This window comes from Pristiophorus japonicus, chromosome 8 (genome assembly GCF_044704955.1).
Source record: "Pristiophorus japonicus isolate sPriJap1 chromosome 8, sPriJap1.hap1, whole genome shotgun sequence".
NCBI lineage: Eukaryota > Metazoa > Chordata > Chondrichthyes > Pristiophoridae > Pristiophorus > Pristiophorus japonicus.
This window is the reverse complement of record NC_091984.1, coordinates 55,530,273-55,602,361: the sequence shown is the minus strand read 5'-3', so window position 1 is coordinate 55,602,361 and position 72,089 is coordinate 55,530,273.

Sequence of the window (72,089 nt, the reverse complement as noted above, 5' to 3'; positions counted from 1 at the left end):
CGCCTAAAATGGCGCAGCCCGGACCTGGACGCCCGTTTTTCGCGCCAAAAAAATCCTAAAAAAAAACTTACCTATTCACCGGTGCCCTGCAGGTCCTCTGGAGCTGGGCACGGCGCAGCACGAGCAGTAGGGGGCGGAGCCAGGTCCCTGCGCTGAAAACAGTGCCGGGACCTCTGCACATGCGCGCTACAGTGGGCGCGCATGTGCAGTAGCTCCAGGCGCCCAAAACTGTGGGAGGGGCCCGAAGCACACAGCCCCTAGCCCTGGCTGAATGGCCTCACTGGGGCTGCGTGAATAAGGCTCCTCCCACCCGACCGGACCGGACCCGACCCCCGCTCTCCCCCCCCGGACCTCCGCGACTCTCTGACTCTCTCCCCGCCCCCCCTCCGCCCCCGCGGACCTGCGCGATTCTCTCTCCCCCACCGGGACCTCTGCGACTCTTCCCCGCCCCCCGCGACTACCCCCCCCCGGACCTCCGCGACTCTCTCTCTCCTCCCCCCCGACCTCTGCGACTCTCCTCCCCCCCCCCCGCGACTCTCCCCCCCCCCCCCCGGACCTCCGCGGCCCCCCCCCCAAGACCCGACGCCACCTACCTGTAAATCCAGCCCGAGGTCTTGGGCCCGGCCATTCAGCCTCCTTCTCTCCCTTCCCCCCCCCTCCCTTCCCCCCCTCTCTCTCCTTCCCTCCCCACCCCCTCTCATTCTCTCCCCCCCTCTCTCCTTCCCTCCCCCCATTTTTTCCCTCCCCCACCCTCTCTCCTTCCCTCCCCCCTCTCCTTCCCTCCTCCCCTCCCTCCCTCCCTCCTCTCTCCTTCCCTCCTCCCCTCCCTCCCTCCTCTATCCTTCCCTCCCTCCCTCCCTCTCTCCTTCCCTCCCTCCCTCCCTCTCTCCTTCCCTCCCTCCCTCCCTCTCTCCTTCCCTCCCTCCCGCCCTCTCTCCTTCCCTCCCTCCCTCCCTCTCTCCTTCCCTCCCTCCCTCCCTCTCTCCTTCCCTCCCTCCCTCGCTCTCTCCTTCCCTCCCTTTCTCCTTCTCTCCCTCCCTCCCTCCCTCCCTCTCTCCTTCTCTCCCTCTCTCCTTCCCTCCCTCCCTCCCCTCCCTCCCTCCCTCTCTCCTTCCCTCCCTCTCTCCCTCCCTCTCTCCTTCCATCCCTCCTTCCCTACCTCCCTCTCTCCTTCCCTCCCTCCCTCTCTCCCTCCTTTCCTCCCTCTCTCCCTCCCCCTCCCTCCCTCCCTCTTTCCATCCCTCCCTCCCTCCCTCCTCTCTCCCTCCCTCCCTCCTCTCTCCCTTCCTCCCTCCCTCCCTCCTCTCTCCCTTCTCCCCCTCCACGCCCCCCACCCTCCTTCTCCCCTTTCCCTCGCTGTCAGAAACACAGACACTGACAGACAGAGAGTGAGAGACACACAGCCAGACAGACAGAGAGCTAGAGACATTGACAGAGACACACTGGGGGGGCCGTCCCAGCACGCTGTTGGAGGACTCCCGGTGCTGCAGTCGGTAAGTAGAAAATGTTTTGTTTTATTGATTTTTAAAAGTTTTTTTATTTTTTATTAATTTTTTTAGATTGATTTATTGGTTGATTTATTGATGTATTTATCATTTATTATTGATGATGGCTCTTTATTTGTAAAACTGAAGTGTTTAATGTTTGATTTTCTAAAGTGTAGACAAGGTTTTTTCGAACGTACAAAAATCTTCACTTACTCCATTCTAAGTTAGTTTGGAGTAAGTTTTCACTGCCTAAACTTTGAAAATAGGTGTAAGTGGCCGGACACACCCCCTTTTGAAAAAAAAATTCTGTTCCAACGTGAAACTGTTCTAACTGACTAGAACTGGAGCAAACTAAATGCCGAGAATTCAAATTTCTAAGATACTCCATTCTAAACCAGTTGCTCCAAAAAAACAGGAGCAACTGAGGCCGAAACTTGGCCCCTACATGTGGAATAAAGCCATAAATGGTGCTTATTATGCACCTTGTCAAATGCTAGCCTTCTTGATCTCCATATATGGCAGTTTCAATGCACAATTCCCAAGTGAAAGGCTCCCTTGATTCAGTATCTAGATATGGTACATTAAAGCATGCTGATAATTGCTGAAGTTGGACTGAAGTACGGCAACTTCAGGGCATAAAAAGCAAACATCAGGATCTAATAAAATTAAATGCCGAGAACAAATCTTCAAAAGCACCGTATGAAATTTTAAATAAGCAAAACAAATATGAGTGCTGGTTGTAACCTACATTGTTAATTCTTGCTAACAAAGATACTAATAACATTTCAGTCTTCATTTCAAATAAAATTTCCCCTCCCTTTAGGTGACCCTGAGGAATGCACCTTTCTCTCTATGAAAGGGAGAGAGAGATGACCTATTCCCAGTCCTCTCGCACTGCTGCTCTGCATTGAGCACTACAAGATAGGTCATGGTCACTTTACCCTCCAATTTTCCCTCCCTTCCTTCAGAAAAGCACATGAATATCACTTGATGCTTCTTCCAGAAAGCATAATTGAGATTGAAAACTTACTATATCGAAACCCCGAAAGTATGAGCCCATATCATTCCATTCTGTAGCTTCTTGTTACACTAACGAACTATATCACCATGCTCCCCCATGCTTCTCTGTATAATCAACTTAATATAAATTTTTGAAAAGAAAGCTTGTTCCACTTGAAGAGTTAACACTGGCACAGAATAATGTTTGAAATGGAATTCTCTTGGCTTTTGGTTCCCCAACAATTCAAACTTAAAATTCTCACCCTCAGAGAGAATCTTCGCAGAATATAATTCTAACAGGCCAAAATTATGTAGTCAGATTTATTTACAAGTTAAATAGCACGAAAGGGCTAATGTTCCAAATGCATGCTCCCATTGCAGAGCCTCACCTGCCAAGAGCTCATATTGGGAAATTACGGGCATAATCCCCATCATTTTCTGTCCATAACGGATGAAAAATCATTGGGGAGCATATCTGTACTTTCCTGATATGTGTTCCTGTTGAGTGAAGCTCCATGCCAGGAGCACGCATTCTTAAAAAATGGCCTGAATAAACAGCACAACTTAAAACTGATAAAGTTAGAATCAGTCCGCAAAGCGTTAGTTTATCCTTTTTAGAATGGTATTCTAGTAGAGTTTGATAAGAAACATAATTATCAGAGGAAACAGTCTCTCATGACATAATGCTGTATTTGGGCGATACACATTTCAAGTTCACCTACAGAGTTTGAACTTTTGCCAGAACTAAAATCTACAGAAGTCTTCCACAGTTTTAAGGATCCCCCAAATACAGTGCAATCACCCATTATAAAAAGTGAAGTCTATACATAGAATGCTGATGTTCAATTTGTCACCCAACATCTGAATAAATTTCAATTTGAGCAAAGTCCCATATCCTGACTAATTTACAAGTAAATGACACTAAGCTGGGTGGCAGTGTGAGCTGTGAGGAGGATGCTAAGAGGCTGCAGGGTGACTTGGACAGGTTAGGCAACTGCATGGCAGATGTATGGCAGATGCAATATAATGTAGATAAATGTGAGGTTATCCACTTTGGTGGCAAAAACAGGAAGGCAGAATATTATCTGACAGATTAGGAAAAGGGGAGTTGCAATGAGACCTGGGTGTCATGGTACATCAGTCATTGAAAGTTGGCATGCAGGTACAGCACACTGTGAAGAAGGCAAATGGCATGTTGACCTTCGTAGCGAGAGGATTTGAATATAGGAGCTGGGAGGTCTTACTGCAGTTGTACAGGGCCTTGGTGAGGCCATACCTTGAATATTGTGTACAGTTTTGGTCTCCTAATCTGAGGAAGGACATTCTTGCTATTGAGGGAGTGCAGTGAAGGTTCACTAGACTGATTCCCAGGATGGCAGGACTGACATATGAAGAAAGACTGGAACGACTAGGCTTATATTCACCAGAATTTAGAAGAATGAGAGGGGATCTCATAGAAATATATAAAATTCTGACAGGACTGGACAGGTTAGATGCAGGAAGAATGTTCCCAATGTTGGGGAAGTCCAGAACCAGGGATCACAGTCTAAGGATAAGGGGTATGCCATTTAGCACCGAGATGAGGAGAAACTTCTTCACTCAGAGAATTGTGAACCTGTGGAATTCTCTACCACAGAAAGTTGTTGAGGCCAGTTCGTTAGATATATTCAAAAGGGAGTTAGATGTGGCCCTTACGGCTAAAGAGATCAAGAGGTATGGAGGGAAAGCAGGAATGGGGTACTGAAGTTGCATGATCAGCCATGATCATATTGAATGGTGGTACAGGTTCGAAGGGCCGAATGGCCTACTCCTGCACCTATTTTCTATGTTTCTATGTTTCTAATTTCCAGATCAATTAACCTGGTCTGGTTGCTATAGACAATCTGGATTCTCCCTTCCATTTTTAAATCGAGTGAGGGAGACCAGTTTCCATTTCAACTCGAGTTATTTTGAAACAATACATGAAATAAAGTTGGAAAAGACCGCAGTGTCACAGGGATTGAATGGCCTTCCTCATCAGTATCTATCTTGTGATATTTCTGATAGCAAAGGCAGCCAATGAACTCAAGAAATTTCACCCATCATAATCAAGTATTATCATTTTAACCATAAAAACTGATATGTGCAATTCTTGGCTCCAAAAAGACACTGGAAAATAAAATAGCAAGACTGTTTACACAAACAAAATAGCTTCCTATACAATACAAACAGCAACATCTTTCCAGCATCATTGAATGATATCGATTGTGGTCGTCTAACTATTCAGTCTATATGCTCTGTCCTGCTTCCTCGGTAAAAGGCAGCAACCACGTTTAAAAATTTCCCTTGAACAGGACTTGGAGGACACAGCACAGAATTCTACCACACTCAAGTTTAAGATGCAGGCAGGATGAGTCGGCCGAGGTACAATTTGGACTCACTCATGGTAGAAATGAAGTAATGATTAGCTTTTAGCACAGCTAACATTTCAATTGCAAAACCTTTTGCTTTAATAACAGTTATGGAGAATACTGGTCAATATTAATATCGTCTCTGAGAATACGAAGCTAAATTGATTACACCTACACCATACACAATTAGGGTTAATAAAAGCTGTATTAATTGATACAGTACAATGTATCCTGACAGTTATTTTGTTGTGAGACTAATTTAGATTGGTGGGAAGAAATGAGATGTGAGGTGTTAGGTGCAACAATGTCTGTAAAAATGGTTGGTAGCTCCTTGGCATGTGCGATCAATCAGACTTTGCTGGTTAATGATCACCCTTGCATGCCTTCTTTCAGACAGTACCCCATAAAGCACAACATACTGCGATTGGGGTGCTTCGGAAGAACCATACAGCGTAATGGTTAGTTAGGCCCGTCTGCATGTCTGTACATTAGGCCTGCTATCACAATCTATCTTCATAGTTTGAACCTGCACATACACTAGTCATCTGGAAAAGCACTCTAAGCTCAGCTCAGTCTGTAGATGCAACTGTGTGGGTAAGCTTGTGCAGCCGGACCTATTTGGCAACCCTTGGTAGATCCTCTTCTTCAGAACATATGTGTTAAGAACATCAGAAAATAAGAATTAGGAGCAGGAGTAGGCCAATCAGCCCCTCGAGCCTGCTCCACCATTCAATGAGATCATGGCTGATCTTCGACCTCAACACTTTCCTGCACAATCCCCATATCCCTTGATTCCTTTAATATCCAAAAATCTATCGCTCTCTGTCTTGAATATACTCAAAGACTGAGCCTCCACATCCCTCTAGGGTAGAGAATTCCAAAGATACACCACCCTCTGAGTGAAGAAGTTTCTCCTCATCTCAGTCCTAAATGGCTGACCCCTTATTCTGCGACTGTGACCCCTGGTTCTAGATTCCCCAGCCAGTGGAAACATCCTCCCTGCATCTACCCTGTCAAAGCCCTGTAAGAATTTTGCATGTTTCAATGAGATCACCTCTCATTCTTCTAAACTCTAGAGAATATAAGTCTAGTCTACTCAATCTCTCCTCATAGGACAATCCCCCCATCCCAGGAATCAGTCTGATGAACCATTGTTGCACCCCCTCAATGGCAAATATATCCTTCCTTAGGTAAGGAGACCAAAACTGTACACAATACTCCAGGTGCGGTTTCACCAGGGCCTTATATAATTGCAGTAAGATGTCTTTATCATAATCAAATTCTCTAGTTAAAAAGGCCAACATACCATTTGCTTTCTTAATTGCTTGCTGTACCTGCATGTTAACTTTCAGTGATTTGTGTACAAGGACACCCAGGTCCCTCTGAACACCAACATTTCCCAATCTCTCACCATTTAAAAAACTACTCTGCTTTTCTATTTTTCCTACCAAAGTGGATAACTTCACATTTCTCTACATTATATTCCATTTGCCATGTTCTTGCCCACTTACTTAGCCTGTCTATATCCCCTTGAAGTCTCTTTGCATCCTCCTCACAACTTACATTCCCACCTAGCTTTGTATCATCAGCAAACTTGGTTATATTACATTTGGTCCCTTCCTCCAAATCATTGATATAGATTGTAAACAGCTGGGGCCCAAGAACCAATTCTTGCGACACCCCACTAGTTACAACCTGTCACCCCAAAAATGATCCGTTTATTCCTACTCTCTGTTTTCTGTCTGTTAACCGATCCTCAATCCATGCTAGTATATTACCCCAATACCAGGATCCCTAATTTTGTTCAATAACCTCTTGTGTGGCACCTTATCGGATGCTTTCTGAAAATCCAAATACACCACATCCACTGGTCTCCCCTTATCTATTCTACTGATTACAACCTCAAAAAACTCTAACAGATTTGTCAAACTTGATTTCCCTTTCCATAAATCCATGTTGACTTTGCCCAATCCTATTATTATTTTCGAAGTGCTCTGCTACCCATCCTTAATAATAGATTATGCATGTTCCCTTTGGGGGTTAGGGGTATTCCCTTTGAAAACCACAATAATGGTAATGGGACAAAAATAAATGTAAACAATTAGAATTAAAGCTTAGGAAAACCTAAGTACCATCAGGCAAAAAACAACAATTAAAAAAAAATGGTGAATTAATATTCGTACTAGCCACTTTAAACTTACTTCAATAGCAACAATTTGTATTTATATAGCACCTTTTAAATAGTAAAATGTCCCAAGGCAATTCACAGTAGTGTTATAGGACAAAAATTTGGCACCGAGCAACATACGAATAAATTAGAGCAGGTGTCAAAGTGATAGGTTTTACCATCTTAAAAGAGGAAAGAAAGGTAGAGAGGCTTGGGGAGGGAGATCCACAGCTTAGGGCCCAGACAGTTGAAGACACGGCCACCAAGGGTTGAGCAATTATAATTAGGGATGCTCAAAAGGGCAGAATTAGGGGAGCGCAGACATCTCAGGGGGTTCTGAGGCTGAAGAAGGTTACAGAGATAGGGAGGGGCAATGCCATGGAGGGATTTGCACACAGCAAGCTCCCACAAACAGCAATGTGATAATGACCAGATAATCTGTTCTTTTTATGCAGAGTGAGGGATAAATATTGGCCAGGACATCAGGGATCACTCCTCTTCGAAATAGTGCCATGGGATCTTTTATGTACACCTGAGAGAGAAGACTTGGTTTAACATCTCATCTGAAAGATGGCATCTCCGACTGTGCAGCACTCCCGTGTCAGCTTAGGTTTTATGTGCTCAAGTTCCTGGAGTAGGATTTGAACCCACAACCTTCTGACCCAGAAACAAGTGTGCTACCCACTGAGCCACAGCTGACACTGTCTAGAGGTCTAGAGGTAACAAAGATATGGATGATGGTTTCAGTGGAAGATGAGCTGAGGCAGGGGCAGAGACGGACAATTGTTACAGAGGTGGAAATAGGCGGTATTAGTTATGCTGCGGATATGTGGTCGAAAGCTCACTTCAGGGTCAAATATGACACCAAGGTTGTGAACAGTCTGGTTCAGCCTCAGACAGATGCTAGAAAGAGGGCTGGAGTCGGTGGCTAGGGAAAGGAGTTTGTGGTGGGGACCAAAGACAATGGCTTCAATCTTCCCAATATCTAATTGGAGAAAATTTCTGCTCATCCAGTACTAGATGTCAGACAAGCAGTCTGACAAGTTAAAAACCGTGGAGGGGTCGAGAGAAGTGGTGGTGAGGTAGAGCTGGGTGGCATCAGCGAAACTGACAGTGTGTTTTTGGATGATGTCACCAAGGGGCAGCATATAGACGAGAAATAGGAGGGGGCCAAGGATGGATCCTTGGGGGACACCAGAGGTAACGATGCGGGAGTGGGAAGAGAAGCCATTGCAGGTGATTTTCTGGCTATGATTAGATAGATAAGTGTCATATCTTCGGAGAGGACACAACACACAACACACAGCAGGTTCCGGAAACTTCTGACCTGCCGGTCAGGTGACCTGCTCTTTATTAAACAGCACTAACTGCAGAAACACAGGCATCTACAGTGTGGAGCTACAGACATTACACTTCTCCCTCCTTAATGAAGAAGTTATTATAACAAACAATCATCATACATAACTTGCATGGTTATACATAGCAAAGGATATGGACTTATTTTGCCATATTTACAAATCAAGCTTAACCACTTGTTTTCTGTTTCAAAGAGGATACCTTCACTATCGAACAGAACCTTCCAAACATGGTGTTGAATTTAACTCATTCAAGGCTGATCCTGAGGGAATTTTTCCTCAAAGGAATGCCCCTGATTTTCATTTGAACTCTCTAACTTCAGACTGTTGGTTTTCCTGACTCGGACTCAAACTTAAATTCTGACTTTCTCTTGGATTTGTTTCCGGTACATTGGATGTAGGATATGCTACTGGTGTATCAAAACTGTCTGATGAGTCAGAAATAATTGAATCACATTGTAAGGTTGCAAAATTCGTGGGAAACCCCCCAGTGTTTCGACTCATTAAAAAGAAAATTCGATTTGGGACTATCAAACAGAAAGTTTGGAATCCTAAGATGCCTATGGAAGAAATCTATGAGTTTTAACCAAGTTTGGGATTTTAAGGGATGCATGGGTCTGCAAGGAAAAGGACTGCAAAAACTAGGGGGAACATTAACCTCTGAAAAGACCAGTTTTGGGTATTGGAACTGTCTGGGATATTCGAGCTAAAACAAATTGTCTGGAGAATTGTGTAAACTCAAAACCCTTCTCCCCAGGAGACATTAACATAGCAACAATCAACCCAGAGATAGCCAGCCATAGCTCTAAGAATGAAACCCATCCAACGCATGCATAATGTTAATAGCCCATCCAGCCCACATGAAAAGTCCAGGCCTAGGCAGACAACGTAAATACCAAAAGTAATTTTCCCAATTGAAAAACGAATTCAACAGATCGACATATCTGAAACGAGTTATCATTAACGAGCCCGCCAAAATATGACAAAGAATTACTAAGCCCGCCAAAATTAAGACAAAGAATCGGGGTTGATTTGGTGCGCAGATTAGAACGGCTCCCAAAGTATAATTGGGGCCCTGTTTTATGGGTCGAGAAAAAAAGAGAACAGCTTTCTGAGAACAACTTTCAAAGAGATCAACGTCTTCAGCCTCAACGACACTCCTGGGCTACACTGTTCTGCCACCGAAGAAGGAAGAAGAACATCATCGAATCGGCAGAGGAAAGCAGTTCCCAGTAACTTTGGACATCATCATCGCAACAACAACTGACCACAGCCAATGTGGTAACATCGAACCACCGCGATCGATAAATTCTAAGAAAAGACTCCTCAAGAAGAAACCGAAGCTTTGAAAGTTTCCACTCTACAATCGGTTCGTAGCTACCAACAGGTGAAACATTACCAAAAAGAACTTTAAAACCTACTGTTGACGGAAGGAAGTGGGTACGCACCCCATAAATCTAATATGCACCCTACCACATCAGCAGACACCACCCAACTGAAGACTACACAGTAAGAAGTCTTCCACGACGTTCAGGGTACGGCAAGCAGAACCTACAGAGTCCAGCGAACCCTGAAACTGTGAACCACCGCTAACTGACAATAAGAGGATTGGTGAGCATAATCCCTGTTTGCCCTACAGTTCAACCTAGTCAGAGTTAGGCAGAGGTGGGAGGGGTATTATTTTCTGTAACCCCCTTTGAACATGTGATAAAGTGTTCCTTATTCTAGTGATTGAATGTTTTGACATTGTACTTTCTTTTCCTTAATAAAATCGAAGTTTCTTGCACCAAAACCAGTTGTCTCTTGCACTTTGTCACATCCCCAAATAAATCCAAAGTCTAGAACCCAGGGAGTGGGAGCGATTCGAACTGCTCAGAAGGTTAGACAGGAACCTGACCCCCGAGGCCACCCCCTACACAAGCCCACTCTCAACGACTTCCATGTCTGTGGGTAAAATATGATCAATGTGAACAAACCTAACCTGTCCATGATCAAACATCTTGACCAAATATGTGCGAGGACCACATATCTTCACCACTCTTCCTGGTAACCACTTTACCCATTTATGGTGATGGTTCTTCACTCTCACCTTCGGATTTAATTTCACATTTCTCTCTTTTACTCTACCTCTATCATGATCCTCTTTCTGTCTTAATTGTGTCTCTTCTACGGACTATGCCAAGTTTGGTTTTAACAACGGGAATCTGGTTCGTGGCTGCCATTTGAGAAACAACTCTGCTGGTGTTCTACCAGTAGTTGCATGAGGAGTATTACGATACATTATTAGAAAATTAGCCAATTTGTGGTCCAATGACAACTGTCATTTCTTTGGATTTGAATCCAATATTTGTTTGATGAGGGCACGTTTTACAATTTGTACAGTGCGCTCTGCTACACCACTCAAAGCAGGGTGGCACAGTGGAACCGTGGTATGTTTCACATCATTTTTGCTCGTGAACTGTGCAAATTCTGCTGAACGAAATTGTGGTCCATTATCCGAAACAATTTTTTCTGGGAGGCCAAATGAAGAAAATAATCTTCGCAAAACTTCTAATGTTTTACATGTTGTTATTTTACATTGGAAACACCTCCACCCACTTCGAATGGCTATGAATCACAATGAACAATTGTTGTCCTTCTTGCTCAGCAAAATCAATATGTAGCCTTTGCCACACCCTGGGAGACCATTTCTACGGTTCGCGTTGCGGAGTTGGAGCTGAGGGTGGATTTACTCTGGAGCATCCACGATGCTGAGAATGACGTGAGTATCACATGTAGCGAGTTGGTCTTACCGCAGGAGAAGAGTCCACAGACAGCTAGGGAATGGAAGACCAGCAGGAAGAGTAGTGCAAGGAAGGTAGTGCAGGAGTCCCCTGTGGTCATCCCCCTGCAAAACAGATACACTGCTTTGGGTACTGTTGAGGGGGATGACTCATCAGGGGAGGGCAGCAGCAGCCAAGTTCATGGCACCGTGGCTGGCTCTGTTGTACAGGAGGGCAGGAAAAAGAGTGGGAGAGCAATAGTGATAGGGGATTCAATTGTAAAGGGAATAGATAGGCGTTTCTGCGGCCGCAACCGAGACTCCAGGATGGTATGTTGCCTCCCTGGTGCAAGGGTCAAGGATGTCTCGGAGCGGGTGCAGGACATTCTAAAAAGGGAGGGAGATCAGCCAGTTGTCGTGGTACACATTGGTACCAACGACATAGGTAAAAAAAGGAATGAGGTCCTACGAAACGAATTTAAGGAGCTAGGAGCTAAATTAAAAAGTAGGACCTCAAAAGTAGTAATCTCGGGATTGCTACCAGTGCCACGTGCTAGTCAGAGTAGGAATCGCAGGATAGCGCAGATGAATACGTGGCTTGAACAGTGGTGCAGCAGGGAGGGATTCAAATTCCTGGGGCATTGGAACCGGTTCTGGGGGAGGTGGGACCAGTACAAACCGGACGGTCTGCACCTGGGCAGGACCGGAACCAATGTCCTAGGGGGAGTGTTTGCTAGTGCTGTTGGGGAGGATTTAAACTAATATGGCAGGGGAATGGGAACCAATACAGGGAGACAGAGGGAAACAAAAAGGAGGCAAAAGCAAAAGACAGAAAGGAGATGAGGAAAAGTGGAGGGCAGAGAAACCCAAGGCAAAGAACAAAAAGGGCCACTGTACAGCAAAATTCTAAAAGGACAAAGGGTGTTAAAAAAACAAGCCTGAAGGCTTTGTGTCTTAATGCAAGGAGTATCCGCAATAAGGTGGATGAATTAACTGTGCAAATAGATGTTAACAAATATGATGTGATTGGGATTACGGAGACGTGGCTCCAGGATGATCAGGGCTGGGAACTCAACATCCAGGGGTATTTAACATTCAGGAAAGATAGAATAAAAGGAAAAGGAGGTGGGGTAGCATTGCTGGTTAAGGAGGAAATTAAGGCAATAGTTTGGAAGGACATTAGCTTGGATGATGTGGAATCTATATGGGTAGAGCTGCAGAATACCAAAGGGCAAAAAACGTTAGTGGGAGTTGTGTACAGACCTCCAAACAGTATTAGTGATGTTGGGGAGGGCATCAAACATGAAATTAGGGGTGCATGCAATAAAGGTGCAGCAGTTATAATGGGTGACTTTAATATGCACATAGATTGGGTTAACCAAACTGGAAGCAATACGGTGGGGGAGGATTTCCTGGAGTGCATAAGGGATGGTTTTTTAGACCAATATGTCGAGGAACCAACTAGGGGGGAGGCCATCTTAGACTGGGTGTTGTGTAATGAGAGAGGATTAATTAGCAATCTTGTTGTGCGAGACCCCTTGGGGAAGAGTGACTATAATATGGTGGAATTCTGCATTAGGATGGAGAATGAAACAGTTAATTCAGAGACCATGGTCCAGAACTTAAAGAAGGGTAACTTTGAAGGTATGAGGCGTGAATTGGCTAGGATAGATTGGCGAATGATACTGAAGGGGTTGACTGTGAATGGGCAATGGCAGACATTTAGAGACCACATGGATGAACTACAACAATTGTACATTCCTGTCTGGCGTAAAAATAAAAAAGGGAAGGTGGCTCAACCGTGGCTATCAAGGGAAATCAGGGATAGTATTAAAGCCAAGGAAGTGGCATACAAATTGGCCAGCAATAGCAGTGAACCCGGGGACTGGGAGAAATTTAGAACTCAGCAGAGGAGGACAAGGGGTTTGATTAGGGCAGGGAAAATGGAGTACGAGAAGAAGCTTGCAGGGAACATTAAGACGGATTGCAAAAGTTTCTATAGATATGTAAAGAGAAAAAGGTTAGTAAAGACAAACGTAGGTCCCCTGCAGTCAGAATCAGGGGAAGTCATAACGGGGAACAAAGAAATGGCAGACCAATTGAACAAGTACTTTGGTTCGGTATTCACTGAGGAGGACACAAACAACCTTCCGGATATAAAAGGGGTCGGAGGGTCTAGTAAGGAGGAGGAACTGAGGGAAATCCTTATTAGTCGGGAAATTGTGTTGGGGAAATTGATGGGATTGAAGGCCGATAAATCCCCAGGGCCTGATGGACTGCATCCCAGAGTACTTAAGGAGGTGGCCTTGGAAATAGTGGATGCATTGACAGTCATTTTCCAACATTCCATTGACTCTGGATCAGTTCCTATGGAGTGGAGGGTAGCCAATGTAACCCCACTTTTTAAAAAAGGAGGGAGAGAGATAACAGGGAATTATAGACCGGTCAGCCTGACATCGGTAGTGGGTAAAATGATGGAATCAATTATTAAAGGATGTCATAGCAGTGCATTTGGAAAGAGGTGATAAGATAGATCCAAGTCAGCATGGATTTGTGAAAGGGAAATCATGCTTGACAAATCTTCTGGAATTTTTTGAGGATGTTTCCAGTAGAGTGGACAAGGGAGAACCAGTTGAGGTGGTATATTTGGACTTTCAGAAGGCTTTCGACAAGGTCTCACACAAGAGATTACTGTGCAAAGTTAAAGCACATGGGATTGGGGGTAGTGTGCTGACATGGATTGAGAACTGGTTGTCAGATAGGAAGCAAAGAGTAGGAGTAAATGGGGACTTTTCAGAATGGCAGGCAGTGACTAGTGGGGTACCGCAAGGTTCTGTGCTGGGGCCCCAGCTGTTTACACTGTATATTAATGATTTAGACAAGGGGATTAAATGTAGTATCTCCAAATTTGTGGATGACACTAAGTTGGGTGACAGTGTGAGCTGCGAGGAGGATGCTATGAGGCTGCAGAGCGACTTGGATAGGTTAGGTGAGTGGGCAAATGCATGGCAGATGAAGTATAATGTGGATAAATGTGAGGTTATCCACTTTGGTGGTAAAAACAGAGAGACAGACTATTATCTGAATGGTGACAGATTAGGAAAAGGGGAGGTGCAACGAGACCTGGGTGTCATGGTACATCAGTCATTGAAGGTTGGCATGCAGGTACAGCAGGCGGTTAAGAAAGCAAATGGCATGTTGGCCTTCATAGCGAGGGGATTTGAGTACAGGGGCAGGGAGGTGTTGCTACAGTTGTACAGGGCCTTGGTGAGGCCACACCTGGAGTATTGTGTACAGTTTTGGTCTCCTAACCTGAGGAAGGACATTCTTGCTATTGAGGGAGTGCAGTGAAGGTTCACCAGACTGATTCCCGGGATGGCGGGACTGACCTATCAAGAAAGACTGGATCAACTGAGCTTGTATTCACTGGAGTTCAGAAGAATGAGAGGGGACCTCATAGAAACGTTTAAAATTCTGATGGGGTTCGACAGGTTCGATGCAGGAAGAATGTTCCCAATGTTGGGGAAACCAGAACCAGGAGACACAGTCTAAGGATAAGGGGTAAGCCATTTAGGACCGAGATGAGGAGGAATTTCTTCACCCAGAGAGTGGTGAACCTGTGGAATTCTCTACCACAGAAAGTTGTTGAGGCCAATTCACTAAATATATTCAAAAAGGAGTTAGATGGAGTCCTTACTACTAGGGGAATCAAGGGTATGGTGAGAAAGCAGGAATGGGGTACTGAAGTTGCATGTTCAGCCATGAACTCATTGAATGGCGGTGCAGGCTAGAAGGGCCGAATGGCCTACTCCTGCACCTATTTTCTATGTTTCTATGTAATGGTACTGATGATGGTTGCTTGCTTACCGATTGACATGTCGTACACTGGCTTACAATGTACTCTATATCTTTATCAAGACCTGGCCACTATAAGTAACTGTGTGCAAAACTCTTGGTCAAGCACATTCCCAGGTGCTGGTCATGGAGGTCTGCTAATAATTTGGACCTGAATTTATTTGCTATAACCACTCTTGCACTCCACATGATAGAATCTTTATCGATTGATAATTCATTCCCACGAATGAAGAATGGATAAATATCTTTGTCTGTTACCTGGTTTGGCCATCCGTTTGCAATATAATAATACACTTTTGACATAACTGGGTCACGTTTGGTTGCTCTACCAATCTCTTCAGCTCTGACTGGCAGTTTATCAATGTATGAAAAATAGAACACCTCTTCCCTATCGGGTGTAACTTGTGATGGGGAAGGCAATTTGGCATAGCATCAGCATTACTGTGATCAGCTGATCGTCTGTATTCAATATCATATGTATGTGCTGACAAATCAAAGCGCATCTCTGCATTCGGGCTGCAGCTAATGTTGGAACTGGGGACTTTGGATGGAGGATTGCTGTCAGGGGCTTATGGTCCATAATGAGAGTAAACTTACGACCGTACAAGTATTTGTGGAACTTCTAGTAAAGGTCATGCACTTTGGCAGAAAAAATCAAAGAGCAAGTTATTATTCAAATGGAGAAAGATTGCAAAGTGCTGCTGTACAGCGGGACCTGGGGGTACTTGTGCATGAAACACAAAGGGATAGTATATAGGTAAAGCAAGTGATCAGGAAGGCCAATGGTACCTTGGCCTTTATTGCAAAGGGGATGAGTATAAAAGCAGGAAAGTCTTACTACAGTTATATAAGGTATTGGTGAGGCCACACCTGGAATACTGTGTGCAGTTTTGGTATCCATATTTAAGAAAGGATATACTTGCTTTGGAGGCAGTTCAGAGAAGGTTCACTAGGTTGATTGCGGGGATGAGAGGGTTGACTTATGAGAAAAGGTTGAGTAGGTTGGGCCTCTACTTATTGGAATTCAGAAGAATGAGAGGTGATCTTGTCGAAAAGTATAAGATTATGAGGGGTTTGACAAGGTGGATGCAGAGAGGATGTTTCCACTGATGGGGGAGACTAGAACTAGAGGGCACGATCTTAGAATAAGGAGCCGCCCATTTAAAACAGAGATGTGGAGACATTTCTTCTCTCAGAGGGTTGTAAATCTGTGGAATTCACTGCCTCAGAGAGCTGTGGAAGCTGGGACATTGAATAAATTTAAGACAGAAATAGACAGTTTCTTAAACGATAAGGGGATAAGGGGTTATGGGGAACGGGTGGGGAAGTGGAGCTGAGTCCATGATCAGATCAGCCATGATCGTATTGAATGGCGGAGCAGGAACGAGGGGCCGTATGGCCTACTCCTGCTCCTATTTCTTATGTTATTATGTTCTTGACCCCAAAAATTAATGCCAAAGCTTCCCTTTCGATTTGCGCATAATTACGCTCACTGGCACTGAGATTGCATGAAGCAAAAGCAATTGGTCTATTCTTCCCACTACGTAATACATGAGAGATTACTGCCTCAACACCATATGGAGAGGCATCACATGCTAGCTTGATCTCCTGAGATATGTCATATGAATTAACATGGTGCTCTCTACCAAGTTGCTTTTACACGCCTTGAATGCTGTATCGCATTCTTTTGACCACTTCCAATTGACCTGCTTTTTCAATAGGTCATTCAGTGGATGTAATACTGTAGCCAAATTTGGTAGGAACTTCCCATAATAGTTCAAAAGACCCTAAAATGATGGAAGTTCAGTGACATTCTTGTGCATTTCTGATTGCATCCAGTTTTTCCTTGGTTGGATGTAAACCATCTTTATCTACTCTGTACCCTAAGTACTCCCCTGAGTTTTGAAATAACTCACACTTGCGAACAGACACTCGTACTCTGTGCTTCTCTAGCCATTTGAGGACTTCATTCAATATGTTATTATGAATTTGCCTATTTGGTGCTGAAATTAATATGTCATCTAAATAACATACTACCCCTTCAATACCTTGCAAAATCTGGTTCATTACCCCTTGGAATATGGCAGGGGTGGAAGACACTCCAAATGGTAGCCTATTAAATTGAAATAGGCCTCGATGGGTATTTATAGTCAAGCATAACTTGGACTCCTCATCTAGTTCAAGCTGTAAGTAGGCATTCGTAAGATCCAACTTTGAGAAAATCTGACCCCCTGTTAGTGTTGTGAACAAATCTTCTATATTTGGCACTGTATTGGGGACATTACCCTCTAGAACCTGGTTTACGGTTACTTTATAATCACCACATAATGTTACCTTACCATCGGACTTAGGTACAACAACAATGGGTGTAGCCCAATTACATCGATCTATCTTAGAAATAATGTTCTCAGTCTCTAGTCTTTTGAGTTCTTGCTCAATTTTCTCCTTGAGTGCATATGGTACGGAACGTGGTTTGTAGTAAACTGATCTAGCTTCCTTCTGTACCCTGACACTCGCCTTCAAGCCTTGGATCGGACTGCCCGTTTCGCAGAACACCTTCGGATACTTCTTGATGACATCATCCTTTGATGCAAATCTCGTTTCAACATGAAAAATCTCACTCCAATCCAGCTTCAGTGATCCCAACCAATTTCTTCCTGGTAAGGCAGGCTTGGCTCCTGCCACTACTATTAGAGACAGGTTCTGAACTTGATCCTTGTATTTCACCGGCACGGTGATACGACCTACCACCAGAATGTTCTCTCCCGAGTAGCCTCGCAGCTCTATCTTGGCTTTCAAAGCGACTCCGGTATTACACTCAAGGATGTACCCGTGTCGATTTCCATGGGTATCTTGAATCCTGCAAAATCTATGTGGATTATGATACTTTTCAAATCGCCGTCCGTTGACGTTTAACTCTAACATCTCCTCGTCCTGTTGTTGTTCTTCCATGCTATGTAGTCTCTGGGGATTTCTATTCATAGCTTTGAAAGCTTGTTTACCCTTCAGTCGGCATGCCTTCGCAAGGTGCCCAGTTATCCTGCAGACGAAACACCCTGCCTTCACATATGGACAGCTTTGAGCAATGTGTTGTCCCAGGCACCGATAGCAGAACGTCAATGCTCTGTTCCCATTTCCAGTTTTTGAGACTTTGAGGCCCCACCGCCTTTTACTTTGAACCTGCAGGTGATTCACTTCGGTTGTCTGATGACTGAAATTAGTATGAAATTCTTGGGAATATTGTTCAGCCAGGCTCATCAACCTAACTGTCTGACAAGCTAAATCAAAAGTCAAGTTAGGCAATAACTTTCTTCTGAACACAAACAAAGCGGTCTTGCAATGCTCGGTTCTGAAAGTCTCCGAAATTACAGTGAATAGATAGCTTTTTTAATGCTACAATGTACTCACTGATATTTTCTTCAGCCTTCTGATTTCGTATTCTGACACAATAACTTTCAGCAATTTTTAACGGAATGGGGCTGTAATGTAGAATCTGTTTCAACATTGTATCCTTTGGCTTGTCAGGCACAAGGAACTTTATCAGCATTTCATACAACTCGGGCCTGGCCTCACTTAAGAATATAGCTCTTTTTCGTTCCAACACCACCTGGTTATTGTCTTCATTACTGGGAATTTCGATGATATTATTTGCAGTGAGAAACATTTCTAGCCGATCCACATACGCTCTGAAACTTTCACGGTTGCATTGAAATTCCTTCAAATGCCCTTTAGCTCCCATGGGGGCAGCCATTTTGACTCTGGCAGTTTAACCAAGTGCGCTCATAATTTACCTCGGATTTGTAGCTGTTTCCAAAAGAAGCTCTCAAAGTCTCTCTGTCAGCTGGCTGAATCCTTCATCAACAGAAATTTCAGCTTTGTATTATCCAATTACATCCCATTCTCTCGTCGCCAAATGTCATATCTTCAGAGAGCACACAACACACAACCTGTAACTTGGCTGCAGTTTTCGGAAACTTCTGACCTGCCGGTCGGGTGCCCTGCTCTTCATTAAACAGCACTAGCTGCAGTAACACAGGCATCCACAGCGTGGAGCTATAGACATTACAATAAGTCTGGAACTAGGCGAATGCAGTCCAACCCAGCTGGACAACAGTGGAGAGGCATTGCAGGAGGATGGAGTGGTCAACCGTGTCCAGAAGGACAAGGAGGGACAGCTTACCTTTGACACAGTCACAAAGGATGTCATTTACAACTTTGATGAGAGCTGTTTCGGTACTGTGGCAGGGATGGAAACTGGATTGAAGGGATTCAAACATAGAATTCTGGGAAAGAGGGGCACGGATCTGGGAGTCGACAACACGTTCAAGGACTTTGGAGAGTAAAAGGAGGTTGGAGATGGGGCGGTAGTTTGCAAGGGCAGTGGGGTCAAGGGTTGTTTTTTTGAGGAGAGGAGTGTTGACGGCAGACTTGAAGGAAGCGGGAATGATCCTGGAATAGTGAGCAATTTTGGCAGACAAGAGTAGGACCCGATAATGCTTTATTTATTCCAGCTAGATCTGCCGATGAATGGCTAACCCGTTGTCTGCCATATCTGTTCAAGTCTGTGTCCCTTGGACTTGAGGGAGCAAAGATGAGGGCTGTTCCAGGGGGAATGGCCAGGCTGAGGGTGTGATTCAGCAGATCTGTGGCTGCAGAAATGTCATAGTGAATGGAGGGCCAAAGACTGGACAGTTGGGATTTTGTACATGCAGTTGTAAGAGAGTTTGAAGAGAGTTTTTTCCAGGAGTGGCCACAGAAGGAAGTAGGGTTGGGTGGGGGAAGGGGGATGTGGGTGAAGAGCGACTTAAGAAGTGGTCAGAGATGGCCTTATCCGCAATTGATAAGATGGGAATAGCGAGGCCACGAAAGATGGCAAGGTCAAGGGGATGGCCGTGAATATGGGTTGGGGAGTTCACATGAAGGGAGAAATTAAGGGAGGGTAGGAGGGTAGTGAACTCAGAGAAGAGAGACCATGTTGAATTGAGATGGAGGTTGAAATCACTGAGGAATGGAAGTCGCTCGGTGCAAAGGCTGAGGGAGGAAAGCAGTTCAGTGCCTCGTAACCATAACACGGGCATGATTTGGTAGTTGCATGGATCTGATGAATGTAGTATAGATTGCCTGTCTGTTTCAGGTGGGAGCTTCCTCCACTCCTCCCGTGCCCCCTGGGCATGTTTCTCACATACTAAAGGGGTTACAGATCTCTGCCCCTTTTCCTGTGCTGTACCTGCCGTTTTCAAGACAAAAATTAGTTCCATTGCTTCCAACCTGTTTTTGCTCATAAAAATGGACTCAACTGTAATTTACAGTTTTGGTGTTGTTAGCTATAACATATCAGAATATATATGGGGTGATATTTTCTTTTGTTTTCTTATTTTTTTATTTACATGAGACTATGAAGTGTAGAACATCAATAGGGTGAAATCACTCTCAAACATATGACATTTCTTTGACTGCTATTGAATGAAGACATTAATCTACTTAAATAAATGTTACATCTTTGTATATTCCTATCACCCAGCATGATTTCTCTTCATAAGTTGCCCCTAATTATACCCAGAAAAATGTGACGGGACGCATCAGTCACTTGGGTCATTAGTTTTTCCCTCACTCTGTCTCCACACCTTCTAACAAAAGACAGGGGCCCAAAATGTTGTCTCTTAAGACTTTAATGGAAATAAAAATCGGGAGAGATTTAAAACAGGCGGTCAGTCTGTTATCACCCATCTTACACTGTTGCACAAAGTCAAAATCTACCCCATTGTCTCCAAGTAAAAACTCAGGACTCAGATGAATAGTCATTGCAAGCTTCCCTTAATATGTCATACCTGCCACAGAATTCATTAATATGCCTAAGAGAATTCACAGTCACACAGCACAATTTAAGACAATTATTCTATTCAAGGATCTGTTTCATGTTAAAAAAAACTAAAGACCTCTGGGATGGTTCAAGAGCAGAGGTTAAAGGCATTATGTCATCAGGAATTTCTTTCTTCCAAGCCAAATATTCTAGTTCATAAACAGAGAATAAATTCAGATTATTAAAGGTGATGATGGAAATTCAATCTGTAACCATGTGGAAAAGAAAAGGTTTCCTGTCATGTCCTACAATTCATCTTTCTTTATTCTATCTTCACTTGCGCTGTGGATAAATGACTGTCTAAGTCACTTGCTACTCCAGAGCCACCATCCAGTCCGCTCCTTCTCAGCCACCAGATGGTGCACTTACTTAACAAGGTGGTACACACTTCCTTCCTGATTACTGTCCCGATTTCAAGTCCACTTGAGCACTCCTGTCCTAGCTGAAACCCCAGTCAAATTGTACCCAGAGGGTAGCTGAGTCATCTAAGACAGAGTTGAGCTCAGTCCTTTGGGTGGGAGCTGGTGTCGTACAGCTGGGGCCATTTGCTCAATAATAACTTTTCAAACAATTCATGAAGGTTATATCTTGTAGGCTTGGAATTTCATCCCAAAACTGGAAAAAAGGGTAAAGGTGGGCAGTGAAGTTGGCTGGCACATTTCCACCTGACCTCAATTTCCCTGCGCTACCTCTGCCACAATGACTGCCAGTTACCCTCTATCCTGCCCACCACATGTAAATGTCAGTGTGGAGGCAGTGTCCAGCATGCTGCTACTGTCTCACCAACCCCAGAGAACACCAAGGGGTTCTCTTGCTGTTCCCTCTGGGGTAGGGAAGACAAATGCCCAAAGTTGCTTCGGGAAGGAGAATCCCCAGCAGTGGCCTCCTTTCCCTCCATACAGACCTCACAACCCTATCTTTTAGGCCTCAGTCTTGGCCAAGTCCTAAAACAAACTTTCCCATTCCTCTTGGGACTCTTCCATTCCTTTGGGTGCTATAGTGGCTGTGTCGCTGTAGTGCCACCTCAATTTTCCTGCATGCCAGCAGCAGGCGCGCTTGTGGAAGTAGAGTTCATGCCAGGAATCCTCCTTGCATGCCAAATGAGCCCCGTCCAAGGAAAATGGGTCATTATCATGGCGCAGTCAAAGCAGCAGGCAAAATTCCTACCGCACCACTACTCGACCAGCTAAAGGAGAATCCAGCCCCTAAATTCTCCAAAAGGTGCTAGCCTCTCATTGCACGGGCCATTGTTGATTGCCCCAAGCTAACACTGCCATTCCAATAACTGTCTGCATTGGTCCAAGCTGCTTGTCACAAACTATTTCAATCCTACCAAGCTCCTGACCACTTTGCACCCCTCCTTGGGTTATGCTTCTGTGAAGCACCTATGGACGTTAAAGATGATACATAAGTGCAAATTGTTGTTGTTGTTTTACACAACCTGCGAGTAATATGATTTCAGTCCTGATGCCTGAGTTTACCGGCCAGATGAGTAAACGATTTATGTGGTCTGTCTCAAACCACAGGAAGAATCCTACATCTGTGCAGAGCACTGCGTGACATTGGGATGGAGAATTTCGCAGCCTGTTCACCCACTCCCACTGTCAATGATAGGATTCAGATGGAGGGTGCAATGGGAAACCAAAAATATGTTTGTGAGAAGGATGGGTTATTAAAACATAGTAAACAATGTAATTAAAGCCTTTGGCTTTCAATTGGTTACTAACCTACTTCAAATGAACTGTTAATGTTTCATAGTACTTCTAAAACTTGTTTAGTTCTTAAAGAAGAAAGTCTGTTGTTTGCGTGTGAAGTGTTTTGTTTTTACTGGCAGAATAAAAGAACAAATATCCTCATGACGTTACTAACTGTGGAGCTCCTGCGGGGTTTTCCACATACCTGCTCCAAGGCCTTAGTTCCAGCTCTGCATGAAGTTTGTGACTGCTTGATTCTGGGGTAGTCATTCACAATTTCATGCCAACTATTCTCATAGTTCCAGATAATGCAAACCTTGTGCCTTTCTCTCCTGAATATACTTTATCTAATTCCTCCAGACCATTCATTGATCTCCATGGCAGGATACATTCTGCAGCAGAATGTACCATAGATTAGTTCTCATAGATGTAGAACTGGATTGCCAAGAGATCATATGCTATTTGCATGGATCTGAATACCTAAACAATGGCAATGAATAGCACTGATATGTTGAACTTACGGCTGAATTTGAATTTTGGATCAGAAGTATAAGTAAATGAAATGAATAGGATTTAGGCATTGATATTGCCATTAGAGTTTTCACACATTTACATTTTATGCCTGAATCACAATGATGCTTAGATCAAATAATGAGGCTAATCCACTGAAATTCTGGCCCCGATATTAACAGAGATGCATTGGGAACGGGGAGGGGGGGGAGTGGGGAGGTTGCGGGGAGGGGGTCCAGTATTATGTGGGAAACCCGGAAGTAAGTTCAGCGTGTGTGTCAGTGGCTTTTTAACTCAGCCAGCTAATTATCACGTTACTTCCGGTTTGCCATCCAAGGCATGATGGCGGGCATGACATAATCTCAATTTCAGTATTTAAAGGGCCAATCCGAAGATGGAATTTGTAGGAGTTTGGTGTTGCCAAGAAGCGAAGAGCAGTTTTGACAATGAACAATGGGGAAATTATTCACTTTGGTAGAAAGAATAGAAAAACAGAATATTTTTAAAATGGTGGGAAACTATTAAATGTTGGTGTTGAGAGAGATTTAGGTGTCCTCGTACTGGAAACGCAGAAAGTTAGCATGCAGGTACAGCAAGCAATTAGGAAGGCAAATGGCATATTGATCTTTATTCCAAGAGGTTTGGAGTACAAGAGTAAGAAAGTCGAACTATAATTGTACAGGGCATTGGTGAGACCACATTTGGAGCACTGTACACAGTTTTGATCTCCTTATCTGAGGAACGATATACTTGCCTTAAAGGCGATGTAATGAAGATTCACTAGGTTGATTCCTGGGACTAGCAAGAAATATAAAAACAGATTGTAAGAGCTTCTACAAAAAAGGAAGAGAGTAGCAAAAGTAAATGTTGGTCCCTTAGAGACTGAGACAGGAGAAATTATTATGGAGAATAAGGAAATGGCAGGAACATTAAACAAATATTTTGTATCTGTCTTCACAGTAGAAGACACAAAAAGCCTACCAAAAATGGTGGGAAAATAAGGGACTAATGAGGGTGAGGAACTTAATGTAATTAATATAAGTAGAGAAAAAGTACTAGGGAAGCTAATGGGACTAAAAGCCTAGACCTGATGGTAATACATCCTAGGGTTCTAAAAGAGGTGGCTGCAAAGTTAGTGGATGCATTGGTTTTGATCTTCAAAATTCCCTAGACTTTCGAATGGTCACAGCAGATTAGAAGGTAGCGAAAGTAACACCGCTATTCAAGAAAGGAGGGAGAGAGAAAACAGGGAGCTACAGGCCAGTTAGCCTGATATTAGGCATTAGGAAATGCTAGAATTCATTGTTAAGGAAGTGGTATCAGGGCACTTAGGCAGAGTCAACATGGTTTTATGAAAGGGAAATCGTATCTGACAAATTTATTAAAGTTTTTTGAGTATGTAACTAGCATGGTAGATAAAGGGGAATCAGTGGATGTAGTATATTTGGATTTCCAAAAGGCATTTGATAACGTGCCACATAAAAGGTTATTAGACAAGATAAGGGCTCATGGAATTGGGGGTAACATGGTAGCATGGCTAGAGGGTTGGATAATGGACAGAAAACCAAGCATAGGAATAAATGGGTCTTTTTCAGATTGGCAAGCCGTAACTAGTGGGGTGCCGCAAGGATCAGCGCTGGGGCCTCAACTGTTTACAATTCATATTAATGACTTAAATGAAGGTCCAAGTTTGCTGATGATACAAAGCTAGGTGTGACAGTAAGCTGTGAAGAGAACATTTGGGGATAGAAATTAGGTTGGAGCCTTCTTAGGGCTCTAATGGTGATGGGACGGTAAATTTTGCACCGGAAAATGGTTTGCGACAGCGGCCAAAAAATGTGGTTGCTGCGCCCTGAGAGTGGAGCGGAGTGCTAAGAGAGGCATTGCACATCTCTCTTAGGGCACTTGGTTGGGTGAGCAACTGAAAATATGTTGCTAAAGAGCCAGACTTATAGCGCCCTAAGAAATGCCTCCCTGCAAAAAGAAATCAAGATAAAAAACACAAAAAACATTCCCAATAAATTCCTCCCACTAAATACCGATGAAATGCAAAATTAAATCAGAGAAATATTAATTTAACTTATCTTTTCCAATCATTCCTTCCCATAGCACCCCAGGACAGCTCTACACCCCAGCTTTCTAAGGCGCTGTCACCACGGGGTGCTACAGGTGCCGCTACAGCCTAATATCGAAACGTTGAAACCGGGAGCGTTGCACACTGGCGCGACACTTCCAGCCGATACATAGAAACATAGAAACATAGAAAATAGGTGCAGGAGTAGGCCATTCAGCCCTACGAGCCTGCACCGCCATTCAATGAGTTCATGGCTGAACATGCAACTTCAGTACCCCATTCCTGCTTTCTCCCTTGATCCCCCTAGTAGTAAGGACTATATCTAACTCCTTTTTGAATATATTTAGTGAATTGGCCTCAATAACTTTCTGTGGTAGAGAATTCCACAGGTTCACCACTCTCTGGGTGAAGAAGTTTCTCCTCATCTCGGTCCTAAATGGCTTACCCCTTATCCTTAGACTGTGACCCCTGGTTCTGGATTTCCCCAACATTGGGAACATTCTTCTTGCATCTAACCTGTCTAAACCCGTCAGAATTTTAAACGTTTCTATGAAATCCCCTCTCATTCTTCTGAACTCCAGTGAATACAAGCCCAGTTGATCCAGTCTTTCTTGATATGTCAGTCCCGCCATCCCGGGAATCAGTCTGGTCAGCATCGCTGGCACCGGCACACTGAATGTGCCGAGCGGCGCAAATGCCGGCACTCGAACCTCCGACCCCTTTAGTGCTCCTGTTCCGACCCTTTCCAGGGGCGCTAAGCAACCGCATTTCTACGCCAAAGAGTCTGCAAAGAGATATAAATAGACTAAGTGAGTGGGCAGTAAGGTGGCAGATCGAATATAATGTAGGAGAAGGTGAGGTTATTCATTTTGGTAGGAAGAATAGAAAAACAGAATATTTTTTAAATGGTGGAAAACTTTAAATGTTGGTGTTCAGAGAGATATGTGTGTCCTCGTGCAAGAAACAAAGAAAACTAGCATGCAGGAATAGCAAGCAATAAGAAAGGCAAATGGCATGTTAGCCTTTACTGCAAGTGGGTTGGAGTATAAGAGTAAGGAAGTCTTGCTACATTAGTATAGGGGCTTGGTGAGACCACACCTGGAGTTATGTGCACAGTTTTGATCTCCTTATCTGAGGAAGAATGTACTTCCCTTGGAGGCGGTGCAATGAAGGTTCACTAGATTTATTCCTGGGATGAGAGGAATGTCCTACGATGAGAGATTGTGTAGAATGGGCCTATCCTCTCTGGAGTTTAGAAGAATGAGGGATGATCTCATTGAAACATACAAGGGGATTGACAGGGCAGATGCTGAGAGGTTGTTTCCCCTGGTTGAAGTGCATAGAACTAGGGAGCACAGTCTCAGGATAAGGTGTAGGCCATTTAAGACAGCGATGGGGAGAAATTTCTTCACTCAGAGGGTTGTGAATCTTTGGAATTCTCTACCCCAGAGGGCTTTGGATGCTGAGTCTTTGAGTACATTCAAAGCTGAGATAGATACATTTTTGGATTTCAGGGCAATCAAGGAAAATGGAGATCGGGCAGGAAAGTGGAGCTGAGGTTGATGATCAGCTTTGATCTTATGGAATGGCGGAACAGGCTCAAGGGGTGGTATGGCCTTCTCATGCTCCTATTTATTATTATTATGAGAAGGCTGTCCTATGAGGAGAGATTGAGTAGATTGGGCCTATACTCTCTGCAGTTTAGAGAAATGAGAGATGGTCTCATTGAAACATAAGATTCTGAGGGGAATTGACAGGGTAAATGCTGAGAGGTTGTTTCCCGTAGCTGGAGAGTCTAGAACTAGGGGGCACAGTCTCAGGGTAAGGGGTAGACCATTTAAGACTGAGATGAGGAGGAATTTCTTCATTCAGAGGGTTTTGAATCTTTGGAATTCTCTACCCCAGAGGGCTGTGAATACTGAGGATCATTGAGTATATTCAAGGCTGAGATAGATAGATATTTGGACTCTAGAGGAATCAAACTATATGGGGATCAGGCAGGAAAGTGGAGTTGAGATCGAATATCAGCCATGATCTTGTTGAATGGTGGGGTAGGCTTGAGAGGCCATATGGCCTATTCCTGCTCCTAATCCTTATGTTCTTATGACTGCAGGCAAAGGCTATGCTGTAGTTCAATATCGCCTCGCTTGATGTATTGCTGTGGTCAGTGAGGAGCTGGAGAGAGATACTCTTCCCTGGCAATGGGAGGAAGAAACCTGCTGCTGACACCAAGAGGGTATGGCTGGAGTGACCCAGGAGATCAGCTGCAGGAATATTGTGCCACACTTCTGAACTCAGTGCAGGAAGGTCTTTAATGACCTAAGCAGATCAGGAAAGGTGTGTACATTTGCATATTCATCTACATCCTACTGTGTGCATCAACCCACCCCCTCACTCTGCCTTGTTGCCCACTCCATCACATCCTCACACCCAATTACCTTGCAACTGCAGCCACCCTTCTTTTTCTATAGACTTCCTCATATCCCAGTCTATCCATCTACCACTTCCACTCACCCCCATCCTTATGCAATTTCTTGCCTTCCTCATAGTCACCATCACCAAATGCACTCCATCTATCAGGTGAACACATGCCATTACAATCACTCATAGGTCTGCTCTTTTCCCCATTGCAAGAGAAGAGAGCACAGAATACTAGGGAGAGGGAGAGAACCAGAGGTGGGCCTCCATAGATTTCCCAGCTCACAAATGCGGAGGAGGAGGCACTGGAGATCAGTGGATTTCAGGCATCACTGGCCGTCAGAGATGGGGAGACAGGGACCCACATGTCATACAGCAGTCTGTCAGGTTGACTTGATTTCAACAGTGAGTGAAATATGATCATCTTCATAATTATAAGATGCACCATTCTGACTTGCCAGTACTAATTCATATTGTTTATCTCTAACAGGGCCTCCACGTGCACAGCAAAATTTGATGGAGGTGGACAATGATGATTCCTTAAAGGAAGTGATTCTTTCTGAGGGTGCACCATCACAGGACTCATGCATACCATGCACCAGCTCAGATACTCGCACTTCGGTGGGACCAGTTGGACAGATTTGTCCTTGGTGCTTCACACATCAGTGATGCAGTTGGTATTGATCTTGAGACAACCTACTCTTGTGTAGGTGTCTTCCAGCATGGAAAAGCTGAGTGGGTTGATGTCGCAGGGCATTGTGATGAAGTCTTCTTCCATGGATAGAGTGGCCAGCTCTGTGGAACATCAAACAATGCAATTAAATGAGTCCATGCGTGCCTTGAACATGGCCATGCACATTCTGGATGCCAACTTGTCTGCCACCTTAAATAAGATGATAGGTACCTTAGCCTTGGCCTTAAAGTGCCACACTGATCTGCACTAAAGTGTTCTTCAGCAGAGTAGTAGCAGTGAAATGCTGCTGGGCCATGAGAGGGATGGTGCGAAAGGGGACATGAAAATAGGGACACCATTCAAAGCGCTTTCACTCCTCACCCGTTATTCGAACTCATGCTCCCCGACCCCAAGACAATCATTCAAAGAGGATCTGAGCTATGTGCATTGTTCCACCTGCAGGTTCAAAACTCGCTGCTGTACACCATGACCATTCTGGACACCCTGGCTGGTGCTTATTTAAGTCTCCAGATCGTCCAAGCATCTGAAGCGCATCTTCATCATGCCGATGGCTTTTTTGATCACATATCTGTTGTCATATGGCATTCATTGTAGTGCTGTTGGGCTTCATTGGTCGGGTTTCTGATGGGTGTCATCAGCCAAGTTTGAAGTGGGTATCCCTTGCCTCCTAGCAGCTACTCCTTAAGTGTGCTTCCAGGTTCGAAAACATCAGCTAGCTTGAACTGCCACAGGACGAAAGATTCATGGCAGCTCACTGGGAATCTTGCACACACCTGCAAAAGTATCTTTTTGTGGCTGCACACCAGCTGCACATTGAAGGAGTGGAAGGTCCTGTGGTTGACGAATATTCCTGGTTGATTTGGGGCTCTCCGGATTGCCACATGTTGCAAGGGGGATGGAGTATAAAAGCAGGGAAGTCCTGCTACAACTGTACAGGGTATTAGTGAGGCCACACCAGGAGTACTGCATACAGTTTTCGCCTCCTTATTTAAGGAGGGATATACTTGCGTTGGAGGCAGTTCAGAGAAGGTTCACTAGGTTGATTCCTGAGATGAAGGGGTTGACTTATGAAGAAAGATTGAGCAGGTTGGGCCTATACTCATTGGAGTTCAGAAGAAAGAGAGGTGATCTTATTGAAACATAAGATACTGAGGGGGCTCAACAAGGTAGATGCAGAGAGGATGTTTCCACTCAGGAGGAATCTAGAACTAGGGGGCATAGTTTCAGAATAAGGGGTCGCCCATTTAGAACTGAGATGAGGAGGAATTTCTTATTTCTTCTCTCTGAGGGTAGTAAATCTGTGGAATTCTCTTCCCCAGAGAGCTGTGGAGGCTGGGTCATTGAATATATTTAAGGTGGAGATAGACAGATTCTTGAACGATAAAGGAGTCAAGGGTTATGCGGAGCGGGCAGGGAACTGGAGCTGAGCCCAAGATCAAATCAGCCACGATCTTATTAAATGGCGGAGCAACCTCGAGGGGCCAAATGGCCTACTCCTGCTCCTATTGCTTATGTTTTTATGTTCTTATGTGTGCAGTCAATGCCGCCCTGCACCTCTGGGAAGCCTGCCAGAGCCACAACCCTGAGCACCCGCACATTCTGACTAGTGTCATCACAGATGAAGCTCGTGCAATTGCCAGCCCTGGCAAACAAGCCGTCAGTCTCCGTCTTATGCATTTGTGTGCCGCTGACTGAAAGTTCCTGGATATGTCTCTGCAGGGCCCTGGAATGATCCAGAGGCAAAAATGTTGAGGGCGGTGATAACTTTGAAAGTCATTGGTAATGCGTGGCCACCAGCTCCAGCAGGCAGGAGGTCTTCGAGCAGGCTGCTGATGTCTGCCACTACCTGATGTGACAACCTGAGCCTCCTGAAACACTGCTGGTCAGAAATGTCAAGGCCACTCAGCCTCTGCCCGTACAGCCAGCGCTCCCCTCTCTGCTGTCCAGCTATAAGTCTCTTAACAGCTGGCTGCTGGTGTTGGTGCTGGTGCTGCTGGCCATATTGGTCCACGTCCTGGTTCAATCTATGGCAGCCAAAGTGTGTTTCAGAACAACCCCAAAGTGTAAAAAGTAAACTCTCAGCAAAAGTACTGTGAACAAACCCTTTCCCACTATCGGGTAAGAAGGCAGCTGTAAGTACTGAGTATTTAGTGCAGTATTTCCATGAGTTTGAATCAGACACCTCAATTGCCGTTGTGTTTTCACGTTGCTTTAGCTGGTGAATTTCAGGAAGCCCAGGAAACCCGTGGATGCGCAGTTAAATTTGAAAGTGAGTTCAAATCTCGCTCTAATTGAGCGATTAGCATATAGAATCGCAGAAACATAGAATTGTACACCACAGAAGGAGGCCAGTCGGCCCATCGAGTCTGCGCCAGCTCTTACAAATCCAATTATTCCCACTCCCCTGCTCTTTCCCCAATCCCTTCAGCCATTGGAAACAGTTTGGGGTCGAAATTCGATTGTGGACGCCATCAGTTACCGCCGGTGGTCGGCGGCAAATGGGCGGCAAAGGCCGAATACCTTCGTTGTTAAGCGGCGTCCATGCCCTGGTTGTAATTGAGTCGACTCTTTGGCAGAGGCGCCAAGAGGCAATGCTGCACCGGCTAATGCCACCCTGGGTGACATCATCCAGCGTACAATGCCTCTCTGACACCTCTGCCATATATTTGCTTTGTACGGCTGCCGTTCAGCCTGAAAACTGGTAGTTAAACAGCAGAACTCGGGCAGAATTGCCCAGAGAGTTAGGTACGTTTTTATTTATTTATTTATTTTTTATTAGTTTTAACAATGGGGAACTTTGTGTGTAGGTCGGAAAAGTTTGAGATTTATTTTCTTTCATCCCTTTTCTTCCTGTTTTCCAGCTAGCATGACGGCAGCCTCCAGATGCAAAATTCAATAGGCCTCCTGAGCTCCCGCCCGAGGATTAGCGCTACTCTCTCATCTTTGGGCACAAAAGCTGAATTTGGCAATTGGAGCCTGCATCTAATGCCTGGCGGTAAAATCAGCACTCAGGCGGTGACACCGCCTCAAAAACGGCGGGACCGAATTTCGAACCCTTTCTCTTTATATACTCTATCTAAACCTTCATGATTTTAAATGTCTCTGTCAAATCTCCTCTTAGCCTTCTGAGCTCCAAGGGGAACAACCCCAGCTTCTCTAGTCTATCTACATAACTGTATTCCCTCATCCCTGGAACCATTCAGTAAATCTTTTCCGTACCCTCTCTAAAGCTGTCATGTCCTTCCGAAAGTGTGGTGCCCAGAATTGGACACAGTGTTTTATATAGGTTTAGCATAACTTCCTGGCTTTTGTACTCTGTGCCTCTATTTATCAAGCCCAGGATCCCATATGCTTTGTTAGCCGGTCCTTCCATCTTCACCTGCACCCCCTTTTGTGTGTATGGTCCTTCATCAGTCTTCCTTCCACCTCACTCATCTCGATGTTGAATTTCATCTGCCATGTGCCTGCCCATTCCACCAGACCATCTATGTCTTCTTGAAGTCTATCACTATCTTCCTCACAGTTTAGTACACTTCCAAGTTTTGTGTCATCTGCAAATTACTAAATTGTGTTCAGTAACCCCAAGTCCAAGGCTAGAACCTCTACTTTTTTTGCATGCTTAACTCCCACTTAATGCCCATTTTACCGCTGAAATGATGTATAATGCCCAGATAGCGCCCATTTTGGCACAAAATGGAAACTGACGGGCATTTTAGGAGACTTATCGCTGAGAGTTATTTTCCCAATGGGCTTAATGTCAGGAAAAAATATTACCGCCCGCCCACTTTTTTGGGGCGAAATCAACGCCCATATTATCGCCCAGCGTTATTTCCACACGGAATTAACGCCAAGATTCAATATTAAGGCCCGACCACTGTTTTTTGTCGTAAAGAGCATATTTACCCAAACTAGCGGCCATGGAGATCGCCCATCGTCAATTTCACCTCGCACACATAACGCCCACAATATCGCTCGCTCAAAAAATCACCCACAAAAAGTGGAATTAACCGGAACGAACGCCAGCAGTGTGGCTGGCATTTGTTAAATCCCACTCTTACATGAGGAGCTGATATCTGAAAGAGTTGCCTGAAAGGGCGCTGATGTGAGTGACAACGCTGACACACTGCTGTGTGTGTGCAGCTCAGACATCAATGGTGCCCATCACCTTGGTGCCAGTTAAAGTTTACGTTGATTGATGTTAAGTTGTATTTAACCCTTTCATGGTAAGGAATCACCAGTGTGTAACGGTGCAGCTATCTGAGACAATGCGCGACAAGGATATGTTCAATAACAAAAATTTAATACCAACATTGATCTGAAATCAAAAGTATCACAGCCAACAACACCCAACCCCCGCCCACACCCCACTTTTTCCACCATTGACATAAATCACATGTTCAACATGTCCAGCAACACAGAATACAAAGGCAAAGCAGGAGCATGTCCCCCAGCCCCCATACATTGCAATAAATTGCATACACCCAGATGAAGATATAACACAGCCATCACCTGCACACATGCACCTCACTTTCCTTCCCCCCTCTCCTTCTTCTTCCAACCTCTACCCCTTCCCCTCCTCGATCCACAGCGCCTGGCCAAGGAGTTCCTCAGGCGGTGCCTCATAGCGGGGGATGATGGCAGATACAGTGGTTGAATGGGTACGGGAGCGGGGAATGCCGAGGGGTCAATATTCTCTGATGCAGAAGCAGGATCTTGGTCCTTCCTCTCATCTGTCGTCCGCAGTGGTGGTGCAGAACCTCGGGGTTGGTGCCGCGCTCGGGGACCACTGGGAGGCCTGTGGCAGCAGTGTTCCTGGCTATCGCATCCAGCCATGCGTGGAATGTGCTCGGTCATGGTGGCCAGCTGTTGGGATATGCCCCCCAATGCTTCAATGAGCCGGTCACCAATGTCTACAGTCCTCTTGGGCAACTGTATCATCTCTCCGCTGTCATATCGCGCTCGTGGAACAGATCTGCCGCGTCCACAAGGCCTCCGTGGGGTCGGCACCGTCCTGGGACGAATGGGGTGCCCTGTGGAGAAGTGCTTGGGGCCAGTACCTCCAGAGTGAGGTGGGAATGACTGGAGGACCACTCGATGGCCTTGGGGTGGAATGGCTTCTGGAGCGTGGCGATGCAGGTTCTTCGAAGTCCGCGCTCTCATTCATCGAGAACAGACCCAGCGGATTGATGGGCGACAATCAGAGCTCCTCAGTGTTGTGTATCTGTAAAGCATGCATTCCCATGTTCCGCCACGAGGGAGCGCATCCCCTGAAGTCCCAAGGGATCCTAGCATCCCTTGGGAGCACTGTATATAAGCCGGCCCCTAAGGCCTGTTACTCACTCTGGAGTGTCTTAATAAAGACTGAGGTGACTGTTACTTTAACCTCCCTGTGTGCAGTCTCATCTGTGTTAGGAACACAATACTCAGCACCAGATATAGTAGGATCGTCCGCCGACTCCTGCCCCGCGCCCCGAACTTCTGGCCTCTGTGGTCTTGCCTGGGGCCGCGCTGCTGGCTAAGCTGCAAAACACAAATGAGGTTATTAGAGGAGAAGGGGGTCCGAGGGTGACAAGGTGAGTCCAGCGCTACACACAGCATATGCACGACAAAAGCACCACTGCTATCAAAATCATCACAGACATCACATTTCATGACCATCAACACATTGTGCATTGCAGTGATTTTCATTAGGCCAGCATTATTTCTATGACACTTTTAGAAATCATCTATCATATATGATTGTTCGGATATGAGTGGGTGTGGCATCTATTGACTTCACATTACGCAATGGTGTAAGCTTTACTCACGTGGCAACACTTCAGGGTCTGCAGATGCATCCGTGGCTGTCCGGGGGTGCTTCCCCACGAGTGCGAGCACCCGCTCCTCCATCTCTGTGATGTCGCTGGGGACTGTGGCCCCTGACCCGTTCGCCTCTGCACGGACCTCATCGTCGATAGCTTCTTCTGTAAAAGGTGACAGGACAACATGGCATGAGATCATTGCGTGATATCATTGCTAGGTACTATCACAGAGACTGATACAACACATAACCGACAGATGTAATCATGATTATTATGATTATTATCATTTTTTTCCTGAAGACATACACTGTGACTGCAGGCTTTGGGTAAAACACTCCCGGTCAAAGTGCAAGACCTCACATCTGCTGATAATCAGTCATGACTGTTACAAATCAATTTATATAAATACATAAGTACATGTAAATCAATGTAATACTTTTGCGGATCCCACAAGGTCGTTCCATTGTTTACGGCATTGGTTGCCCTCACGCACCTCGTTGGTCGCCGACGAGACCACCTCTGCTATCTCGGTCCATATCCTCTGGTAGGCCTTTGGGGTGGGCTTCCCACGCCCTCACTGTGTCAAATCACCCCAGCATGACTCGACTTCCTGCAGGAGGGAAGCATTTGCCTTGTCCGAGAACCTCCTGGTTCTTTTGCAGCCTCCAATATGCTCCTCTCCCACCACACTGCTCTCTCCAGCGTCAGTCTCCACAGCGTGCTGTGATGCCTCCTCCTCTCTCTCCATTATAGGGCAAATTCGGTCAAATATGTGGCTGGTAACAGCAATTTTTTTTTGCCTACTTGCTGTGAAGCTCTAAAGTCTCCCTCCTTCCTCCCAAAGCACCCACAAACGCCTTCAGTCCCTCTGAGCTCTCTCTCTCTCTGTCTCCTCTTCTGCGCATGTCATGGTGACTCTTGACCTTCAGAATCGCGGGAATCGAGCCTTGCCATGCCATTGCTAAGAACGGCCACACTTTACGGCAGCAGGTCAAAAACATTTAACGCTACCGCCCATTTTATATTGCTCGCGGTAACGTCCATTTTCAAAAGCGGAGACTAAGTGGTTTGAGAATGGGTGAGAAGTCGGCGATCTGAAAATCCTTTTTTACCGCCCACGCCGGAAATATCACCCATTTTTGGGCGATAACCACAAAAGTGGAGGTTCTAGCCCATGGTCATTCATGCATATCAAAAACAGCAATGGTCCCAGTACTGAAATTTGGGGAACGCCACTGCATCCCTCCCCCCAAGTCTGAAAAACAGCCATTCACCACAACTCTGTTTTCTATCCCTTGGCCAATTTTGTATCCAAGCTGCTACTGACCCTTTTATCCCATGGGCTTCAATTTTACTAACAAGCCTAGAATGTGATACTTTAACAAACACCTTTTGAAAGTCCCTGTACACATCATCAGCTGCACTGCACTCATCTACCCTCTCTGTTACTTCATCAAAAAACTCAATCAATTAGTCAAACATGTTTTGCCCTATATGTTGCTAGGCAACCCACCTCTCCCGAGGGGTTGTGTGCAAGCAGCCTAGTGCACTCCAGCGAAAAGCAGAGGTTGGCAGGTTGGAGCCGGTTTCCCGACAAACTCGTATTTTTCCCGGTTTTTACCCCACACGCACCCAGAACCGACACGCTTCTCCAGGTTAAAATTCCTTTGTTTGAGTCTGGATCAGAGTTGTACTTGGATCAGAATTGATAAATATTGTGAGTGAATGGGACCACTGGGTTTAAATAAACCAGGAATAGGTAGAGATGGGGATACCTATTTGGTACAATCAAATACACAATTTATTCTAAAGTGAGAATGGCTCACATATTGGGATTGATAAAGTTACAAGTGAATAATAAATAGCATTCACACAAGTAAAATTAAATGGGCATTCCATTATTTGTGACCGGTCCATTCTAGCTAGAATGCACGTTTCAATGTGTTGCCAAAGTTATTGTGGACATTTTCTAGTATTAAAATTTTTGTGTGGTACAGGGTGGAATTTAAAACTGCTCAATTTCTATGTTTTTAGCTCATTCTGTAATCCTGCTGCTAAGATATGTAGTACAACAATTAAATTAAGATGTATCAAATGCAGTGAAGACAAATACATACCTTAATGTTAGGTTATGCAACAGATGGTGCTATTTACAACTTACAGATAACATGGTTTCAATTTCACATTTCATATGTAAAACTTGCCACCTTATTTGTAATATTTGTGGCTGAATTTTGAAATGTGACATGAGTGGTACATGAGATGCTGTACTGATTTATCCACTTTTAAAATTCCAGTGTTTTGTTCAGCATATAGAAAAGAACTTGTTTTGTGTGATTAATGTTGCAGTAGGCCATAGTGTTCACCAGGAGCTTATAAGTGTGGGAAGGGATTCACTCAGTCACCAAACCTGCTGAGACACCAGCGAGTTCACAAGTGACTGCAGGGTTTGGATTCTGTTGTTATTGCTGCTGTTATTCACATCCTAATGAACTGTGTTCATTCTGTTAGTTGCCATTTGTTTCTGCTGATGTTAATAATCCTTCAACTAGGCTGGAGTTTAATATTTTGATATTTCAAATAACAGTGTTAATATTTGATGTCTCCAAGATAAGAGGAGACTAATTGATGTCCTGTTTCTGACTGCTCCATTTTTGATCGAAGCGGAGGAGCAGTGAGAGATCAGGGCTCAGGAGCATCGTGATCGGGGCCCAGGAGAGGCGAGGGTTCGGGGCCCAGAAGAGGTGAGGGCCCAGGGGCAGCATGGGCCAGCCCACACTGTGATCGATGGATAGCGGGAGCATGTGTGCGCACTAGGTCTGTGCAGCAGAGCTGGTCTCCAGTCGTCTTGGTTAACCCTTGCCATTGGATCAAGACCTAGCTCTGTCAAACCCATGTGGTGGCTGGTGTGCAACGGTCACCCCACGTTAAAAGAATCCATGCACAGGCATCTTCCACCCTTCAGTATATAGTTCGGGACCTAGAATGTCAGGTCCCTCATTGAAACACCTGTGAACTCATCCCTTTTAGGTGTGGAAGTGGGTCATCCTCGATACCAGGGACTGCCTAATACTATAATCAATAGCAAATATGGAACAAACTAAAAAGAATAAGCTCACCAGCTCCAAATTTGAGATTGCACCAAAACTTTCAACATAGATCGTGATCCAGTGATGAGCTTGCAATCAAGCTTGCCTTGTATTTGTACTAGAATTAGGACTTAAATGTCCACTTGATGTAATGTTTGTGTTTAGTGACAATGGGGTAATTTTGACTTTGTGCGTTAGTGTAAAACCGGTGATAGGGAGTTGGCAGCCCATTCTATGGGGGTCAAATTCGGTTATGCCCCGTATTGGGGCAGTAACCGAGGGGGGGGGGGGGTGGGGGGGGGGCGGTGTAACTTCCTGCGCCCAGCGCAGAAGTCCCACCCCGGCCGTAAAATTGTGGTTATCACCCCTCACAGGAGGTGGAGCACAATGTCATGTGCTCCACTTCCCTTTGGGGCAGGTTCGAGGGCACTACTTGGGCGGGCTTGGCAGTGCTACACGGCTTCTCCCCGTATCACTGATGCATTTCAATGCCCATCCCCTTCCGTTAAAGTGGAGGGATGCTGAGAACTCTGCAGGCCATTTGACGGCCTCCGCTGGGCCACCAAGGCTAAGGAGTACCGGGCTGCCCGTTGGCGGCCCAGACTCCGAGAAAGCAGCGGCAAACAGACTGACTGGTGAGTCGAGAAAAAAACAAGATGGCGGCATGCAGCGCAGCGCGCCTCCCCTTTAAGTTTCACCCGCAATGGGTCAATGGGCCGGTTTGCGACCCGTGAGGCGGCCTCACGGGACACTAGCCAAATTCCGCCACGGTGCAGAAAGGGGCCGTCGAAGGGCGAAAAGGGGTCACCGCACACGGTGATGATGTACTCGCTGGAGGCGCAGCGGCCCAGGGTGCTATCGGCGGGGGCGGCACTACCGTGTTCACGTCTCCGCTAACTTTCACAGAGCCAGTAGCGCCCCCATCTCCACTTCGCCAGGCGAAAACACTTTGTGCCCCGTTAGTGCCCCCCCGGAGGCGCAGAACAGTGGAATTTTGGCCCTTATATCGCTTCCGATTTTTGACTTCAATAGAAAAAAAATGAGGAGAGAAAAAAATGGGCTGCTAATTGATACTATTGCACAAAGTCAAAATTTAGTTATAGTCTATTTAATTTATTTTGCTTTTACTCTTACATTCTGGGCAACTATCTCCAACAAGCAAGAGTCTATCTACTACCCCTTGACAGTCAACGGCATTACCATCGCCGAATCTTCCACCATCAACAGCCTGTGTAGTGTATGTAGGCACCTTTAGTAATGACTCCACGAGGCAGGGTATGGCCTTAAACTCTGCAGGCTTGCAGTCTTTTATTAGCAGCTCCTGAGTGCCCGCCAACAAGCTGTGTGTGCCTTTTTATACTGGGTTACCTGCCATGTGCAAGTAACCCCTGGGTCTCCAGCAACAGCACCCTCTAGTGTACTGGTAAGGTGTGTACAGTATAAGGGCACATTCAATGTTGTATACAGTGTTACAGACATCACACAGTAAACAGGCATGCATACACAACAGCCTGGGGGGTCACCATTGACTAGAAACTGAACTGGACCAGCCTCATAAATACTGTGGCAACAAAAGCAGGTCAGAGGCTGGGTATTCTGCGGGGAGTGTCTCACCTCTTGATTCCACAAAGCCTTGCCACCATCTACAAGGCACAAGTCAGGAATGAGATGGAATACTCTCCACTTGCCTGGATGAGTGCAGCTCCACTAACACTCAAGAAACTTGACACCATCCAGGACAAAGCAGCCCGCTTGATTGGCACCCCATCCACCACCTTAAAGATTCACTCACTCCACCACCCTGACTGCAGTGTGTACCACCTACAAGATGCACTGCAGCAACTCGCCAAGGCTTCTTCGACAGCACCTCCCAAACCCACGACCTCTACCACCATGGACAAGGGCAGCAGGTGCATGGGAGCACCATCACGGAGTGCTGGACTGCATGCTGGCGGCCCGGACCATGCAACAGTGGAAGAAGTCGGGCCGACTGGTGAGTCAGCCAAACCGGCAAGATGGCGGCAAAGGCGTTTCTGATCACCCCTTTAATTTCCGTCCCGTGAGCCTATGTCGGCCCGGTTCGCGACCCGCAAGGCTGCCGGTGACATTGCTCACAGCAGCCTCGCGGTGCGCTGGCCAATGGAGCAGAAAGGGGTCAGCCCACACAGCGATGATGTAATCTGCGGTTGCGTGGCAACCTGGGGCGCTACCGGTGCAGCGCGGTGCTACTGTGGCAGCGTTTCCGCTAACTCCTGGGCAATTTTTCGGAAGCCGGTAGCACCCCTCATCTCCCCCCACGGCCCCCGTGGTAATGGGCTTCGCTAAACAGGGTCATTTTGACTCCCACAGGTTTTAAACACCATGGGGCTAAAATTGCCCCTCTCCTTAAGGCCTGTTACCACCACAAATCGGTGGCCATGCTGCGGAGTGAAGTGGCTGCCGACTTTTCGTGGAATGTCTGCTCATGGCTCAATTGCCCTTCTGAGATTTCCCGGCAGTGCCCCGAACTCCCCTCCCCCCCACCACTGCTCCACTGCCGCCGATCCGTCTAAAGTGCGCCATCACTGTGCGCACCGCCGATCTAGCCCCCCCACCCCTGACAGCGACATTTCACTCTGAAAATCTTCGGCCTGCCCAGCGGTGCAAAAACCTGCTTTTCCCGGTGGTCCAGTGAGGCTGTGGCCTTCTGCAATGGCGATGCGGCTTCCCTTAAAGGGGAGGATGCACTGCCGCTGCTGTCATGTTTTTTTTGTCGGCGACTGCCATGTTGGTCTGACAATTATGCCCCCGGGTTCAGCCAGGCCACCAACAGACAGCCTGGCACCCCCTCTTGTGTTCCAGGCTGCTGGCCCGGCCGAAACCCTCCCCGGTGACCCAGTGGACCGAAGTTGTAAAATCGCGAAGGCTCTCCCCTTTAAGTGAAGGGGAGAGCCATGGTGACGCAGCGCCGTGATGAGTCATCGCGGCGGTCACTCCACACTGCCTCCTACTTCTGCCCCTCAGGTGTTGCCACTGCTGCGTAACCTTTGGTGTAGTCACCGCCCCCCATTAAGAGCGATTTCCGGATCCGAATTTTAAAAAATAACAAAGGGTGGAATTTTGCTCAAGAGGCGACCTCAACCACAGCTGTGGTAAAAACCATTGAAACAGGATGCGTGCATCCAGATTCGGACGGGTGGGTCAATTTCTACCCCCACCTCTTTCTCATCAGTAGTGCTAGAATCCAAGTCGGAGAAATTAGGCTCTTAACTTTTATGTGATATAAGCAAGATCTCACCTTTCGGCAAGCTGGCACCTGCGTTATCCTTTCCCCCTGCCCTGTCTCCTGCGCACTTGTGCCCAGTGTCTCACCACATATAGATCCCTCCTCTGTCCTAGCCTCGAAAATAAGCACAGTATCAGTGTCTGAGCTGGTGGCTGAGAGTGTAAGATTGAGTGATGGTGTCTCTGCATCTTCACTGTCTTCTTTGTCTTCCTCCACTGACTGGAAAGGTTTCAGTTCTTGGGTATCTGAAATGAAAGAGGGACAAGGGTTGGTTTGTGGTGCGAGGAGACCAGAAAGTAAGAAGCTTGTACTTACACCATCTGCACCTTGTGAGTCAAGAGATTGCAGGATGAGGAAGAAGTGGTATGAGAGAAGGAGGATTGGATATGCAGATACCATCATCATCGATCCCTTCAGCCTGCCAGTGGCCAAAGCCTCAGCGATGCCCCTTCCCATGATGGCCAGGACTGTCTGCCCCATGGGGGTTAATACATTCAGGTGCAGTTGTGCTCCTCCAGTTCGTTCCTGCTGCCTGATGTTATGCGCCAACTTCTCCTGCAAGAAAGAGGGAAGTGTGTTAGTAAGTGTCCTGCGATATGTTTGGGTGATGAGGCTGTCATGGTTGAATAGCTGCCAGTTTGTGCGAGCTGAGAGTTGTGAGTGTGAGGCTTGCACCAGTGCTAAATGTATGAGGGTAGAAAAAGCATATGAATTTTAGAGTTAAGTATTGATTGATAGAGATTGTTGGTAAGTGAGTGATGAGGGTGTGGTGAATTGAGCAGGCTAGTGATACAGTTGGTAGGATGTGCCATTTGAAGATGAACTCACTCACCTTGACAACTCATGTCAGATCGTTAAACATCTTCCTGCACTGCATCCTTGTTCTTGGAGCAGCACTCCTGCCATTGACCTCCTTGTTCCCACTGCCTCCTGAACACATGTCTGGAGGGCCTCCTTCTTTCCACCACTGCCATCAAGACCTCCAGTGCATTGACTGTTCAGTCTTTGCGTAAAGTAACACAGCTCAAATTGACTTATGAGAAAGCTCTCACCACTTCTTGCAGCTACAATGCACCTCCCCTTTAAGAGATGCAGGCTGCCTTTAAGTAGCACTAGTCACTCATGATATCGGGCCTCCTGCTGATGTGTGCAGCCATTGAACAGTGCAGGGAGTGCTGGCTGCATGCAGCAATTATTTAAAAGAGCAGGCAGCCTCAATTTAATGTGTTGCCCGCAATGTAATGAATGGGCACAGGTTAATCACGTACTGTGATCCCTAACCCGTTTTCAGGGGTAAGCCAATTTTCCCCCTCATGTCCTATCCTTACCATCAAGCTCATAGCAAGATATGCAAGTCTAAATTAATTTCCTTCGCCTCTTTGACACTAATCTTAACAAATTAGTTCTGAAGGACTCAATGTTCCAATGGATTCTCCAAACCTTTCTGAAGTTCAGTCCTTCCAATAAACAATGCTTATTCTCCAAGAACGATACTATTTTCTTCTTGATACAATGCTTGAAATCTCCCTTGATGGATGGCCTATGCTTTCAGTTTGATACCACAGGACTCTTGTAATTATTACTGTAGGCCTTCTTGGCAAATGCACTACAGGCTTCTAATTTACTGTTGCTCTGGATCTCATTAAATTATTCAGACCTCTTCCAGTATAAATGTAAATGTAAAGACTACAAAATGCTTGTGAGCATATGTAGTTTGAACCTCAGAACTGCTTAATTCGATCTCCCTTCTGTATTTGAACAAGTCTGCTTTCGATTGAATTGGTAATCAGTCCATTTAATTTTTGAGAAATTCAACTTAGTCCAAATTCACTGCTCTCGTGTTGGTCTATGCCATAGGTTAACCATTCCAAGTGTGAAATATTTACAGATATTTAGTTCTGGATTTTACAGATGGAAAGTAAGAGGTATCAGCGACAGATCAGAGAGATCAAGCAGTCTTGTATATTAAGATTATATATGTGCTACACGTGGGCTGGATATTCAGGAAGAATTTTCAGGTGGCCGATAGTGGTACAGCCTAGTTTTTCAATGACATAGCCTGGCCTCCAGTCTCACATTCTGATACTAATGGTGAGAGCTTATTGTTGTTGTGGATGTATTCTAGTAATCGGAGGTGGTTCGGTGTTAACTAGTAATAAAGACCAAAAACAACTCAGTATCCACTAATTTTCTTTTTTTTTAATAAATAGCTATGTGTCTTCAGAGCAATTATGTGGGGTTACATTTTAATATAATTTTACTGTATCTTTTCCTTTGCCAGGTTCGATAATTCTTCCATCTATCTTTCACATTTTGTGTGTTAAAATACCTGAATGCTGCTGTTTGCAAGTTTAGGTATTTTAATAGGCCTATAGTGCCAGAATCAGAAAACAGCTTTGGCAGTGATTGTGCTTTCCACCAGTGCTGAGCTTTATCATGAACATTTAGAAAATTAAAATAATTTTTATTATACCTTGGCTTGGCTTTCAGTTTGATAGAAAATTAAACTAATTCAGTATCTGAACCAAAACCAGTTTTTTTTTTACCCTAGAGTAAATATAGATTATTTGATTTTAATTTACAAGTAAGTAAAACAAACAGAAGAAAATTAATCACAAATATTTTTATTCAGAAAGTTAGGACTGGAAAAACATATCTAATTACCTTTTAGCTCAATGATTTATTTTAAAGGGACCAGAACAAATACGTATTAGCTATTAAATAAGTATTTAAATACACGATCCCTGCACTTTTTTGTATGTTTTCATCACATTATTTACATGGAGAATAAAAGATGACTGGGAGCGTATTATAGGGATTTGGATGATCAGATAAATCACAAGATTGAACTGGAGTTGATTAGTCACACGGTCCAAGTTTCCATTATAACCTTGAAGGCACTCACACTATCTTGTGCTTATATAATGCATACATACTTCTCACCACCACCTTCTCAAGGGCAATTTAGGGTTGAGCTATAAATGCTGGCCTTGCCAGTGACACCCAAATCCTGTGAATGAATAAAAAAAACTTTTAAAAGGGAGCTGATGTTTGAAAAAGAAATAAAAAAGTATCTTTGGGGAAAGGGCAGGGAATGGGGCTAAGCTGTGTAGTTTTATGAGAGCTGGCGCAGGAATAACAGGCTGAATGGCTTTCTTCTTTGCTGGAAAATTCTATGATTGTAAGGGGAAGAATTCCAGATTTTGAAGTTTGGAGGATGTTCTTTCAGATCTTGTGGGGTAGTACTCTACCCACTGCTGCTGCCAAAATTATTCCATCATTTGCATTAACGTCACGAGTCCGGTGATCTGTGGATGCATCCTACATCTAACTAAATAACAGAATTTCTGCTCAGTCAGCAAAGCTCTCAAGTACGTGGAGTCAGAAGACAAGTAGAATGGATAGCACGCTGGCTACAAAAGAAAGAACAGAAAGTAGGGCTTAGAAACATAGAAACATAGAAAATACTCTTGCATAGAAAATGCAAGAGTAGGCCATTTGGCCCTTCGAGCCTGCACCATTCAATAAGATCATGGCTGATCGTTCACTTCAGTACCCCATTCCTGCTTTCTCTCCATACCCCGTGATCCCTTTAGCCGTAAGGGCCATATCTAACTCCCTCTTGAATATATCCAATGAACTGGCATCAACAACTCTCTGCGGTAGGGAATTCCACAGGTTAACAACTCTCTGAGTGAAGAAGTTTCTCCTCATCTTGGTACAAAATGGCTTACCCCGTTCCTTAGACTGTGTCCCCTGGTTCTGGACTTCCCCAACATCGGGAACGTTCTTCCTGCATCTAAACTATCCAGTTCCATCAGAATTTTATATGTTTCTATGAGATCCCCTCTCATCCTTGTAAGCTCCAGTGAATACAGGCCCAGTCGATCCAGTCTCTCCTCATATGTCAGTCCTGCCATCCCGGGGATCAATCTGGTGAACCTTCGCTACACTCCCTCAATAGCAAGAATGTCCTTCCTCAGATTAGGAGACCAAAACTGAACACAATATTCCAGGTGAGGCCTCACCAAGGCCCTGTACAACTGCAGTAAGACCTCCCTGCTCCTATACTCAAATCCCCTAGCTATGAAGGCCAACATACCATTTGCCTTCTTCACCGCCTGCAGTACCTGCAAGCCAACTTTCAATGACTGATGTACCATGACACCAAGGTCTCATTGTACCTCCCCTTTTCCTAATCTGCCGCCATTCAGATAATATTCTGCTCTCGTGTTTTTGCCACCAAAGTGGAAAATCTCACATTTATCCACATTATACTGCATCTGCCATGCATTTGCCCACTCACCTAATCTGTCCAAGTCACCCTGCAGCCTCTTAGCATCCTCCTCACAGCTCACACCACCACCCAGCTTAGTGTTATCTGCAAACTTGGAGATATTACACTCAATTCCTTCATCTAAATCATTGATGTATATTGTAAATAGCTGGGGTCTCAGCACTGAGTCCTGTGGCACCCCACTAGTCACTGCCTGCCACTCTGATAAGGACCCATTTATCCCAACTCTCTGCTTCCTGTCTGCCAACCAGTTCTCTATCCACGTAAATACATTACCCCCAATCCCATGTGCCTTAATTTTGCACACCAATCTCTTACGTGGGACCTTGTCAAAAGACTTTTGAATGTCCAAATACACCATATCCACTGGTTCTCCCTTGTCCACTCTACTAGTTACATCCTCAAAAAATTCTAGAAGATTCGTCAAGCATGATTTCCCTTTCATAAATCCATGCTGACTTGGACCGATCCTGTCACTGCATTGCAAATGCACTGCTATTTCATCTTTAATAATTGATTCAAACATTTTCCCCACTACTGATGTCAGGCTAACAGGTCGATAATTCCCTGTTTTCTCTCTCCCTCTTTCTTAAAAAGTGGCGTTACATTAGCTACCCTCCAGTCCATAGGAATTGATCCAGAGTCGATCGTCTGTTGGAAAATGATCACCAATGTATCCACTATTTCTAGGGCCACTTCCTTAAGTACTCTGGGATGCAGACTATCAGACCCTGGGGATTTATCGGCCTTCAATCCCATCAATTTCCCAAACACAGTTTCCTGACTAATAAGGATTTCCTTCAGTTCCTCCTTCTCACTAGATCCTCGGTCCCCTAGTATTTCCGGAAGGTTATTTGTGTCTTCCTTTGTGAAGACAGAACCAAAGTATTTGTTCAATTAGTCTGCCATTTCTTTGTTCCCCATTATAAATTCACCTGATTCTGACTGCAAGGGACCTATGTTTGTCTTCACTAATCTTTTTTCTCTTCACATATCGATAGAAGTTTTTGCAGTCAGTTTTTATGTTCTCAGCACAATTCCTCTCATATTCTAATTTCCCCCTCCTAATTAAACTCTTTGTCCTCCTCTGCTGAATTCTAAATTTCCCCCAGTCTTCAAGTTTTCTGCTTTTTCTGGCCAATTTATATGCCTCTTCCTTGGATTTAACACTATCCTTAATTTCCCTTGTTAGCCACAGTTGAGCCACCTTCCCTGTTTTATTTTTACTCCAGGCCGGGATGTATAATTGTTGAACTTCATCCATGTGATCTTTAAATGTTTGCCATTGCCTATCCGTCAACCCTTTAAGTATCATTCGCCAGTCTATTCTAGCCAATTCACGTCTCATACCATCGAAGTTACCTTTCTTTAAGTTCAGGACTCGAGTCTCTGAATTAACTGTGTCACTCTCTATCTTAATAAAGAATTCTACCACATTATGGTCACTCTTCCCCAAGGGGCTTCGCACAACAAGATTGCTAATTAGTCCTTTCTCATTACACGTCACCCAGTCTAGGATGACCAGCCCTCTAGTTGGTTCCTCGACATATTGGTCTAGAAAACCATCAGTAATACAGAGAAACCCAAGGCAAAAAACAAAAAGGGCCACTGTACAGCAAAATTCTAAAGGGTCAAAGTGTAATAAAAAGACAAGCCTGAAAGCTCGGTGCCTCAATGCGAGGAGTATTCGGAACCCAGGAGAGGGCTCTGAGCTAGTTAGAGTGGGTGAGAGCTCAGATGAACAGGACCCCAAGAAAGAATTCAAAAGGCAGGAGGCAACAGAGCAGAGTAGCACTGGGGTAAGTGTAAACCACAAGGTGATAGGAAGGTACAATATGTATGAATATAAAGGGTCTGCAGGAGGGGTCAAAATTAAAAATCATGGTTTAAAAACTAGTATTATACACTCTACCTAAACGCACGCAGCATTCGAAATAAAGTAAATGAGTTGATGGCACAAATCATTACAAATGGGTATGATTTGGTGGCCATTACAGAAACATGGTTGCAGGGTGGCCAAGACTGAGAATTAAACATACAGGGCTATCTGACAATTTGGAAAGATAGACAAGAAAGAAAAAGAGGTGGGGTAACTCTGTTAATAAAGGATGATATCAGGGCAGTTATGAGAGATGATATTGGCTCTAATGAACAAAATGTTAAATCATTGTGGGTGGAGATTAGAGATAGTAAGGGGAAAAAGTCACTGGTGGGCATAGTTTATAGGCCCCCAAATAATAACTTCACGGTGGGGCGGTCATTAATCAAGGGAATAATGGAGGCATGTAAAAAAGGAACGGCAGTAATAATGGGGGATTTTAACCTACATATCGATTGGTCAACTCAAATCGCACGGGGTAGCCTTGAGGAGGAATTCATAGAATGCATACGGGATTGTTTCTTAGAACAGTATGTTACAGAACCTACAAGGGAGCAAGCTATCTTAGATCTGGTCCTGTGTAATGAGACAGGAATAATAAACGATCTCCTCATAAAAGATCCTCTCGGAATGAGTGATCACAGTATGGTTAAATTTGTAATACAGATTGAGGGTGAGGAAGTCGTGTCTCAAACGAGCGTACTATGCTTAAACAAAGAGGACTACAGTGGGATGAGGGCAGAGTTGGCTAAAGTAGACTGGGAACACAGACTAAACGGTGGCACAACTGAGGAACAGTGGAAGACTTTTAAGGAGCTCTTTCATAGTGCTCAACAAAAATATATTCCAGTGAAAAAGAAGGGCGGTAAGAGAAGGGATAACCAGCCGTGGATAACCAAGGAAATAAAGGAGAGTATCAAATTAAAAACCAATGTGTATAAGGTGGCCAAGGTGAGTGGGAAACTAGAAGATTGGGAAAACTTTAAGCGACAGCAAAGAATGACTCAGAAAGCAATAAAGAAAGGAAAGATAGATTACGAAAGTAAACTTCCGCAAAACATAAAAACAGATAGAAAAAGCTTTTACCGATATATAAAACGGAAAAGAGTGACTAAAGTAAATGTTGGTCCCTTAGAAGATGAGAAGGGGGATTTAATAATGGGAAATGTGGAAATGGCTGAGACCTTAAACAATTATTTTGCTTCCGTCTTCACAGTGGAAGACACAAAAACCATGCTAAAAATTGCTGGTCATGGGAATGTGGGAAGGGAGGACCTTGAGATAATCACTATCACTAGGGTGGTAGTGCTGGACAGGCTAATGGGACTCAAGGTAGACAAGTCCCCTGGTCCTGATGAAATGCATCCTAGGATATTAAAAGAGATGGCAGAAGTTATAGCAGATGCATTCGTTATAATCTACCAAAATTCTCTGGACTCAGGGGGGGTACCAGCGGATTGGAAAGCAGCTAATGTAGCACCTCTGTTTAAAAAAGGGGGCAGACAAAAGGCAGGTAACTATAGGCCGGTTAGTTTAACATCTGTAGTGGGGAAAATGCTTGAAGCTATCATTAAGGAAGAAATAGCGGGACATCTAGATAGGAATAGTGCAATCAAGCAGGTGCAACATGGATTCATGAAGGGGAAATCATGTTTAACTAATTTACTGGAATTCTTTGAGGATATAACGAGCATGGTGGATAGAGGTGTGCCGATGGATGTGGTGTATTTAGATTTCCAAAAGGCATTCGATAAGGTGCCACACAAAAGGATACTGCAGAAGATTAAGGTATGCAGAGTCAGAGGAAATGTATTAGCATGGATCGAGAATTGACTGGCTAACAGAAAGCAGAGAGTCGAGATAAATGGGTCATTTTCGGGTTGGAAATCGGTCGTTAGTGGTGTGCCACAGGGATCGGTGCTGGGACCACAACTGTTTACAATATACATAAATGACCTGGAAGAGGGGACAGAGTGTAGTGTAACAAAATTTGCAGATGACTCAAAGATTAGTGGGAAAGCGGGTTGTGTAGAGGACAAAGAGAGGCTGCAAAGAGATTCAGATAGGTTAAGCGAATGGGCTGAGGTTTGGCAGATGGAACACAATGTCGGAAAGTGTGAGGTCATCCATCTTGGAAAAAAAACAGTAAAAGGGAATATTATTTGAATGGGGAGAAATTACAACATGCTGCCTGCAGAGGGACCTGGGGGTCCTTGTGCATGAATCCCAAAAAGTTAATTTGCAGGTGCAGCAGGTAATCAGGAAGGCGACTGGAATGTTGGCCTTCATTGCGAGAGGGATGGAGTACAAAAGCAGGGAGGTCCTGCTGCAACTGTACAGGGTATTGGTGAGGCCGCATCTGGAGTACTGCATGCAGTTTTGGTCACCTTACTTAAGGAAGGATATACTAGCCTTTGAGGGGTTACAGAGACGATTCACTCGGCTGATTCTGGAGATGAGGGGGTTACTTTATGACGATAGATTGAGTAGACTGGTCTTTACTCGTTGGAGTGCAGAAGGATGAGGGGTGATCTTATAGAAACATTTAAAATAATGAAAGGGATAGACAAGATAGAGGCAGAGAGGTTGTTTCCACTGGTCAGGGAGACTAGAACTAGGGGGCACAGCCTCAAAATACGAGGGAGCCAATTTAAAACCGAGTTGAGAAGTAATTTCTTCTCCCAGAGGGTTGTGAATCTGTGGAATTCTCTGCCCAAGGAAGCAGTTGAGGCTAGCTCATTGAATGTATTCAAATCACAGATAGATAGATTTTTAACCAATAAGGGAATTAAGGGTTATGAGGAGCGGGCGGGTAAGTGGAGCTGAGTCCACGGCCAGATCAGCCATGATCTTTTTGAATGGCCGAGCAGGCTCGAGGGGCTAGATGGCCTACTCCTGTTCCTAATTCTTATGTTCTTATGTTCCAAGAAATCCTCCTCCACCGTATTGCTACCAGTTTGGTTAGCCCAATCTATATGTAGATTAAAGTTGCCCATGATAACTGCTGTATGTTTATTGCGTGCATCCTTAATTTCTTGTTTGATGCTGTCCCCAACCTCACTACGACTGTTTGGTGGTCTGTACACAACTCCCACTAGCGCTTTCTGCCCTTTGGTATTCTGCAGCTCTACCCACACAGATTCCACATCATCCAAGCTAATGTCCTTTCTTGCTATTGTGTTAATTTCCTCTTTAACCAGCAACGATACCCCTCCTTTTCCTTTCTGTCTATCCTTCCTGAATGTTGAATACCCCTGGATATTGAGTTCCCAGCCTTGGTCACCCTCGAGCCATGTCTCCGTAATTCCAATTGTACCATATTCGTTAATAGCTGCCTGTGCAGTTAATTCGTTCACCTTATTATGAAAAATCCTCTCATTGAGGCACAGAGCTTTCAGGCTTATCTTTTTGACACACTTTTCCCCTTTAGAATTTTGCTGTAATGTGGCCCTTTTTAATTTTTGCCTTGGGTTTCTCTGCCCTCCCCTTTTATTTTTCTTCTTTCTATCTTTTGCTTCTGCCCCCATTCTACTTCCCTCTGTCTCCTTGCATAAGTTCCCAACCCCCTGCCATATTAGTTTAAACCCTCCCCAACAGCACTAGCAAACACTGCCCCTAGGACATTGGTTCCGGTCCTGCCCAGGTGCAGACCATCCAGTTTGTACTGGTCCCACCTCCCCCAGAACCAGTTCCAATGTCCAAGGAATTTTAATCCCTTCCTCCTGCACCACTCTTCAAGTCACGTATTCATCTTAGCTATCCTACAATTCCTACTCTTACTAGCACGTGGCACTGGTAGCAATTCTAAGATTACTACCTTTGAGGTCCTATTTTTTAATTTAACTCCTAGCTCCCTAAATTCAGCTTGTAGGACCCCATCCCATTTTTTACCTATATCGTTGGTACCTATATGCACTATGACAACTGGCTGTTCACCCTCCCCCTCCAAAATGTCCTGCAGTCGCTCCGAGACATCCTTGAACCTTGCATCAGGGAGGCAACAAACCATCCTGGAGTCTCGGTTGCGGTCGCAGAAACGTCTATCTAATTCCCTTACAATAGAATCCCCTACCACTATAGCTCTCCCACTCTTTTTCCTGCCATCCTGTGCAGCAGAGCCACCCATGGTGCCATGAACTTGGCTGTTGCTGCCTTCCCCTGGTGAGTCATCTCCCCCAACAGCACCCAAGGTGATGTATCTGTTTTGGAGGGCGATTACCATGCGCAGCTGCAGTGCCGCAATACGGTCTGTCAGGAGCTGCAGCTGGATACACTTCCCGCACGTGTAGTTCTTTTTACTTCTTTTTTGCCTTCTCTCCCTGCTGCAACTCCACCAGCTGCCTCCTCCTCGGACGTTGGGGCTTTTATGGGCCACCCCCGGACTCCCACTGCTCGGACTGCCGCTCCTCCTTCGACGTGGGTCTTTTATGGACCTCTCCCGGACTCCCGCTTCTTGGGCTGCCGCTCCTCCTCCGACGTGGGTCTTTTATGGACCTCTCCCGGACTCCCGCTTCTTGGGCTGCCGCTCCTCCTCCGACGTTGGGTCTTTTATGGACCTCTCCCGGACTCCCGCTTCTTGGGCTGCCGCTCCTCCTCCGACGTTGGGTCTTTTATGGGCCTCCCCCGGACTCCTGCTGCTCGAACTGCCTCTCCTCTTCTGATGTTGGGCCTTTTGTGGGCCTCCCCTGGACTCCTGCTGCTGGGATTGCCACTCCTCTTCCGACGTTGGGTCTTTTATGGCCTCCCCCGGACTCCCGCTTCTCGGACTGCCGCTCCCCCTCCAACGTTGGGTCTTTTATGGGCCTCCCCCAGACTCCCGCTGCTTGGAGGGTAGTTTTTTTAGACTTGCAAAAGTTGGGAAGATGTTTTCCACAAGGATTAGTGCTAGGACCACTGTTGTTCATCATTTACATAAATGATGTTGACTTGGGAATCGGAAGTACAATTTAAAAATTTGTGGACGACATCAAATTGTAGTACCTGTACAGTTAAAAGAAGACTATGACAAAGTGGGTGTGTAATTGACACATGAATTTCAATATAGATGAATTTTGGTAGGGAGAATATGGAAGCCACATACTCCTTGGAAAATAAGGCCCCTGATATTAACTCGGAGTTGCACTGGGAGTGGGGTGTTCAATATCACATGGGAAACCCAGACGTATGTTCAGCACATCTGCCAGTGGCTGTTTAATTCAGCCACTTCATTGGACAGCAAACCTGAAAATAAAATTACAATCAGCAGCAGCAGCCATGATGAGGACCCGCATGATGTGATCTCAACTTCAATATAAAAAGGGCCAATTGAAAGATGCAATTTGGAAGAGTTGTAGTTGGAAGGCTGCGCCCTGGTTCACTGATGTGCTGCTGGGGGCTGTGAGGAGCTGGAGGGAGATACTATTTACTACGTTAAAGGCGCTGTATAAATAAACGTTATTATTATTACTATTCCCCAGAAATGGGAGAAAGAGATCTGTGGTGTATTTGCTTCATGGGCTCTTTGCTTAAGAATTCACAGCTACACATTTGCTGTAAAGAACTAACTGGTTTATTAGCAAAGGTTTAACAATCAAACTGAACCCTATTAGTTCATCCACCGGTTCACAACTGCATGCTTCATGGCTCGACTCAATTGGTAGACTCAATTAACTGGGATTTTATTGAGTTTTGTGAAGATCACATGACTGGCTAAGCTACTCGCAATGCAACAGCTCCACAACTATTTTAGTAAAACAAAAGATCAAGTGCCCCCTTATTAAAGGGGTGCTAAAACCGACAAATTAAACAAATGTACTTTTAACAATAATGGTTCAAATTAAAATTTGGTTGCCGAGGGTGATGATGCACTCCAGTCCCTCCAGCGCCCACCTCTCGCGGAAGGCCGCGAGCGATCGGTGGACACCGCGTGTTCCATCTCCAGGGACACCCTGGCTCGGATGTACCCACAGAAGCAAGGCAGGTAGTCAGGCTGAACGACCCTCTTGACCGCCCGCTGCCTGGACCGGCTGATGGCACCCTTGACTGTGCCCAGGAGCAGTCCTACGAGGAGGCCTTCCGACCTGCCGCTCCCCTCCGCACAGGGTACCCAAAGATCAGGAGCATGGGACTGAAGTGCAACCAGAATTTGAGAAGCAACCCCTTCAAATATTGAAAGAGGGGATGCAAACTCACACATTGAACATGCACGTGGAACATGGACTCCTCGAGACCGCAGAAATTGCAGGCGGCCTGGCAGTCTGTGAATCGACTTAAAAACCGATTGCTGGGGCTCCACAAACCTGTGAGCATGCTCGCTGCATGCTCACAGGTGCATACATTACAAGACCCTCAGTAGAAACAAAGAAGGCATGATTAGAGTGTGAGTATAAAAGGTTGGCTGTCATGTTGTTTAGGCACTCTGGAGTTGTAATAAATAAGACTAAAGTCACATTCAGCTTACCTCGCAGTACTTAGCCTCGTGGAGTTCTTCCATAAACAACAACTGGCGACGAGTAACAGAATACGAACCTTCACGCAACCATGGCTGTGGTTGGAATATTAGAGAGATTCATAGAGGGTGATGATTGGGAAGCCTTCATTGAGCGTCTCAACCTGTACTTCGTGGACAACAAGCTGGAAGGAGACACTAACGCGGCCAAGCGCAGGGCGGTTCTCCTCACCGTCTGTGGGCCTAAAATATACGGCCTCATCAAGAATCTGCTCCCACCGACAAAACCAACGAAGAAGGAATATACAGAGTTGTGCACGCTGGTTCGGGACCACCTCAAGCTGAAGGAGAGTATCCTCATGGTCAGATATCGTTTTTACACGCACCATCGTTCCGGGGGCCAGGACGTGGCAGATTATGTCGCCGACCTGAGACGCCTCGTGGAACCTTGCGATTTTGGTGCTGCGTTGGGGCAAATGCTGCGGGAATTTTTCGTGCTGGGCATCAGCCACGAGGTCATTCTTTGAAAACTGCTGGCTGCCGAAACCCTAGACCTGAGCAGGGCCATCGCGATCGCCCAGGCATGTATGGCCACGGACGATAACACCAAACAGATATCTTCTCAACATCGAAGCTCACCGGCAAGCACTGTGCATAAAATGATGTCGCTAGCAGGCCGAACTGCATATGGCAAGGCCCATACGTCTGCGGCTGCAAGACCTGTGATGAATCAGAGTCCGCCATCGAGGGTGAATGTGAATCCATTAGCACCGTGTTTGCGCTGCGGGGGTAATCATCGGGCCCATCAATGTCGATTCAAGCATTACATGTGCAAAGGCTGCGCAACAATGGGGCACCTCCAGCGAATGTGCAAACGTGCTGCGACATACCATGTGGCAGAGGATGATCGATCAGGCGCAGATCGCATAGCACAGGCAGCTCAACCCGAGGAAGAAGTGTATGGGGTACATTCCTTCACCACAAGACCCTTCCTATAATGCTGAAAATCAAATTAAATGGACTTCCAGTATCCATGGAGTTGGACACGGGTGCGAGTTAGTCAATAATGAGCCAGAAAGCTTTCGAGAAACTGTGGGGCAATAAAGCACAAAGGCCCAAACTGAGCTCGATTAATGCAAAGCTGCGTACCTACACGAAAGAGCTCATACCAGTCATTGGAAGTGCGACAGTGAAGGTATCGTATGATGAAGCTGTACATGACCTATCATTGTGGATTGTTCCAGGCAATGGCCCAATGCTGTTCGGCAGAAGCTGGCTAGAAAAGATTAGATAGAATTGGAACGACATCAAAGAACTATCTTCAGTGGATGGTGCCTCATGTGCTCAAGTACTGAACAAGTTTCCCTCACTATTTGAACCAGGCATCGGCACCTTCACAGGCGCCGAGGTACAGATCCATCGAGGCCCCGATGCACGGCCCGTCTATCACAAGGCTTGGGCGGTTCCGTACATGATGAGGGAGAAAGTTGAGATCGAACTGGACAGACTCCAACACAAAGGAATCATATCGCCAGTCGAGCTCAACGAGTGGGCCAGTCCAATTGTTTCGGGGTTGAAAAGCGATGGCACAGTCAGAATCTGCGGAGACTACAAGGTAACGTTTAATCGAGTCTCACTACAGGACCGCTGCCCAAGGCGGATGACCTGTTCGCAATGTTAGCGGGGGGGAAGTCGTTCACCAAGTTGGACCTAACCTCCGCCTACATGGCACAGGAGCTGGCTGAATCTTCGAAAAGACTGACGTGCATCAATACACACAAAGGGCTGTTTATATTCCGTAGGTGCCCTTTCGGGATTCGCTCGGCTACAGCCATTTTCCAGAGAAACATGGAGAGTTTGCTAAAATCTTTTCCACACACCGTTGTGTTTGAAGACAACATCCTGATCACTGATCGTGACACCATTGAACATTTACACAACCTGGAAGAGGTTCTAAGTCGCCAATCCAGAGTGGGACTCAGGTTGAAACGCTCCAAGTGTGTTTTCCTGGCACCAGAAGTCGAATTTTTGGGGAGAAAGATTGCAGCAGACGGCATCAGGCCCACGGACTCAAAGACAGAGGTCATCAAGAATGCACCCAGACCACAGAATGTGACGGAGCTGCGTTCGTTCCTGGGACTCCTCAACTATTTCGGTAACTTTCTACCCGGGTTGAGCACATTGTTAGAGCCTTTGCACATGTTGCTACATAAGGGTGACAACTGGGTTTGGGGAAAATCTCAAGACACAACCTTTGAGAAGGCCAGGAACCTGCTATGTTCAAATAAGTTACTTGTACACTATGACCCATGTAAACGTTTAGTGCTAGTTTGTGATGCCTCATCATACGGGGTCGGCTGTGTGTTACAGCAAGCCAATGTATCGGGCAACCTCTAACCGGTTGCATACGCATCAAGAAGGCTGTCTAAGGCTGAGAGAGCCTATGGTATGGTCGAGAAAGAGGCATTAGCATGTGTATATGGGGTTAAGAAAATGCACCAATACCTATTTGGACTTCGGTTTGAGCTTGAAACTGACCACAAGACGCTCATTTCACTGTTTTCAGAGAGCAAAGGCATAAATACCAATGCTTCATCTCGCACCCAAACATGGGCACTAACATTATCCGCTTATGACTATGTTATCCGCCACAGATCAGGCACTGAAACTGTGCCGATGCTCTCAGCCTACTACCATTATCCACCACTGGGGTTGAAATGGCGCAGCCCGCAGACTTGCTACTGGTCATGGAGAGTGAGGGTTCACCCATCACAGCTCGCCAGATCAGGATCTGGACCAGCCAGGGTCCTGTGCTATCATTAGTAAAGAGTTGCATCCTAAATGGGAAAATGGGAACTGGTCGGCCGTTCCCGGGGAAATGCAAGATGAAATTAAACCGTTTCACCGAAGCAAAGCTGAAATGTCCATCCAGTCCGATTGTCTCTTATGGGGTAATTGTGTGGTTTTCCCCAAAAAAGGCAGGGAAACGTTTATATGCGACCTACACAGTACCCACCCAGGCATTGTCTTGATGAAGGCAATTGCCAGGTCGCATGTTTGGTGGCCTGGCATTGAGTTGGACTTGGAGTCATGCGTGCATCAGTGCAACACTTTCTCGCAACTGAGCAATGCACCAAGGGAAGCTCCACTGGGTCTGTGGTCATGGCCCTGCAAACCATGGTCCATGATCCACGTAGATTTTGCCGGCCCCTTTCTAGGAAAGATGTTTTTAGTGGTTGTGGATGCTTACTCCAAATGGATTGAATGTGTAATCATGTCATCCAGCACGTCCACAGCCACCATTGAAAGCCTCCGGGCCATGTTCGCCACCCATGGCTTGCCCGACGTCAGTGACAATGAACCGTGTTTCACCAGCTCGGAATTCACCGAGTTTATGACCCGCAATGGCATCAAGCATATCAGGTCTGCTCCGTTTAAGCTCGTGCCTAACGGTCAAGCGGAGCGGGCAGTCCAAACAATCAAGCTCCCTGCAGACCCGCTTGTCTCGCATTCTGCTCAGTTACCGGACGCGACCCCTCTCACTCACCGGGGTTCTGCCGGCAGAATTGTTAATGAAGAGAGCCCTCAAAACCAGGCTCTCCCAGGTCCACCTGGATCTTAATGATCACGTAGAAACCCGGTGACACCAGCAGAACATGTACCACGATCGCGCGGCTGTTTCACGTGACATTGATGTTAACGATCATGTGTTTGTCCTGATTTACGGTCATGGTCCCAAGTGGGTTGCTGGCACTGTTTTGGCCAAGGAAGGGAATAGGGTGTTTATAATCAAACTGTTAAATGTCCAAACATGCAGAAAGCATTTAGATCAGACCAAATTGCGATTTACTGACAACCAAGAACGACTTGAAGAGGACATCACCATCGACGATCCACCAACACACAATCAACCAGCAATCGACCTCGCTGTCAATCACGAGGATGAACCCACCGTTCCTGACAGTCCAGTCAGACCAGCCGTGGTGCAGTGCAGCAATGGTCCAGCCAATTCACACACACCAGGGTTTGAACTTAACGATCAACCAGGGAGCGAAGGGCTCCTGATCGCCTCAACCTGTAAATAACTTGTACTGAAGACTTTGGGGGGGGGGGGCGGGGTGGGGGGGGGAAGAGTGATGTTATGTATGTAACTATGTAATACTTGCCACCAGAGGGCGCGACCGTTGGAGTCCTAATGGTCACCTGCACATCTGCCAGTATAAAAGTTAGCTGCCATGTTGTTTCGGCACTCTGGAGTTGTAATAAAGAAGACTAAAGTCACACTAAGTTTAGCTCACAATACTCAGCCTCGTGGAGTTCTTTCATACACAACACACCCAAACTAATTCTACATCTTGAGCTTCTGAGCCAATATCATTTCTCACTACTGCTCTGATATTCATCCTTTATTAATAGAGCTTTTCCTTTTCCTTTCTGTACATCCTTACGAATTGTCAAATACCCCTGAATATTCAGTTCCCAGCCTTGGTCACCTTGCAACCACATCTCCATAATGGCTATCAGATCATACCCATTTATATCTATTGTGTCGTCAACTCATCTATCTTGTTACAAATGCTGCGTACATTCAGATAAAGAGCTTTTTACCATTTTTGCCTGCTTTGACCCCACTTTCTGACACACTCTTATTTTTATACATTCTGTCCTTTTCTGTACACTCTGGTTATCATTTCTCCCACCACTACCCTGCACTATTGCCTTCTCCTTGCTCTTTGACTTTTTAAATTTCCACCAACCTGAACTCCCTCCCCACTATTTAGTTTAATGCCCTCTCTACAGCCCTAGTTATTCGATTCGCCAGGACACTCGGGGCCAGCATGGTTCAAGTAAAGCCCGTCCCAACGGAACAGCTCCCTCTTTCCCCAGTGCTGGTGCCAGTGCCCCATGAATCAGAACCCATTTCTCCCACACCAGTCTTTGAGCCACATGTTCATCTGTTTGATCTTATTTACCCTATGCAAATTTTCCCGTGGCTCAGGCAGCAATCTAAAGATTATTAACTTTGTGGCTTTGCTTTTTAATTTGGCCCCTAGCTGCACATACTCCCTCAGCAGAACCTCTTTCTTTGTTCTACCTATGTCATTGGTACCTACATGGACCATGACAACTTGACCTTCCCCCTCCCACTTCAAGTCCTCCCCAGTCCAGAGGAGATGTCCTTAACCCTGGCATCAGGCAAGCAACACAGCCTTCGGGACTCGGCTGCAGAGAACCTTATCTATCCCCTAATGATACTGTCCCCTACCACTATAACATTTTGTTTTACTCCCCGCCACCTGTACCACGGTGCTGTGGTCAGTTTGCTAATCCTTCCCGCAGTACTTGCTCTCGTCCAAACAGGAAGCAAGAATTTTGGACAAGAGCAAGGGCTGAGGCTCCTCCATCACTACCTCCTGGGTCCCCATACCTGCCTCGCTCGTAGTCACACCCTCCTGTCCCTGACCACAGAGCGAATTTAAATTATTTAATCTAAGGGGTGCCTCTACCTCTGCTCAAACCACAAGGGTTGCACTACGTAGGAGTTGTAGGAAAAAGAAGAGTAAGGCTTTGTAGTTGCACAAGTGTATGCACATGTATGTATGAGAAAATGTTGTGTTGTTAAGTTTCTGTCCTTTAGTTAGGTCACATAAATATTATTCTTTTGTATCACTTTCCCTTCTTCTCCATTCTTGGGTGCTGGGTGGCAAGTCGTTTTTTTAACTTTTTTGATGATGAATGGGAAGACATGAATTCATGGGGACCAATGCGGCGATGTTCATGGGGTGTTTAGTTGTTTGCAGGACTGCTTTGTGTCGGCAGCATTTTGGGCAGAGGGGTGAGTGGGAGGAGTGGCCGTACTGAAGGGTACCTCCAGATCTGACTCGTCACCTGTGGCATATCTCCAGCGTGCCGAGAGCTTGTTCGATCACACATCTGGTGATCATATGCCATTCATTGCAGAGTTGTTGGGCTTCATTGGTCGGGGTTCTGACAGGTATCATCAGCCAAGTTTGAAGTGGGTATCCCTTGTCTCCCAGCAGCCACCCCCGTTAAGTGTGTTTCCAGGGAGCTTGGACCCCCACAAGACGAAAGCTTCATGGCAGCACGCTGGGAATCTTGCACATACCTGCAAAAATATATTTTTATTGTTGCACACCAGCTGCACATTGATAGAGTGGAAGCCCTTTCGGTTGACAAATACTCCTCGGTGATCTGGAGGTGCACTGATTACCACGTGTGCGCAGTCAAAGACACCCTGCGCCTGTGAGAAGCCAGCCATAGCCGCAAACCCGAGCGTCCGGCCTACTCATTCTGACTGGAGCTATAGCAGGCAAAGATAGAAACATAGAAAATAGGTGCAGGAGTAGTCCATTCGGCCCTTCGAGCCTGCACCACCATTCAATAAGATCATTGCTGATCATTCCCTCGGTACCCCTTTCCTGCTTCCTCTCCATACCCCTTGATCCCTTTAGCTGTTAGGGCCATATCTAACTCCCTCTTGAATATATCCAATGAACTGGCATCAACAACTCTCTGCGGTAGGGAATTCCAGAGGTTAACAACTCTCTGAGTGAAGAAGTTCCTCCTCATTTCAGTCCTAAATAGCCTACCTCTTATCCTTAGATTATGTCCCCTGGGTCTGGACTTCCCCAACATCGGGAACATTCTTCCTGCATCTAACCTGTCCAGTCCTGTCAGAATTTTATATATTTCTATGAGATCCCCTCTCATCCTTCTAAACTCCAGTGAATACAGGCCCAGTCGATCCAGTCTCTCCTCATATGTCAGGTCTGTTATCCCGGGAGTCAGTCTGGTGAACCTTCGCTGCACTCCCTCAATAGCAAGAACGTCCTTCCTCAGATTAGGAGACCAAAACTGAACACAATATTCTAGGGGAGGCCTCACTAAGGCCCTGTACAACTGTAGTAAGACCTCCCTGCTCCTATACTCAAATCCCCTAGCTATGAAGACCAACATACCATTTGCCTTCTTCACCGCCTGCTGTAACTGCATGCCAACTTTCAATGACTGATGTACCATGACACCCAGGTCTCGTTGCACCTCCCCTTTCCTAATCTGCCGCCATTCAGATAATATTCTGCCTTCGCGTTTTTGCCACCAAAGTGGATAACCTCACATTTATCCACATTATACTGCATCTGCCACGCGTTTGCCCACTCACCTAATCTGTCCAAGTCACCCTGCAGCCTTTTCGCATCCTCCTCACAGCTCACACCGCCACTCAGCTTAGTGTCATCTGCAAACTTGGAGATATTACACTTAATTCCCTCATCCAAATCATTAATGTATATTGTAAATAGCTGGGATCCCAGCACTGAGCCCTGCGGCACCCCACTAGTCACTGCCTGCCATTCTGAAAAGGACCTGTTTATCTCGACTCTCTGCTTCCTGTCTGCCAACCAGTTCTCTATCCACGTCAATACATTACCCCCAATACCATGTGCTTTAATTTTGCACACCAATCTCTTGCTTGTGTGGGACCTTGTCAAAAGCCTTTTGAAAGTCCAAATACACCACATCCACTGGTTCTCCCTTGTCTACTCTACCAGTTACATCCTCAAAAAATTCTAGAAGATTTGTCAAGCAGGATTTCCCTTTCATAAATTCATGCTGACTTGGACTGATCCCGTCACTGCTTTCCAAATATGCTGCTATTTCATCTTTAATAATTGATTCCAACATTTTCCCCACTACTGATGTCATGCTAACCGGTCTATAATTCCCAGTTTTCTCTCTCCCTCCTTTCTTAAAAAGTGGTGTTACATTAGCTACCCTCCAGTCCATTTGAATTGATCCAGAGTCGATAGACTGTTGGAAAATGATCACCAATGCAGCCACTATTTCTAGGGCCACTTCCTTAAGTACTCTGGGATGCAGACTATCAGATCCTGGGGATTTATTGGCCTTCAATCCCATCAATTTCCCTAACACAATTTCCCGCCTAATAAGGATTTCCTTCAGTTCCTCCTTCTCACTAGGCCCTCTGTCCCCTAGTATTTCCGGAAGGTTATTTGTGTCTTCCTTCATGAAGACAGTTGATATAGATAGAGGTCATTAAGATTAATAAAGGGTTTGATAGGGTAGATGTAGAGAAGATGTTTCCAATTGCGGGCGAGACCAGAACTCGGCGCCATAACTATAAGATAGCCACTAATAAATCCAATAGGGAATTCAGGAAAAACTTCTTTACCCAGAGATTGGTTAGAATGTGGAACTGGCTACCAAATGGATTCGTTGAGGCGAATAGCTTAGATGCATTTAAGGGGAAACTAGATAAACATATCAGGGTGAAAGGAATAGAAGAGTACGCTGATAAGTTTAGATGAAGAAGAGAGGGACGAGGCTCATGTGCAACATAAACACTGGCTTGGTCCAGTGGGATGAATGGCCTTTGTCTGTATCATCCATTCCACGGGCCCAAATTTGCCCAGCAGTTGCTCCGTTTTTTTTGGAGCATCTTGATTTTTCTGGAGTATCTTAAAAATCCCCATTTTGCACATTTAATTTGCGACAGTGTAAGTGAGTTAGTTAGGATTTTTTTGTTTCGTTTTTTTTTAAAGTGGGGCTTACCAGCCACCTACGCCTGTTTTGGCCATTTAAGCCAGTTTGGACAGCTAATAGTTGCTCCAAACTAACTTAGGCCAGTGTATGTGGCCACTTGTGGCCGCACAGAAAACCATTGCGGAGAGCTAAGAAATCAGCGCAGGTAGCCAGAAGCACTAAACATCTTCATGACAACATTCAAGAAACATAAAAACCATCAATAATAAATTAAAAATAAATAAATAAAAAATAAAAAATAAAACTTAAGTCCTACCTTCAAAACTCGGCCCGGGAAGTCAGCGGGCTGACTCCGACTCCTCTCTGACTCCCTCTCTGACTCCGACTCTCCCGAGGACTCACCAACTCTCCCAAGGACTCTCCGACGACTCTCTGAGGGCTGGACTTCTCCGAGGGACTGGACTTCACTTTTCCGAGGGACTTCACTTCAATTCTCCGAGGAACTGCACTGCATTTCTCCGAGGGCTTCAATGCACTTCTCCGAGGGACTTCACTTAATTTCTCCGAGGGACTGCACTGCACTTCTCCGAGGGACTTCAATGCACTTCTCCGAGGGCTTCAATGAACTTCTCCGAGGGACTTCACTTCACTTCTCCGAGGGACTTCACTTCACTTCTCTGAGGGACTGCACTGCACTTCTCCGAGGGACTTCACTTCAATTCTCCAAAGGACTGGACTGCACTTCTCCGAGGGACTTCACTTCACTTCTCCGAGGGACTTCACTGCACTTCTCCGAGGGACTGGACTTCACTTCTCTGAGGGACTTCACTTCACTTCTCCGAGGGACTTCACTTCACTTCTCCGAGGGACTGGACTGCACTTCTCCGAGGGACTGGACTTCACTTCTCCGAGGGACTTCACTTCACTTCTCCGAGGGACTTCACTTCACTTCTCCGAGGGACTGGACTGCACTTCTCCAAGGGACTGGACTTCACTTCTCCGAGGGACTTCACTTCACTTCTCCGAGGGACTTCACTTCACTTCTCCGAGGGACTGGACTGCACTTCTCCGAGGGACTTCACTTCACTTCTCCGAGGGACTGGACTGCACTTCTCCGAGGGACTGGACTGCACTTCTCCGAGGGACTTCACTTCACTTCTCCGAGGGACTGGACTGCACTTCTCCGAGGGACTTCACTTCACTTCTTCGAGGGACTTCACTTCACTTCTCCGAGGGACTTCACTTCACTTCTCCGAGGGACTGGACTGCACTTCTCCGAGGGACTGGACTGCACTTCTCCGAGGACTGCACTTCTCTGAGGACTGCACTTCTCCGAGGGACTTCTCCGAGGACTTCTCCGAGGGACCTCCGGCCGAGGAATGTGACTTCTTTCCGAGGGAAGGCAGCGGCAGAGGGACCAGGATCCCGGGACATCCTGTTTGTGCCGTTTGGATCGTAGGAAGTCAGCGCATCTCACATGAGTGCGCCATAAAAACGGGAGGGCCAAATTTGGGCCCTATGTATGTAGTCTGTTTGACATCAATACTGTTGCAGTACTCTTCTGTACCAACAGTGCGATTAGCCTAGAACATACTGTGAAGCTGTTATGTCTTTCTGTGCCAAAGTAAATCTAGCTGTTGAAATGGCGTCACCTTTCCAGACCGAGGAGCTGCACTAGCAGTGGAATGTTGAAAGAGCAAGCTGTAACACAAGGATCACATCAAATTATTAAACTTTTATTTAACTTGAAGCTTAAGAATTGATGTCATCATGGTTCCATTTCCATTTTCTTGGAGCTTATGGTTTCAAGGAGTGTGTAATCCATTATTTTTCTCTTTAACTTTCGTGATAATTCAGTGTAAAAATTGGTACATAAACATATTGTCAAGTTATTCTGATATAATTTCTATACAAGATACATCTCAATAGTTGAAGGCATAAGGCCAACGATTGGTTTGGCTGAGATTTTACCTAATTGGGAATAGATTAATTAACCAGAGTACATATTTTCCTTTTGAAGTTGATACACTTTAATGATATTGCCTATACTTTGTGAACTATTTTCACTGAAAGTTCTATAGCCAATGATTGTTCTCTCACATACTGATCAGTAAAGTTCATTTGAAGCTGCCTTTGTTTTGGGTCTTTTCTGATACTAAAACTTGTCAAAAATATAGATTCCAATATTACCACTTCCTACTTATGATGTGTGTACAAATTCTGTTCTGTGGCTGGGTCTCCCATGAAATTATATTGTATTGTTTTTGTCCAGTTTCTGGTGTGCAGAAGTAGAGCTATCGCTTCAAATTTGCTTTAATTACTCTAGCAGTAATCACCTCAGAAAGAAAAGTAAAGTGAGTACTAATGTGTCTCTACTTATCTGTAGAATAACTCTACGAGGCCTAGTGCTGTGCTTGAAATGCTGTAACCTTAGTCTCTTTATTGTAACCCAGAGTGAGGCAGCAATGTGGTGACCAACCTTTTATACAGCTCCTGCCTGGGCCTCCCACAGTTGCACCCTCTAGTGGTACCAGCATAGTTTGTACAGAGTATACATATATGACAACATTCCCCCCCCCAAAGTCTTTGATGCGAGTTAGTTACAGGTTGAGGCGATCCGGAACTCTGCGCTTCCTGATCGATCATCTGAGTGTCACTTCTTGCATGGGTGAGTTGGTCGGGCCACTGCTGTCTTGCAGCGCTGTTGGTCTGACTGGACTGTTGGAGATGGGTCTGTTGCTGATTGGGTGTGTGTAGGTGGATCGCTGAAGGTAAGGTCCTCTCCCGGTAGTTTCTGGTTACCTGCAAATCGCAATTTGGTCTGGTCCAAATGCTTTCTGCACGTTTGTCCATTAAGCAGTTTGATAAAAAAACACTCTATTCCCCTCTTTGGCTAAAACAGTGCCAGCGACCCATTTGGGGCCAAGACCATGATTCAGCACAAGCACCGGGTCGTTTACAGTGATGTTGCGTGATACAGCTGCGCGAGCATGGTACATGTTTTGCCGATTATGCCTGGTTTCCACCTGACCGTTGAGGTCAGGGTGGACTAAGGAGAGCCTGGTTTTGAATGCATGTTTCATTAGTAACTCCGCAGGGGGGACCCCGGTAAGCGAGTGGGGTTGTGTCCTGTAATTGATCATCACCCGGGATAGGCGGGTTTGTAAGGAGCCTTCCGTGACATGTTTCAAGCTTTGCTTTATGGTTTGTTCTGCCCACTCCGCTTGGCCGTTGGATGCGGGCTTGAACGGAGCAGACCTGACATGCTTGATGCCATTGCAGATCATGAATTCATTGAATTCTGAGCTGGTGAAACACGGACCATTGTCGCTGACCAGAATGTGGGACCTGTCGATAGCCTTCATCATGACTATGCCTGGGTGGGCACTGTGTAGGTCGCGTATGAAGGTTGCCCTGCCTTTTTTTGGCAGGATGACGCAGTTACCCCATAAGAGGCAATTCGATTCGATGGACATTTCGTCTTTACGATGGTGAAATGGCTTTATCTCGTCTTGCACTTCTCTTGGGACTGCTGACCAGCCCCCATTGAGGATGCAACTTTTTACAAGAGATAACACGGGGTCCTGGTTGGTCCAGGTCCTGATCTGACATGTCGTTACGGGTGACCCTTCGCTTTCGAAGACATCCATGACCAGCCATAGGTCTACAGACTGCGCCATTTCCACCTCGGTGGTGGGCAACGTTAGCCGGCTGAGGGCATCGACGCAGCTCTCAGTGCCTGGCCTGTGGTGGATCGTATAATCGTAGGCCGACAGTGTTAACGCCTATCTTTGGATTCGGGATGAAGCATTGGTGTTTGTGCCTTTGCTTTCCGAAAACAGTGAGATTAGGGGCTTGTGGTCGGTTTATAACTCGAACCTGAGTCCGAACAAATACTGGTGCATTTTGTTTACCCCATAGACACAGGCCAAAGCCTCCTTCTTGACCATACTGTATGCTCTTTCGGCCTTGGATAGACTTCTAGATGCATATGCAACCGGTTGGAGTTTGCCGGCTACATTTGCTTGCTGTAAAACAAACCCGACACCGAACATTGCCCGTAGAATTTCTACCGTGGCAGAGGATGTGCTTGAATTTAAAATGTCACACTCGATCCATTTGGAGTAGGCGTCTACTACAACCAAAAACATTTTCCCCATGAAAGGACCTGTGTAGTCCACATGGATGCGTGACCAAGGCTTGGCAGGCCATGGCCAGGGGCTAAGGGGGGCTTCCCTGGGCGCATGGCCCAGCTGGGCACACGTGTTGCACCTGCGAACACAAAGTTCCAGATCTGCGTCTATCCCTGGCCACCAAACGTGTGACCTGGCAATTGCCCGGGTGCCCATTGTGGAGTTCTCTATGAACACCTCTCTGCCCATCTGGGGCATGACTACGCGGTTTCCCCACAGTAGGCAATCGGCCTGAATTGAGAGTTCATCCTTGCGCCTGTGAAATGATTTAAATTTCTCAGGGCATGCCCTGTACGTGGCTGCCCAGTCCCCATTCAGGACACATTTCTTGACTAGAGACAATAGCGGGTCTCTATTTGTCCAGACTTTAATCTGACGGGCTGTCACAGGTGAACTTTTACTTCCGAAAGCTTCAACAGCCATGACCATCTCAGCACCATGCTCGGTAGCCCCCTCTGTGGTGGCTAGTGGGAGCCTGCTGAGTGCATCGGCGCAGTTTTTGGTGCCCAGTCTGTGCCGAATTGTGTAGTCATAGACGGCTAACGTGAGTGCCCACCTCTGTATGCGTGCCGATGCGTTTGCATTTATGGCCTTGTTGTCGGCCAAAAGGGAAGTTAGAGGTTTGTGATCTGTCTCCAGCTCAAATTTCCTGCCAAACAGGTACTGGTGCATTTTCTTTACCGCAAATACACATGCGAGCGCCTCCTTTTCTACCATCCCGTAGCCCCTTTCTGCCTGGGACAGATTTCTGGAGGCATAAGCTACCGACTGTAACTGACCCTTGACATTGACATGCTGCAACACACACCCGACACCATAAGACGACGCATCGCACGTTAACACAAGTTTCTTACATGGGTCATATAGCGTTAACAGATTGTTGGAACATAACAAATTGCGTGCTCTATTAAAAGCCCTTTCCTGGCTGTCCCCCCAGACCCATTCACGACCTTTGCGTAGGAGCACGTGTAGCGGCTCTAGCAGCGTGCTCAATTTGGGAAGAAAGTTACCAAAATAGTTCAGGAGCCCCAGGAACGAACGCAGCTCCGTCGCGTTACGGGATCTGGGTGCTCTCTGGATCGCTTCCGTCTTGGACGCAGTAGGGCTGATCCGTCTGCTGCTGCCCTCATCCCCAGGAATTCTACCTCTGGAGCTAGGAAGACGCACTTTGCCTTTTTCAGTCGCAGACCTACCCGGTCCAGTCTGCGTAGCACCTCCTCCAGGTTGTGGAGGTGTTCTTCAGTATCGTAACCTGTAATGAGGATGTCGTCCTGAAAAACCACCGTCCTTGGAATCGACTTGAGGAGGCTTTCCATATTTCGTTGGAAGATCGCGGCAGCCGAGCGAATCCCGAACGGACATCTGTTGTACTCAAACAACCCCTTGTGTGTCGTGATGGTGGTCAGCTTCTTCGACTCACTCGCCAGCTCCTGGGTCATGTAAGCTGAGGTCAGGTCCAATTTTGAAAAAAGTTTGCCACCGGATAGCGTCGCAAAGAGGTCCTCCGCTCTCGGTAGCGGGTACTGGTCTTGGAGTGACACCCGATTGATGGTGGCCTTGTAATCGCCACATATCCTGACCGACCCATCCGCCTTGAGCACCGGCACAATCGGGCTCGCCCAGTCACTGAATTCGACTGGCGAGATGATGCCTTCCCTCAGCAGTGGTCCAATTCGCCTTCTATCTTTTCCCGCATCACGTACGGCACCGCTCTGGCCTTTTGGTGTACTGGCCTGGCGTCCGGGTTTATGTGAATCACTACCTTGGACCCCATGAAAGTGCCAATGCCGGGTTGAAATAATGAGTCAAATTTGTCCAGGATCTGTGAGCATGATACTCGCTCCACAGAGGAAATTGCATTGACATCGCTCCATTTCCAGTTCATGACAGCAAGCCAACTCCTCCCCAGTAGTGCGGGACCGTCCCCTGGGACAATCCAGAGTGGCAACCTGTTCTCCGAATCTTTGTGGGTCACGACAACCGTAGCGCTGCCTCGCACCGGAATGATCTGCTTTGTGTAAGTCCGTAGCTGTGCGTCAATCGGCGATAATTTTGGCCTCCTGGCCTTGGATGCCCACAACTTTTTGAACTGTTTGATACCCATCAGGGACTGGCTAGCACCCGTGTCTAGCTCCATTGATACTGGGATGCCATTGAGGAGCACTTTTATCATTATCGGTGGCGTCCTGGTGTATGAACTGTATACGTGCTCCACACGAACTCGCTGAACTTCAGCTTCCAGCGATTTCCCCCAGTGTCCATTTCTGCAATTTCTGCAGGTATTTTGCTCATCTCTGCAAACTCCGGCTGAGTGTGTGCCTCCACGCCTCCAGCATGAGTTGCGGTTTGAAACAAAAGGTCCCTTGCCAGTCGATCGTCCCTGACTGCCTCTGTTATTGTCCTTGAGTGCACCATTAACAGGTGTTGATGGCCCCATTACTGGCCGCATTGTCCCTTGCAATGGCTGTTCAGATTGCCATTGTCTCTGTCGAACTCCCCCTCTGGGTTCGACTACATGTTGGGGCATGCCCAACTGCCCTTGTCTGCCTGGAGAACTGTGTGCTGCTTTAACAATGTTGAATCTCTGTCCCAACCATTCCTTAACACAGTACCTCTCGTCTGTTCTGCTAGTGGCCATGCTCGCGTGGTTTAAATCCCAGTTTCTTGTTGCCATTGTTACGTCCTTACTATACAGTATAAATGCACACGAGGCCCATGCTTGAGAAGATCAGTTTGTGACCTGTCCTTTATTCCTTAGCACTCAAGTGATGAAGGTGGGTGGAGCTTCCCCTTTTATACCTGAAGGTCCAGGTTAGGAGTGTCTCCCACCTAGTGGTCAGTGTTCTCACGATGTACAACTTAGGTCAGTTTATACATGGGTTACAATGCTGGTTGAATACATGACATTCTTAACCACCTTATCTACCTGGCCTGCTACCTTCAGGGATCTGTGGACATGCACATCAAGTCGGTTTGTTCTTCTACAGTTCTCAGTGTCATACCATTTAATGTGCATTCCATTTCCTTGTTGGCCCTCCCCAAATGCATTACCTCACAATTCTCCGGATTAAATTCCATTTGCCACTGTTCTGCCCACCTGACCAGTTGATTGATATCTTCCTGCAGTCCGCAGCTTTCTTCTTCATTATCAACCACACAGCCAATTTTAGTATCATCTGCAAACTTCTTAATCATACCCTTTATATTCAAGTCCAAGTCATTGATGTATACCACAAAAAGCAAGGGACCTAGTACTGAGCCATGAGGAACCCCACTGGAAACATCCTTCCAGTCACAAAAACACCCATCAACAATTACCCTTTGCTTCCTGCCTCTGAGCCAATTTTGGATCTAACTTGCCACTTTGCCCTGGATCCCATGGGCTTTTACTTTCATGACCAGTCTGCCATGTGGGACCTTATCAAAAGCTTTGCTAAAATCCATATATTCTACATCATATGCACTGCCCTCATCTACCCTCCTGTTACCTCCTCAAAAAATTCAATCAATTTAATCAGACACGCCCTTCACTTAACATATCCATGCTGACTGTCCTTGATTAATCCATGTCTTTCGAAATGAAGATTTATCCTGTCCTTCACGATTTTTTCCAATAATTTTCCAACCACTGAGGTTAAGCTGACTGGCCTGTAATTATTCGGTCTACCCCTTTCTCCCTTCTTAAACAAAGGTACCACATTAGCAATCCTCCAGTCCTCTGGCACCACACCTGAAGCCAGAGTGGATTAGAAAATGATGGTCAAAGCCTCTGCTAAATCCTCTTTTGCTTCGCTTAACAGCCTGGGATACATTTCACCCGGGCCTGGGGACCTATCCACTTTCAAAGCTGCTAAACTCCTTAATACCTCCTCTCTCACTATGTTTATTTCATCTAATATTTCACACTCCACCTCCTCGATAGCAGTGTTTGAATCACCCCTCTCTTTTGTGAAAAGAGATGCAAAGTATTCATTAAGAACCATACCCACATCTTCCACTTCCAGAAACAGATTACCCTCATGGGGCTAGATTTTTCATTATTTTTGCATGCATAATGCCCACTTAACATCCATTTTAACACTGAAATGAGGTGGGCACACCAGCCACCACATAACGCCCAGATAGCGCCCATTTAGCCACAAAATGGAAACTGATGCCCATTTCTTGGACACTTATCGGCGAGCGTTACTTTCGCCATGTACGTAACGCTGAGAAAAAATGATACCGCCATCCACTTTTTTGGGGTGGAATCACCAGAATGGGCGAACCCAAAGCCCATAATATCGTCCAGCGTTACTTTCGCCAAGTAATTAACGCCGAGATTCAATACCGACTGCCTATTTTTTTTTGTCGTGAAGATCACATTTGTCGAAACTAACACCCAGTATATAGCCCAGCATCACTTTCAGCACCTCGCACACATCTCGCCCATAACATCGCTCGCCAAAAAAAACGCTCTGAAAAAGTTGAACTGTTCTGAACTAATCACAGCGGTGTGGACGCCATTTTGTAAATCGTAGGTCGCTTCATTGAAAAGGCTGTTTCAACTTCGGGGAAGTTTGGATTTACCCTGGAGTTCTTCCCAGGTGATGTGACCATCTGAACAGATATCTTTTCATACTGTGGACGATTGGGTTTTACTGTAGGTGTCTTTTAGTGTGGAAATTTGTTGCTTGTGAACAATCGGCATTATACTTTTATTGGAATGGGACCAGCCATTTCTCAGCCTGCATCGATTACATTGCAGATGCTGCAGAGTGAAAGTAGCACAATGTCTAATCCACAGCATTATGTGCCCAATCTAAGATGTGCCAGACTGATGAAGAGTTCCAGATCATACACCCCCCGCACTTACAGGGAGAAGCGGCCTTACCTCGACTTTTCCGAGAACACCTGCCTTCGGAGACGGCACTTCCACAAAGTGGTTATCAGTGAAATATGCCAGCTCATCAGGGCAGATGTGCAGTCTGCCAGCACCTTCAGGACATCACTGCCGGTCAAGGTCAAGGTCACCGCGGCACTGTCATTCTACGCGTCCAGTTCTTTTCAGGCCTCCGCGGTCTACATTTCCCCTATGTCTCAGCTGGATTAGACAGGTCACGGAAGCCTGTACGTGCATAGGATGCACTTTATCAGCTTCCCGATGACCACGGAGGCTCAAACTGACAGGGCTGAAGCATTCTACCGAATTGCTAAGTTCCCCAAGGTGTAGGGAGCAAAACGTTGTACGCACATCGCCATGTGGGCACCTTCTCAGGACCCAGAGCTTTTTCGCAACAGAAAAGGTTTTCACTCCCTGAAGGTCCAACTAGTTGTCGACCACAACCAAATAATTATGGCCGTGAATGCTAAATATCCGGTCAGCTTTGATGAGGCTCACATCCTGCGTGAGAGCGCTGTATCTGACATGTTTACCAGTTAGCCATAAGGTCAATGCTGGATGCTTGGTGACAAACGATATGGCCTAGCCACCTGGTTGATGACCCCCTGCGTGACACCCACACCGAGGCCGAGAAGCGATACAACGAGAGCCACAGAGCCACATGCAATGTGGTCCAGAAAGCAATTGGTGTGCTTAAGCAGCACTTTAGATGCCTGGAGCACTCAGGAGGGGAGCTACAATACAACCCTGATCAGGTAGCTCAATTCGTGGTCGTGTGCTCCATGCTGCACAACCTGGCTATCAGGAGGGGACAAGAATTGGCAGATGGTCCACCTCAGGCGAGATAGGAATAGCAGGACGAGGGCATGAACGCTGAGCCAGGGCCAGACAATCAGGCTGACTTTGCAACCATGCCCACGCCCCACTTTAGACTGCAGGAAAGGGCCTGTGGTGGCTACATAGCTGCAAGACTCTTACATCAGCAGCTCATAAATGAGCGATTTGCCTGAAAGAACGTTGCTGTGATTGACAACGCTGTGTGTGCAGCTCAGATATCAATGGTGGGCATCACCTTGGTGCCAGTTAAAGTTTAATTTGATTCAAGTTAAGTGTAATTATACCCTTTCATGGTAAGGAATCACCAGTGTGTAATGATTCAGCTATCTGAGACAATGCGCAACAAGGTTATGTTGAATAAAAAACATTTTATACGGCCATTGGTCTGAAATCATAAGTATCACGGGCATAACCATCCCACCCCGACCCCACTTTTTAGAACATTGACTTCAATCAAATGGTCAACATGTTCAGCAACACAGAACACAAATGCAAACCAACAGGGTAGCCCCCTCCCCCCATATCTTACAACAAATTGCATACACTGAGATGGAGATATACCAAAGCCATCATCTGCGGACATGCACCTCACTTTCCTTCCCCCCTCCCCTTCTTCTCCCCACCTCTACCCC